The sequence below is a fragment of the Diuraphis noxia genome, unplaced genomic scaffold, assembly GCF_037042655.1.
Source record: "Diuraphis noxia isolate RWA-SAM2 unplaced genomic scaffold, SU_Dnox_SAM2 contig0003, whole genome shotgun sequence".
Classification (NCBI taxonomy): Eukaryota; Metazoa; Arthropoda; class Insecta; order Hemiptera; family Aphididae; genus Diuraphis; species Diuraphis noxia.
In genome coordinates this window covers 62,359,208-62,431,296 of record NW_028301713.1, presented here as the reverse complement: position 1 = coordinate 62,431,296, position 72,089 = coordinate 62,359,208, and the positions used below count along the sequence as shown (strand labels likewise).

Below are 72,089 nucleotides of genomic sequence, written 5' to 3'. Positions count from 1 at the left end.
AAATTACAATAAAATATAGTATAAGCGCATGCAAATTGAATTTAGAATTTTTATTAATCGTATAGAAACAATAATAAGTAATTTCTACAGATTTCGTTCTATAAAACGTAATTATTCGTTGAAAATATAATCAGCAGAAAAAAATCTAACGTTTCTGAATGTACTCATTTTATTTTGAATTAAATACAATCTTCTCCTATAATTTCGTCAACCAGTGGCATAACAATAGGGTGGCATTTGGCATTGCGAACATAATTTTGTTTTTTGCATTCAATTATATTCCATTGTCATACACCCGACGAATTTCAAAAAAATTAACAATACCGAATAATATATTTATATAAAAAGGGTATAAATATACAGGTGCATGATAGAATATAAGTTGTCCAAATTTAAAATACTCAACGATAGTTTAGTGTTCACGTAGTCACATAGGTATAAGAAAGATGGTTATTTGTTCCTCAAGACCTCCCCAAATATCTAAGAGATACAAATTATTCAACATACTTATTAACCATTTATTGTTATCCACTTAGTTTATAACAAGTGTACACGACACTAAATTTCCCTAATATTACGACTTAGGAAAGGGAAGGATATTATTTTTACTTGAGTAACCTTTTTTTAGATTATGAGTGTAAGCTATTACAATATATTGATTTTACAATGTTGTGTTTATGTGTTTTTGATGTTTAGATTTTTTCAGTAGAAAAAATGCTTTAATCTTCATCCTCGAGATGGTAGTTTCTGATAGTAAATTGAATATTTGGAACTAGACAATCTAGTTGGTACTTATGCAAATTTGACCGTACTTATTACCTATATTATTCAAAAATTGAAAGTTCCCAATCTTAAATTTTTTAATTTTCAAAATATTTTCAAGGCTATTTATATTTATATTCAAGACATTATAAATATCAAAAATTCATGGTCACAATGTTTTATTTTATAAGGGTTTAAATTTAAAGTTAAAATTTTATCACATCATTTCGCTATCGAACTTTCTAGCGGCAACAGATCACAAAAATCAACAAAAATCGAATGGCATCATATATCGCAGTATTCTTATAATTCAGGCTGGAATTTCAACTATACTTAAAAATATATTCTCAACAATGCTAGAAAAATCTAAAAAAGTAATAATTTGTAAAAAAAAGTTTAAAAATGCTTTTCTTACAGTTTAAAATATTATTTAATTGAAAACACGTGGAAAACAACTATACAATAGTTACAGCGATAGATTTTTCTCCAGAAGACATTTTAATATACAAATGACACTAAAATAGAAGTATTGTTTGATTATTCAATCGTACTACGTTCGACACTATATCTGACCACTATATTAAGTACTTCTACCAATATGATGGATCTTATCACAATAATAAGTTTGGAACAACGATTTTTTACACTCAATAGAATAATACATTGTAAAAATGTTCTAAAAAAATTCTGTAAAAACATCAAAAAATTCCTCAAAAGTTTTTCAAAAAAAATTTAAAATTTAAAAAATTAAAACATTTTAAAAGCATTTTCCACTTGCAGTAAAACTGAGATTTAAAACAAAAACAAAATGTTATTGAATTAAGATCGCAGCTCTAAATCCCTAATTATAATATTACAAATGTTTTATGCTCATTCATAAAGACGTATAATATATAGGTACGCCTGCAGCAACGACTGCGAACTTGCTGAGTTCAAATCGACTTCCACTAATCTGTGAAACATGCAGTATGTATATTGTATAATGTATAATAACGCCTATGAGCGAAATACCTGCGGTTATGCGCGTACCTTCATACAATATAATAAGGTTGTATATCAGTAAATGTGTACCACGATGATGAGGGTTGTTGTACTCGCGTGTATATATTCATACATAATATATGTACGATTTTTTTTTTTTTAATGTCTTACATTTGTGCATGAAAACATGCTTACACACACGCATTTATAATATTATGTACAAAGTAATCAATGCAGTGCTCAACACCGTATTTTACTTTATAAGCCGGTGGCTAGGACAGCATTATACCTTTTATTACACGTGATTAATCTATTAGGTTTATCACAATTAATATTATATTTTAACATAAAGCTTGAATAATCGTTTGTACTCAACACGACTAAACGCGATAAATAGTGGAGCCGACAGTAAAGACTAAAGAGACGTTTAACGCGGTCAATTTTGAAAAGTATATCCGCTGTATGGTATATCCATGGCTTATACGTATATATATATACGATTATAGACATATCATAAAAATTTACTGTATCGACTAGCACCGAGACTTTTAAGGTTTTTAAATTTTATTTAGGAAAAATGCATATGGTTTGGGAGACATTTTTATGGACACTTAATATATGTTCAACAATTGTTTAGGTGAGTTTATACGGATACTATATACCCAACATGTCTAAAGCATATTGCACTTTTGGAGACTTCGGACTCTCAATTAGTTTTAACTGCATTCACAGTTAAAAATGTTTCCTGAAAACAATTCATTCAAGTGTTGACTATTTAAAATATATCATTGGCTATTAAAATATCGTAAAAAAGTCAACGTACTAAAACAGATAATCTCCTTAACTTTAAGTTTTATCATAGATCAATTCACTCTATAATATTTAAGTTAATAACTAATAATAAGTGCTGACAACAACAACATTTTGCGAATTTTCCATTTTGCGAATATTCCATTTTGCGGATGAGTCAGATCCAGCGCTGTTGCGCTGGCATTCTCTTAAATATAAATTCGCCTAAGCGTTTAATTTCCCCCAAAATAATACATGCTTATTAATTATTGGTTATTAGTTTTTACGAAGGTAAATATTGGGTCATTCGCTCTAACGAATTCCCCGCGATCTCGGGAGTCATCAGAAAATATTACAATTTGCAATTTACTAGCGAATAAAATTTACATTTTATTATGTGATATTATATCATAATGTAATATTAACCGGAAACAGAGAAAAGCGGATCAGACGTAATAATATAATATTATAATGACATCAAGATTATTATGTGTTAATATTATATTATTAATAGTATAATATTATATTTATTATTAAACTAAATAATATCTTTGATTAAAAAAATTGATGCATAGGTGTGCATAATACATTATTATTTTTTATTTTTAGCTTACATAAATATATATATATTTACGTTCTATATATTATGTTAAATAGATTTTAAAATCTACCGATTGCTCCATATAAATCGTTTTGAGTGTTAAATTCATTTTCGATTTTCCACTTAGGGAAGTGTATTGTATATGAATATTAATAATAATATACTTATATAATTTATTATCATTACCTGTACAAATTAAACCTGTAATTTTTTTTCCGAGTGAGGAAAAATGTAATAAACATTTTTTTATCAATGTGTAAAAATATAGGGGGGAATTACGCTCTTCTACCCCTCAAATAATTTACCAATTGCATCGTGCACGTAATTTATCTATTGTACTATTATGTAATATCAGTCCTTGCATGTAGTCTTGTAGAATCGTATAATTATTGAATATAATATACCTATCAAGTCAGTTCTATACTATACTAATTAGTCATAATATTATCCATATTATTATGTGTATAACTTCAAACGTATCTATGTATAAATATTTTAATGACTGATTAATAGTAATTGATTAAAACGTTAATACACATAAAAAAATTGAGTTCAACTATTCGGTGTTGGGTCTCTTTCTGGCCACCGAATTACACCTATAACTTAAACCTACGCGCGCGTTAAATTATAATGTACGTATAATATAATATGATAAATACACCATACCATTGTCCAATAATTACAATAATTACTGTAAAAATGTCAATATTTCTATGATTTCGTGACATATTGTACATAGTAAACGTTCCACTTTTAAAAACGTCTAAAAACGTTTAGGAGGAGGTGTGTATATTTTAAAACAAAAACACTGAGGTCAAGCCAACGTTTAGCTTAAAATGCGTTTTAAAAATATATGTACGTGTAAACAAAATATTTTTTTTTGACATTGCGCCAAGTTTAATATAATATATCCGTTGAAACGTTTGCAACCCACAGGTGTATTATAAGTAGGTACGCATAATAAACACGTGATACCTGCATAATATTATTGTAATAACACGCAGAACGTTTATTTTTAAATGTTACACTAGAGTTATTTTATTATTTTATATAATGGGTCAAGGAAGCACTGCGCGGCATGAGTTATTATAAAATATAATATGCGATTTTATACTTGTACATTTTAATCAATAATTTTCACAGCGTTCCAGCGATCATGACGTAATGAATGCGTACACTTCAGATACTATTGTAACAATATCATAATTTATAACATATGGGTAACATCAAATAATATGCCTCTATAGTATGTACAATTATTACATTTCGTACGTAGGTATGTATTATAATGTATGCATATTATATAGCGATGATAGTCTCGTCGTGGTTCAAAATTATACCATTAGAATCGGCATTGTAATCACAAGTGGTATAGTCACGACCAACAGATCATTTTCTATAATTTGAGTTTGGTGGTTTTTTTTCGAACTTCGGATTAAAATATCATCGTCTACAGTGTCTACACATTACGCGTTCATATAGTAATTTTACCCCTTTGTGATTCGTTCATTCGCTAAACATCCAAATGTGTTCAGTTTTCTTTTGGAATAAATTGAAAAATACTTTCTGATGCACGGGGACGAGGTGTTACATATTATGCAGATATGTATTATGTCATTATGACGTACAATAATAATGTAATGTCATTACGACGTTACTATATAACATATTATAAACAATATTTAGGGGGTGAGCATATGAAGACGTCAGTACACGGTATGATGCTGCGATAATCGATACAGGTAGGTACATTAATTTATTATAATGCATGTTACATTAAATACTTGTTACACGAGTCATATAATTGTTACTGTACGAAATGTATGTTAGCAGATTATTGTGATTTATCCGGTCGATATGTTATTCTTATTAATGTAATAATCTTCCAGCGATGCATTTTAATAACGTAAAATTATTCGATCAATATAAATAATGCGCCCGTTCGGCGGACAAAAATAATACATTATATAAACATCGTTTTGCGTTTCGAAATTGTGAACCTCTTCGTTTAATATTATGTGTACGATTCTCGCGAGGTCATCTGCAAAACGTCAAAATATGCACTAGCTCGCAAGAAGCCACTTGTCGACACTGCGGGGGGACGGGGGGTCAAGGACCGGTTTCTATGTCAAATTCAATTCGAAACACACATCTTCAACGCATCTGAAGTTTTCGTGAATTTGACCCCTTTGTCCCCTTTGTGTGTTGCGTGGCACCCGGCAAATTCGTCATATTCTGAAAATCGGTACAATTTGCGTACGTGCTCACGGGTATGTGTTTAGGGGTAGGAACGCATTGTCCCTATATATACATTGCGTACAGTAGGCATTATGAAAGTATTGTATATTTAATGACCGTGACGAATTTTAACGCAAAAAATAATATTTCGTCTTATTACAATATATTCGAGAGGAGGAGTTTTCTCCCTTTAGGTATAGTATACGTATAGATCTTATATTATTATAAATGCGTATATAATATGGCATGTAAAAGAATAAAATTTAAAAATTAATAATTTTGTTAAATAATTTATATGAAAGGTAGTTTCTTTGACATATGTTAGTATGGTGGGGCATAATAATAGTAATATAATATACTGATATATTCATAGATATATGAATATGTAGTCATATTTAAATTACTGAAGACTATACTCCTTAAAATCTATACCTTTAATTATTGAACAAAATGATACCGTGTGGATAATGATTAGATTGTTGTATCCAAATATAAGACACGTATATATCCTTTGCAACGATGATTAATTAAACGGACAGTAGTTATATTATATTATATGAAAGATTAATATTTTCATACTCGTATCATTTTTACATTTATTATTATTAAATAACTTGTACTACAAAGATATTCTAATTTTTCTAAATGTAGCATTACAGCCATAATAAAGGTGATATATAGGCAATCAGGGTCCTCTTAAAGGGGGGTCAGAAGGATTTGTGATACTGGGGCCCGGCGTTCATGTGAATAATTACTTCAAAATTACTTTATAAAAATGTTCGGGGCCAGGATTTAGTTCTGTACCAGGGGCCAGGGCCAAGAATATGATCTGTGGGCTTTCCGGCAATGTATTAATACAATTAACGTATGCTATTAAAATATTATTATCTGTATATAATATACCTACATTGTACTTGTACATATTATTGTTATAATACACTTCCTCGAAACAGGAGATTAACTTTATTGTGGAGATGTTCAGACCACCTATCTTATCGTTTTACATAATATATTACAATTTTTATTAAATTTAAATCCTTGTCGTCTGTCGATCTCTTTCGCTCTTTTTTAGATTTTAAGACGATCCGGAGAACACTCAACTTTTCCATCATAAACCAATATATATCAGGTAAACTCTTAATACATGGATCTAACAACAGACCAACTATACTTATGTCAAAACGTATACCATTTCGATGTAAATAATAAAACAATAATATATATATATATATATTAATATTTTGATTTTAAGTGGTGAGGGGAGGGGTGGAAGAGTGTAAACACTAAGATTCGGTTACAGGGCTTAAATACGACACCATGTGTGGACAGTGTATAATATATTATAATACGTGAACTCACGCGTATTCGTTGTCAGTGAATACACATTACACATTACTCACACACACACACACACAAATATAATATATAATAATAAATATATATAATAATAATAATAATAATAATAATAATGGTTCAACGGCTAGTAGGGCGGGGGGCAGAGGCCAGTTATGGTCAGCTTGAAAGGCAAAGGGTTAACGAACTCCGAAAAATAAGTTGGAACCACTTATTAGTGTGTTATGTGTTTCTGTGTGTTTATATACATGTATAATATTATGTATACGATGTAAAGACTCGTTGCCGGCAAAATCTTGGAAGGAGTTCGACCGTCGTCAGTGGGGGAAGGGTGGGTGATAGGGGAAGAGGTGTCGGTAGCGGTGGTACCCATGAAAGAGGGAGAAGACTGTGAAAAGGAGGGGATTATGAGGTGGCGGAGAACGTAGAGGAGCGGTTCGGCAGAGGAGTTCCCAGATAGCGGGGGTAAGGGGTATACGGCATATACTCACATATTATCATATATATATATAAAGAGAATTTTATTACACATAACGAAATATATGTCCGTGAGGGTACCTGTCTTTCAGTTAGGGGGGGTAACTATCACTGATGGTGGGGGTCCCGGGTGGAGAGAAAGAGTGCGCGGTATACCTTTAGGTACCTATATGTGATACGACCGTCAGGCAGACTCGACGGTGCCCCACCACCGTCGGGCATGAGTATACAATAATAATAATAATAATAATAGCATACGCACGGCCGCCGCGGCTGACACAAAGGACACGCCTCTGATACTCTAAATAAATATACATACATATATATATATATATATATATATATATATATATTATAAACTATATGATCCCCATACACTTCGTCGCCCGTTAAAAATACCAACTCTATATGATTCAAAATTTGTGTTTAATTCGTAGTTTAATGCCCGGCTAGTCATGCTCAAAAATTCCGGGGAATTTGTAAATGTACAAAAACTCGAAAATGCGAAAACAATAATAAATAGTTATAATTAATAAATAATGCACCTTAGATTTGATACCAATAGCCACCTAACAATATTCAAAAATATTTAATATTTAGTACATTTTTTAATTTTTCGGTGAAAAGGTGGCGACACTAATTTATTTTTAGTAGAGTCCATTCTCTTACCTCCGCAACTTTATTGAACTAAATTTATGCCAAAAACTTGCTCCACCATATATTCTTTCGTTTAAGAAAAAAACCAAGAAGATCTGATATGTAGTTCCAGGGATTACATGTACAAAGATTTTCATTTCACATTTATATAGTTAAGAAGATATAATATATTTATGTTTGTGTAATGTGTATAATAATAATAATATAATTTATGACATATTATGTTCCATATGACATACGAGCTCGTATTACGTCATTGCGCTTTTGGTGCCTTTTCTGCGATGACAATGGCCAAAGTCACATTTTTAGGCCCACCTCCACTCTCCGTGCACGTGATACGATGTTGCACGTACACTATAGTATCATGGCACTAAATAATATTATATAAACATCGAATCAAAATAATTCGACGATATTTCTGGCGGCGAGCACCCACCTATAATTCCTAACATAGTTTTTTCAATTTTATGTCTACTATAATACATTGTTTACCAGTATAGCTATAGCTATAATGTACATGCTTTTATAATATATATCAGGTACCAACCTATTATAATCGTATTTGGGTGTTGGACTTAAAGAAGATAATATATCACATACATATATTATGTTACATTGTTATTTGTTGTACACCGAAAATAGCATTCGAAGATTATTCAGTGTTTCAGTCGGTCGCACTCCTTTATTTTAGGTAGCAATGTAGCACCGACCTATACCACTCAAACATTATCATTGTTGATGTTACTTCTTTCGATTATATATTAACATACATATAGGTAATAAGTTATTACTAATAACAATATATAATACAAATTAATATCAAACTACTATTATGAATATATTATTATGTAAATAATAAAGTCTATACACGCATTTCATGAAAATTCTATTATGGGTTTAGTATAATGCATATGATCTAGAATCAATTAATTTAATAACAAAAGATGTGGTATGGAAAATAATTTAAATAATATAACACTGCGGGTTAAAAGCTTGTACGCACGCATTGCATCCAAACGAGTATGATATTAAAATTAAATTATAGACAAAACCGATTTTAATCTCGTACGGAATAAAGTATTATATTTTGTTTCGTGTTTTCCTAACCTACACCTATTTTACATAAAAATAATTATTATTATTTTAGTATGAATGTATGATATATTAATATAGATACTAGTTACCTATAACACTACGTATATAATTATTAAAGGTGCATAATGTTGTATTAATGGTTACACTATACTAGGCAATAGTGCAATACAGTATATTGTAAATAGTTATATTTAAGTGTTATGCAAACCTAGAAAAAAAATATCTGAACATTATAAAAAATCAAATCGGAAGCCCCAATAAACGATACTACATTATAATATTAAACTCGTACTAATCACATAAATAAATAATTCGTTCGTTCAAAGGAGTAGAAAAAAAAATGTACTGCGTTTATGATGTTGGTATCTCGTGCGGTGACTGACCGACCTACAAGAGAATGTCTTCCGTCTTCCCGTCTTTCATATTGTACTTGTGACTTATGAGTCAGTGCACTTACAATCGCAAATTTTGATTGATTTGGCTAACGCACGAGGTACATAAATTACTTCGTAAATCATGATATCTGAATTGTCAGATGGAGATAACTTTAAAAGCGTATACTGGTACACCATATCATTATTCATTATATTAAACGAAAAACATACTCACGTGTGTGGTAACATATTATTGTCTAGGTAGTAAATAATAGATATATACCTATTTGAGGTAGGTATGTTATAAATCTTGAATACAACGTATTATTTATGCTAAAGGATTTTAATCTTACATATTTCAACAATGATCCATAAATTCATAAGTATTTCAAAGTATTTTGGAAAATTACGGAATATTAAATAAAAATAAATAAATATAATTTATAATAATAATTATTAAATAGTAATACATTACATTTTTTTTGTGTATAAAACTATTTTGAAATAAAAAATATTATAATTAGATATTTTGTAATAGTTTATATTATAATATAATATAATATATAATATAATACTATACAATATACATTTATATGTCCTAAATAAAATATAGACAATAGATTTTATTTAACAATTTCATAATACATTTTAGCATGTGAATAATATTTGTTCGTTGTCGGGACAAATATTATTGTTATTTATTTTAATACGTACTATAATATTACAGAAAACTATATAATTATAATAATTTTAATATTCGAACATTATAAACAGTTATGAAATTGTATTATTATTATTATTATTATTTGTATTTGTATTACCTATTTAGGTTTTATATTAAATATGGTAATCTCGTATATATATTATTACATATGAAGATTTACTATACAATAGGTTGAATGATAAAACCATTATTAACTCATGATTTTAAACAAACAATTACAGCTCGCGAGTCGAATGACACTATACAGTCTACAGTTCAATAAACGTAAGGAGTATATACATGCAATTATGGAAATATGCAAGTTCTGTAATATTTTTCATACATATAATTGAAATAGTTAAATTCATATCGGTATTTATATACTTACATATATACTTGTAATTTACGTTTCGGAGAATCGATTGTCATATTTTATTCAACTTATCAGAAATACTATGTAAGGGGATAGATATAGATAAATTAAAATATAATATCACGTGGCGGGTTAATTAACACATATGCTGAACATTGTTTAAATTAAATCTAATAAATTATAAGAAATAACTGAAGTCGAGAATGTTTTAATAAATTTGAATAGTTTTTAATTTTTTATATATTTTAATGTAATACTATTATTAATATTTACACTGCAGCCTTGCATCGTATTTTTTTGAGGGTGGGGGGTTGTCCGTGGTGTCTATAAACTATATAAGCACCTTTCAAGTCCCACACAAGAATTCAAAATTAACACTAAAATGTAAAGGAAATTTATTAAACAATTATAATATTTACAAATTATTGCAGTCAATTATTTTATGCCTGCAATTTAGTTTTACTTAATAATGAAATAAAAGTATAAAGCAATGTTTGTTTTATCAACATCGAAATTACATCACATTATACGACCACAATATCTACGTATTATTTTGAGCAGGATGCAGTTGAAAAGTAAAGAAGTTTTTAATAATTGTATAGTGTTTATTTTAATCAACAGCTATGCTCCTATATCTATTTTTTATTTATTTAGGATAAATTTTTTTTAGTTAAAATTGTAAACAATTAGGCTAGGTCTAATGATGATGTCTGCAGTGGCTTCATCAGCTCGTGTCAGTATGCGATAGTGGTAATCTAGAAAAGTCTCCCACATGCCACTTCCATTCGCGTTGAGTAAATAAAATATATAGGATAAAATTTCAATAACTATTAACTGCCGTTAGGTATGTATTTTAAACAACTAACGTTTCAAAATATTACATGACTCATATGAACTCCAAGGGTTTTTATCAACAAAAAACATTATTGTTATGAAAATGTTGATCTCCTTCCAAAAAACCCGTCAAAATATGACACAGTAGTATACACTATAAAGTATGTTAATTAATTGGAAAGTCAGTAACCTTAATTCATGATGTATTGCAAATAATTTTTTAATGTAATATAATATGACATTTTATTATATTATATCATCATAAAATAGCATAAGCTATTAGTCATAATATATTGCATTAAAGAATTACATAAACATACTTTTAGTTCGCACTACATCCTGAACTAGGGTTACTGACTTTCCTAATTAAAACACTGTATAACCGAATAAGTAAATCGAAATTAGTGCATTTTAGATAATGTTTATTTTTTTATTATCGTAAATCGTAATTGAATATTATAAATATCTTTATCGCTACTTTAAATGTTCGATTGGATCAGCACATTTTTTTGAATCGATTCAAATTTGAACATTTTTATATATAAATTATGTTAATATATACTTTATACATTTATTTTAATCTGATTTTTTCGGATACAATAGCACTCATACGTTTTATGATAATAAAGGGTGTAACAGAAAGACAAGACCAGAAAAAAAAATTATGCCAATACATCGTATGACAAAATTTTATAAATAAATAATTTAAGCAAATATACTCATGCCAGCAAATTCTCAAAAACCATATTTTTTAAAAAGTTATTGCGTTCCAAATTAATTTAACGAAAAAAATATTGAATTTAAAAAAAAAATCTAAAAAATAAGCTACTTGACTTAGATAAATCTTTTTACCATCAAAATTGTACTTATAATCAGATTAACAAATAGGCTATTTTGAATTTTTTTATTTAATTAATTTTTTTCTATTTTCAGTACTAAAAATAAAACATAAAAAAATTTATTATACATATTGTAGTGCTAGGTTCACTTAATGAACAAAAAAATAAAAAATATTAATATGAAAAAAGTTAGTCCAAAAGTAAGTTCCATCTGTTACACCGATATGATTAAAAAAAAATATGTATATACAAATAAATAAATAAAAACGAATGTAAGACGTTACGGTCGTAATTTCATTCGATATAATAATTCAAGTATATATAAGTGCGTACTTGTAAGATCACACACAATAATATATAATATAGTGGTGGCTTGTCAAAATGTAAGTCTATTATTTATTTACTTTTTCGGTGTAAAGTATGTCACACAATGGCCATTATCGTTTTATCGAACGGCCATAAAAACGAAGGGTCATTTCACTCAAAACGAAAACACACACGAAGAAATAAACTTCATATAAATTATTATCAATGGGTGGAGAAAAAAATCAGTACCCACAGCACATCAATTGCATGTTACATATAATATACGCATCCCGCCCTCGACATCCCGCCCTCCCGCAGCACCCGATCCGGCGGGACTTGATGTGGAGTTACGAGATATAAACATACCGACCGTATAGTCCAGGTAAAAGTAACGGATTTCGGGAACCGGCGTCACAGCAATGAGAGAACGAGAGGTGAAGAAAAAAAAAAAGGAAAAATAACGTGAAAAAGGATGCGCGACGCATGCAGTTTTTGAATCGACCACAAATTAGAGTGACTGGGGGATCATCATAAATCAACGGGCCGAGTATAGGTACACTGCATGTGTTTTTATAAATACTTATAGGTACCTATATTTATATGATACGGTGGTGGTGCAAATCAAATATTTATATATAAATAACATGGAATAAAATATATATGTATGTAATGTGCAATACCCAGGACAGTTTGGGAAGGACGTCACGTGTATTATGTGAGGAGAAAAAACGCCGCAAGTGTGCGCGACAATGGCTAGATTTATCGCCCACGTATGTCGTACACGCGTAACGTCCCACATTTTTACCCCGAAAACGATAAGTCTAAATCCTATTGTGCACTGTAGCGTTTGTGTGTACAATATATAATAATATATTATAAGTCGGTTTTCGATAGCATATAATATAATATCATACTACATCCTTTATGGAGAAATTTCACCCCGGATCACAATATAACACACTGCATAGCATCATATTGTACCGTATCGGCTTTTCTATATATGCATTTTTTTTTTTTACGGACCTCTGTGATGTATAATATAGTTGTACTTGGTATTATCCGGCGTACCGCGATTGTGATAAATGTGTTGTCTATATATATTATTATTATTACGGAGCGGCAGGTACTACATAATAATAATATAATAAAATACATAACAATCTGCAGGAATTTTATTCGAGAATAAGTAGAAAAAGGCGCTATTTGGGTATGCGTGCGACCCGTCCGTTCTAACCCGCAGAGATCAAAGGCGCTTCGCGCTATATCCACGTCCGGCGAATACCTCTACATAATGTACTCCGATATATTGTAAATACAATGAAACACCTCTGCGCCCTCGTATAGGTACGGACCCAAGTTTCACCGATATCCCGTTACGTGATCGGATCGTGTATTATATTATAATGGTAAAAATAAGAGGAATAAGAAGATTCGGGCGAGGATTAAAATAATGCCCATGTGACGCGTTTTGGACCCGGAACCGAGGATTATAGAATAAGAGATGTATAACGATGAGCGGCGTGCGTCAAAGCCTCTGCGAATAATGGCGGTTGACGCGTGTGCCCGAAACGGCAAAATTTACTTTATTGGGACCGTTTCCGTGTAGTGCAGCACGTAAGTTCTGTGTAGTGTGCGCGTCCACAAAAGACGCGCTTTCCCGACTTCTCGGAAACCGCGGTCCGAATACGGAAAATAAACCTGGAATAAAATAATAGGATTATAAACTCTGCAGGTTCAACTCGGGTGGCGGCGTCTGTTTTTGCCCGGACGGCTTATAACATTATTACACACAATGTACGTCATGACGTGATTTAGGTTATTTTGGTATTGCATATTATATTATTGTACTTACAGAGACGCCGACAGACGTCTCCTCTATATAGTCCTCTGCTGGGCCTATATACCATATTATCGTACAATCGTTTCAATAATCATGTAACAATATATAACGAGTACACTGCGTACACTGCAGTACACCGATGAAATATAATAACCTACATGTATAAGTATGACGTATGTCGTATATAATATTATTATTATAAACCGTGGTGGTATATTATAATAATAATATTATTATTACATCGGCACGCGCATTGTGCCGTTTAAAATCGAGCAACGAATTAATTTTCACAACAATGTTTTTCGCGCCGCGCGTCGACAATGCATCATATTATTATAATAATGCATATATATATATATATATTATGGTTGGATTTTGCGCACAATGGTGTCGGTAACCATTGTCATAATTAGGTCTGAGATTTCTATGCAAATTTTAATTTTTTTTTTCGCTCCTATACGTCTGCGGGTGAAAGATTCTATATTATAATATTATACGAGTATATACATGCGATGTTTGCTATACACGCGGTGTATACTTGGCACTCTCCGATTGCTAATTTGGCTTCTACATACATTTGCATAATTTATATTTATAACACAAACTCAAGTGGTGATGACATATATTTTTACTAAAAGATTTTTTCACCTATAGCGCATTCATTTTTCTCGGTATTAGTGTAGTATTACCCGTGGAAAATATATCTACAATAATGTGATCCCTTTAAGTGTCTACACTCACTCGTTCGAAAAAAAAATGTATTGTAGACGGCCAATGAAAAACAACATATATGAAAAAAACTAAAAAAGTTATAATTTTCACAGTTTTTTGTTGTTGTCATTTTTAAACTTTTTAATTATATGATAGATAGCTGCTTATACAAATTCTGAATTTGATTCAATCATATATCATTATATAGTTTTATAAAAATTGCATAAATATGATGTTTTTCAACAATAACTCCGTATTATGTAAAAATTATAAAAATAATGACTTAAAAATAATGAGTGCAACCATTGCAATTGATCAATACTCACTATAATACATCATACAATAGGTCACAATACAAAAAAAAATTTCAACCATAAGACATATTAGTCATATGTCATATCACTCATATAAAATGTAGGTAACCATTTGTGTTATTGACCTTTTCAAAATAACTATCAATTATCAAGTACTTGATTATTGAAACACTAACGGTGCATTTATATTATGCTAACTATTGTAAACAGTTATTTTATATATTTACTAGAATATAATAATATAATATGTACATTGCACGTATATAACGTAAAGAAAGTATATACGCTGTTAACATAAAAAAATAAATAAATTTCATTAAATATCTGATTAAACTCTGAAACATTGTTTACGTGTTCTATGTAAAATATAATTACTTTTATATAAGTAATATTAATATTTTTTTATTTTTTTATTATCATTTGATATAAAAAATATAATTTTATATAATAAATGGTACCGCCATTAAGCGATTTCCCCTTACTGCCGATGAAATATCATCAAATTTACTCATTGTATTACGTGTAAGTACAGATTTAAAATACATCAAATAATATTGTTGTAAATTTGTGATAAAAAAATATTAAACTATTTGTATGCAAAACGCAACAATTATAAAAGAATTATACAATATTATACACATTTGAATTAAAATAATAATAATTCAGCAACAGTATAAATAATTATTCTAGGAAATATAATTTTTTTTTTATTGTATTAAGAAATGATCAATGAATTTATTGTTCAAAGTAAAAATTACGAAAACCTAGTAAGTTTCTGAGAAATTAAACTTGATAATTTGTATAAATAGGAGTTTAGCAATATTTTCAATACCAATATAAGAAATCTGTATACATTATATCGGTAATTATAATATTATAGAACATTATTTAAATCAATATTTAATTTATTCATTTGCACTTTTTAAACAGGTTCATCTCACTAATTTGTCAAGTAGGTACTCATTTTATATTCATTGTAGACATATTATCAAGATAATTATTTATCTATATTGTAAACATAGGTACATTTTTATAAAATTTGGTATTTGAAAATCTCATTTATATTATTATGTATTCATAATATAAACATTCGATAATCGGCAGACGTGGAATGACTGTGTTTTCTGTTTATGTTATATGTACCTATATAATGTGGTCGGTGTACTTAATTTAACAAAAAATAAAAATAAAGAAACAAATTTATTAGTAGTGAACTTACTTTTGTTTGAATATTTAATACAAAATATTTGTACAGAGGTAGACGAAAATACACAAAATAAGGTGGTTTATGATCGATGAAGTTACAATAGTTGTTAAAATCTAGTTAAAAGCAAGTACTAAGTCGTTACCATACGCTATATGCCTAAATAAACCATCAATGAGTCGATTAGTTTGTAGGACAATAATTGCATTGCCAATTACATATTATTCAATTAGTTATGTTACATAGGTCATTAGCAAAACATTAGTAAAGAAAATTGGGTGTATAGTCAATTTTCACAAAAATTGACCCTAAATATTCAGTACGCGCAATTTGCACCAACATTTTTAAACTGCGTTTGTAATTTGAACTAAAATAAAGATATGTAATTTGCATTATCTCAGCTAGTAAGAAATAGGAAATGATTACATTAGTTCATCAAAATTCTAATTGATATTTGATTAATATTTCGATAGTATATTATACGGTCATAAGTTTCGATGATATATAGGTAAAACCGTATAGATGTTAAATACAGGGTGAAATACGGGTTAACACGTTTGTACTTAATAATAGGATTTTAAGTAATAATATAATTTATTCATGAGCTGCTACTAATTACAAATGGTTTTAAAACTTTAAATCATTCAACACGGCGTAATTCGTATTACTCAAATTCGTGAACATCATTCGTCTGGACACAAAACGAATAACCACAAGTCCATAACCCCATTTTAGACTGAATTCAATTTTTTGACTGAAACAAATTATATTTTTGTCAAAATTATTTTCGCCTCACCATATTTTGTATTATCAAGATTTTTATAAAAAAAAAATATTAATGAGGAAGTCCGTAAAGTGTGTCGTATAATTTAATGAGTATATATAAATAATAAATTATTTTTTCAACTAATTCGATATAATATTATATTGCGTATAATGGGGTTGATTTTTGTGTGCACCTAAGCAAGCAACACCATAACGAAATATGATCGCATTCGCGTGTTTGTTTATTATATACCCACATAATATATTAAAGTACTATAATAACGAGATGTCAATACCATAGTTGAGATTTGGACTTTAGAGTAACTATACTAGAATATGAGTCTATATATGTATATTTTAATATTTTATTGAATAATAATTGGTCAGTAAGTATATAAAATTCAAAAATATATTTTTTTTATTATATTTATTTGATATTAATGTATTATATGTATATATATACATAACATAATAATACATATTATGTACAAATATTTAATAATCGTCATGGATAAAAATAAAAATTAGTCATTATGTATTTGCGTGTGTCCTAAGTTATGCAATTTTTCGGGTGCATAATATAATGTAGTAGAATTGATTTGTTTAGAAATTTGGGGCGATCGCCTTTCGACACGTCGTCGGCACGACTGTCAATATTGTACCACATTATAATATTATAACATAATAATGAGGCCCAGGTGTGGCGTAAAGTTAATCATCACTTTGTGATATTTCCCTGCTCAAATAAATTTACATGTAACGTGTAAGAAGTCAAGAGAAAAAAAAACTAACACGAACTGCAGCGAACAACGCGTGGGAGAGAAATAATAATTATAATAATAAAAAAAAACATTACACAAGTAACCCAATTTTCGCGGCGCAGCGTCATCGTCCGCCAGGGAGTTACCGGACACAGATCCGGCTGTTGCACAACCACCGTCAGATTCCGCGAGGGTGTCTGACCACAAGTGAAAGCAGGCGCGTTCATTTGAGGGGGAGCAGTGGGCGTGCATTTGTTTTTTCAAAAAAATGGCTTGTCAAAAATAAAAAGTAGTATAGGTACGTGCACATAAAATCTGAGATTCAGTTAATATTCACTGTTATGCGATAATTTTAATGTATTTTTTGAATACATTTTCATTATGGTCCAACAATTAACAAACTAGTGTCTACTATGAAAAATTAATAGAAGTAATATATCTATATAAGCCATAGGACCATAGGCCATGGGATATTAATTATTATATTATACAAAATAAATCGAAAATCATTAGAAATTATATTTAAAAGATTATTATTTTTACATGACGCAAAGATCATAGGACATTTTACCATAAACAATTAAGAAACTGTAAAAGGCTTAGTGATCATAATAATATAATATAGTCTCCGCACTTAGGGATGCGCCTAAATCAAGGTAGTGCACCATACTATGACCGAATACTAGTTACCACTAACCGGCCACAGTGTGTGTGTTTACGAAAATATTTTGTACATGACGACAAAAATAACCTATATCCTTCGTGCACTTTAGTACTCAAGTATATTGTATATAAATAATATTATTATATTACACCTAGATTTTAATAGGTAGGATAAGTCGATCGGGGAGCCTGAATCGGAGGCGACAGTGCAAATCCCGCGCTGCGAGTGTAGAGCTGCCGCCTCGCCGCGGCTGCCACCGCCGCCGCCGACGACGGCGGAAGGGGTCAGTTGCAGTGTTCCGCGTTGACGTAGGTTAACGACTTTGCTGACGAACAGCTGACTCGATTATGTTCCCCCCGACAGCCGCCCGCCATCCTAGACACGAGTGCCCGACCAGAGTCCATTGGTAAGCCGCACAGCCGGCGTACAGTGCGTGTGTGTTCCCGCGGTACCTATATAATAATAATAATAATAGTAGTAGAATATATAGTAATAGTATACAAAGTGTATATTACATTATATACAGGGTGTATCGCACGCTGTACGATGATAATAATATATACCATGTATTAAAAACCTCTGATTACCTAGTGATCGTATATCGTCGTAAAGTCATCGAACAAGTATACTTCCTTGTACAATCCACAAAGGTCATTAAAATAGTGCCTACACGGCTATACACATATTTTCATATCATAGAGAATTGGAAACTACTGATTTGTATTCAAGCCGAAAAATTCGTTTTTTATTTAATTTTTGGAATCGAAGTTTCTAGGGGGATGCAAAAGTATATAAAAACAAATTGCATATACCCACATTAAAATTTTTTTTTACTAGGAAATAATTAGAAGTGGTGCGCTTAAATATATTTAAAAATACTCCATCAATCTACGTTCTCCTACCTCCCACCAGATCAAACACTGATAATAACATAAGACTGAGTTATATTATCATGCGAGCAGTCGACGAAAATATTGTTCCTGTTCGGGTTCGTATCATCGAGAAACATGCGATTGCCGTTCGGGATTATGTTGTATGTGTGTGGGCACGTATACATCATTATAATATATCATGTGTATACGCGAATCGAAATGACTACAAAAAATAATTGCCAATATACTATAAAACGACGAACAACGACGATACGTCGATATCCGCCGCTGCACCTCGTTTGCAAGTCGTGAAGTCGAAATATACGATTAAAAACTACACTATAATAATCATCATCTATATAATGTGTACAATTTTATCACGTTGCTGTCTTCTAAAATCGCTGTGACTATAATACTTCTTTTCAAAGCATAATACTATAGGTGGATCGTGAAAACGCGAAAATTTTGTAAAATTATTAATATTATTTAAAGTAAATACTGCACGTTTTATTCAACGGAGAGATTTAAATAACATTCAATGAGTCGTACAGGAACTTAATAAAGACGACGATATTTGATAGCGAAACTATTATTTTTTTTTCAAATTACTACATTAGATTTTTAAATTTGCATACAATGGAATATGGACGCGAATTCACTGTCGCATGATAATTCGTATTTAACACGCCTAAAGCACGATTCGGGGGACGAACAAAACTACGGAACCGATTTTAAACAATATCATGTTAAGTAGACGGAGAATAAAGGTTAACATGTGATGCAGTGATTAACTTTATATTATATTATATAAAATTGAATTTGTTTTCGGAATATTAAAACATGTCCATTTTTGTTGGATTACATAATATTATTATAGTACGGCAAGCTGCTCTTGTCATATTTGCACGTGGAACATCCTGTATACGCTGGCGGGCGGGCGGTCGGGCGGTCCGTCGGTAGGTCTGACGATTGGGGGGGAGGAAATCTGGTCATTGCGCATGCGCGCCGGTAAAAAGCCCTGTGGGAGCGCCGCCGCCGCGCGCGCGCAAGTGTGTGTTCGTGTATATGTTAGAGTACGTGTGTGTGTGTGTGTGTATCAGTCGACAGATACACCTTCTTTTAAAATCGCGGCAGACGCACCGACGAAAAGCACACACACGGCGGCGGCTCGAGTCATCGGTCGTGTTCGGTTTTTCATCTCTCTCTCATCTCTTCAGTTCTTCTCCTTTTTTAGTTCCTTGACCGGCCGCGATCAGTGTCATCCCTGCAGCAGTTATTATTACTATTAATATCGATACACATTTATATATATATATAATATACACCTAAACATTATCATTATTATACTATCATCTTCCGTCGTCGGTGCAGTCCGCGCTCTCGTGTGTGTGTGTGTATATATTTTTTCCCGGGCTTTTAAACCGGGCCATTATAAATACGGGGTGCACGCGCTCAACAGCATTCAGTATCCGACCGGCTTTTCGACCGACGACACTTCAGCGGCTCTTTGCTTTTTTATATTATCGATATTTATACCAGCCAGCTCGCGTATAGTCCGATATATCCGAAAGATATCGTCGCCGTCGAAGTGCTTGACGTTTTTGTTAAATTTTTTTTTTTTTGAAAAATTTCTCCGCTACCGTAGCAACGATGGGTTTGGATCCGACTGGACTGTATTGAGTGTACACTTTACAATTCTACAGCTCAACTGATTCGTCGCATATCGCACCGACCCCCAACGACTGCGCAAAGCATACATAAACGAACCAAGAATTTTTCCAAAAATTCAATCTCTACTTCCGTATATCAAACCGAACTGACAACAAAAATAATCATTATGTGCGGAGGAGGACCGAAACTCGACCCAACTGGCCTCTACTAACTTGAGTAGATGCATCAAACAACCAACACACTCAAACGAAAATTAACATTATGTTTAAATCAGGTAAGCTTTATTTATCGTTATTATCATACCTATGACGGTGTATACAATTAATTTTAATTATCGTTATTATGCACGAGCAACGAGCTCGTTGATCCTAAACACGGTTTTCGTAATTTTTTTTTGTTGCAAAGTGATTTAAATAAAATAAGTTTATAAACCCTAAATTATCTACACATGTGTGTTAACGTAAAATTATTATTTTTCTTATTTGGCAACTTCTGACATTTTGACTTTAACCAAAGTTTTTAAACTTAAATAAATAAAAAATTTACTTAAATAATAGGCGACAGTATACAAAAAAATAAATACGTTTCACGTCGAGGATACCCCGAAGGTCACGGGCCTGACCACAGGCTCCTGGAGTAGGTTAATATTCTCGCACCGGAAAGCAGCAGCCGTAGGGTTCTTTAACCTGGAAAATTGCAATTGAATGATAAAAAAAAAAATCTCACGTTCCGTAATTTACTTTGAACCGTGGGGACCTGAAAGGTGTGTTTTAGATGTATTCTCGCAGGAAGTCTGTGGGCCGACTAATAATCGGCCGGCGTAGGCGAGTTCACCGAAAAAAAAATCCTCCATAATAATAATATATTTATCTTTTCGTGATGAATTGCAAAATGAATTGAAAACGAAGAAGTAAAATACATATTAGAAATTTGAATAATTGCTGATGATTATAAAAAAAATCTGCTTTTCTACGTTTAATCGTAATAATATTTATAAATACGAAATATTAATAATCAGTTCAATAAAGCTTGAACTTGATTGTTCAACTTAATTTTTAACTATTCCACTGACTTGCCTATTTATAAGTAGTTTTGAAAGAAAATAACTAATGAATATATTTTTTCTTTTGATTACAGGTTTACGAAAAAACACGAATTCCAAGACCATGGCCCTAAAAGTCAGCACCTTCTACCACGGCACAATTAGGCATCTGTATTGGCCTCAAACAACAGTTCGCTGGATTCAATATTTTGTATGAAGACAATAAATTTTGTTCAATTTCCTCATATAAGACTCGAGGAGGACGATGAATAATGATATTCACAACAGAATATTATTATTATTATTATTATTATTTTTTGACTATTGAAATCTCAAAATAGTTTTATTGTTAAATTTGTCTGTTTTTAAGATTTTCGTTTCCTCCTCGCTTTTTTTTTTATTATTATCATCTGGGTTCACATGTAGTTTCATTGGGAATATGGACATCTGTATTAGTTAGCTGATCATAGTCCCCGTGGAATAGGGTTTGTGTATTTATTTATTTATTTTTATTATTATTATCATGAATACGTTCCAAGCTTGAAAAATATTTTCAAATCTTTCTTAAATCACATTGGATTTTAATTAAAGTAATGTTGCTTATTGTTAACTATTTAAAAATTAACAATAAATTAATTTCAGTCTTATGTTATTTTTGAACGATAATTATTATTATTATTATGATTATACTATTATTATTTTACTTTTTTTTTTTTAATGGAATTGAACTTATATTGTATTCATCAAAATGATTAACAACAAACATTAGAACACTTAAAAAAAAACACGTGTATTAATACGTAGGCTTAAAAGACTGACTTAACTCTGGACATCTATAAAATAAAGTGTTTGTTCTCCAATCATTCTAATAATGTATACTCTTAGAAACAATGTTTTTTCTATTTTTATAATATTAATCTTCTCCGTATTTATTTATTTTTGTACATAAAAACATGAAATAAAAGTGTTTTAAAAATTATTTTGTGTATAACAATTATTATTAATCAGTCATCACATTATTATTACGACACGTCGCACCTACACCTTGATCGATGTAATACCAATACATTCGCAAGTGAATGTTGTGTTGCGTTTCGAGAACGCCTATAGTTAATACTATACTTCAGAAACACCTGCAAGAAAAAATATAACAAAAACCAAAATTAACGGTTTTTATTTTGTCTATAGTCATATCATATTAGGCTAAGAAATAGTGTTTGCGGACAATTGAGTTTAATTGTTGGCGGTAGGACAGCAAGCAAATAGCTCGATATCAGTAAGTATTAGAGTGTTTTCTATCGCCATTTATATACAGACATAAATAATTAATTTATAATAATTACTTTATAGCGGCAGGTTTTCATATTTTGCATAGGTATACTTTTACAAAATAGTCTCAGTTCTTAAACTACACAATATTTTTTGTAGCCAAGTACTGCTAATACGTATTATGATTAATTAATATTTAATCTGTTCGCAACATTTACGTCGATTTTACAGAGTTAAATGCATAAAATATTATATGTACCTATATATTAAAATAGTTTTATTATTCTACACATCGCAGGCGAAAGCCAATTTCTACTGGATAATATTGTATAATAAACACATATATGTGTATATTTTCATTTGCGGGTTTTCTGTGTAGCGTTTAGACATTTATTGTACCATAATACATAACATTGTAAATTTTTAAACTTTACACAATATAATAGATATTACAATGTTAGTTATCATCTATTGGGTATGTGCCGCTTATAATAGGAAATCTAAGTGGTAAATAAATAAATTATTATGCCCACTACTTTGTTTATTATGCTTATATCAGCCGACAGGTATTATATTATATCCTATCTGATAATAACACGTGACACGTCATGTATTATAAATCTGAATTGCAGAGAAATGAAGAATAATTTCTTATGTACCTACTTATATAAATTATTTAGTATAAGTATATCATTATGTCAATATTTGTCATATTTTGTATAAAAACGTCATCCCCACAGTAGTGCAGCACTTCTCACAATCTAACTGCAGGCAGTCATAAATATGGAAAACCAAAAATAAGGCTGTGAATGATGGAGAAGTATTTAGAACGATCTGGCAACAACAAAAAAAAAACGCGTGCAATTTAATATATGTATATTTAAGGATGTAGGTAAGTATACATATTTAAATATATTGTCGTTGATGAATAAAAATAATATAAACGACTATAATAATTACACAGTTCTAACACACATATAGAAAACAGTGCCCGGAGAAAGAGAAAGGGGAAGAAAGGTTAATTCTTCGTGATAAATTAATAAAAAAAATACCTCTAGTTGGTTTCTATATGGAAGTGGGATATAGATCGTCTGCGTTCGACATAGATAATTTCCAAATAAATCATTTACGGCCAGGATGAAATAATTTGGTAGGACCAATATAGTTGTATATAAAATCCCTGCAATTTGAAAAAAATAATTTTAATGATACAGGTTCAATGTAGATTTATTTAACAGAATCTGATGTATATAGTGTATTTGTAGGTAGCCAGGTTGGTACATAATATTTTACTGTAGAAGGTATTTGTTTTCGTGAATATTAAAACGTAATTACGTTGGAGTACCTATACGATTAACTTAACATTTAAGATAATTGAACATGACTTCAAAAGTAAAAAGGTTTTATTTTTTACCGTGGTTTGAAAGTTTGATTATTTCATGTATTCTATTTATGAATAATTATGTATTTATATCAAATAATATTGTGATTTGTGAGTGATTGTAAACTCTCCCGAGTCTGTATAATAACTTCGTTTGAACATTCTAATAATTATTGTATCATTATATATAGAGTACCTAATATGCATATATGGTAATATATTATGAGCATACAGACTAAAGAAAGTGAAGTATATAAATTATAATAAATAAAAAAAAATGTTATGAATATTAAAACTATGTTTAACAATATGACATACTATGATATAAAAACCCATGTAAGACTTTGTAGGAAAATTACCCAAGTTGTTGAAGCCTTTATTTATATTAAAAATAAAATAATAATACTTTTAGGTAAACATAATATTAACGTTAACCCAAAAAAGTTAATCATCTGAATTCTGGAGAGTTAATTGTAGTAAAAATCGGAAGAGTTTGCCACCACCCAATTTAGCTATCAATATATTTATTTGTTAATAGATATGCTCAGACGGTCAGACCAATCTCAGATCAAGCCCTAATAAAACCAAGATCAAGTTGAATTTAATAAATAGTACTCGGGATGCAAGGTCTCTGGATATACAGGGGGGGGGGGGCTGTGAAGGACAGTTACCCTTAAAATGTGTTTATTTTAATTTTATTAGCAGCCGGCTGAATGGTTAAAAAAAATGTAATATGTCCTTGTATATGAAGACGTACTTTATACCCGTCGTTGAATTCAAATTTAAAACATCCGATACAGTTATCCACTCACCACCTACTGTACCTACAGCAGATCGAAACTCTGCACTTCGACCACTTGACCTTGTTTTGATTATTGATTAAAATTTTTGAAATATCCATTGACTATGAAAATCTTTTTCAGCCATTCGGGTACTCATTTTTATCATCTGGGTAAAAAAATAATATGAAAAACATAGATTTAATAGATAAATGATTTGACGAGTATCTATTATTATTATAAATTGTAAACTAGCTTTTTTGAGAAGAATGAAGATTGAATGTGTAGTACTAGTTATCCTCCAAACATATTTGTATTTTTAATTGAATTATATTAATTTATTTATATTCAGCGAAATTCATATTTATCATAATATTTAATAATTCAATTATTTGTTATTATACCAACAGTTGTGTGGTCTAGTATTCTAGTATACCCCCTACCATAATAGGCTTGTGTAATAATTTAAAACACGATTACAAAATTAAAATAAATTAAAATTGAAGTTGAATATTATACATAATAATTTATTATTATAAAAGTATAGGAGAATCCAGTGTAAATGTACCTGTAAATAGGCACTAGCTGTTATTTTATATCGTCTATATTATGTGAAAAATAATTATACTTGGTGCGAGTATGGTTACTTGTACCTTCCTTCTTATTGCACACCCTTTTAATGACTTAATTACGTCCACGACGTCCGCCTGTAACGAATAAAAAGAAAACTATTTTTCTTTTTTTACAATTTAATTACTATAATTCACTGGAACACTTTCGTACTAGCTTCTCTGGCCTCTGGTTTTACGCTAATGTACACCGAAACATATTAATTATCATTAACTTATTAGTTATAATATGATAGTTAAAGTGCTATCAGTTGACTTAATAATATATAGTTGGGTGGGCTACTAGAGTGGGTGTATCGTATTTGAGCTGTGATTTTGGATTTTAAAACAACGATAAATCATTATACATTTAAAAAAACCATAAATCATCACATTTGAAATACTATGTTAAGTGAAGCTTGTAATAATATATTTATATACTTTTTTACAGCGAAAAACCTACATCATTTTTGTTAAACACCTCATATTGTTTAAGAAAATAACAAATGCTTATTGCAATTTTAGTTTAAAAAAAAAATTAATGTACCATTCAAAGTATAATTCAGTGACGTAACCAGTTTTACGAAACGGAGAGGGGGTAGGGGGTAAGTATTAATTAAACTAAGTTTTTACAGTTTTTGTGTATAGCAAAATACATTTATCAGTGGTGGAAAGGAAATAGGGGTGGGGATAAAACACCCAAAACGCCCAAAACGCCCAAAACGCCCCTGGCTACGCCACTGCAAAGTACCAACTATTATATTTCTTTTCGGTTAACTTAAAAAATATGTCGAATAACTGTTGGAATTGTATGTATACTTCGATATTCATTTGTTTAATTATTTTATCAGGTATAGGTACAGTCTTAAAGATGTAACGAAATTTATGTAATTTTGAGTATTATTGGTCGTTGGTCACCTACAATTTTAATAACAATGTACTCGCGTCAGTATATTATAACATCAGTATACATTCAATCAGTAAACTTATAAATATCTTTACTCGTAAATTATTTTATGAGCATTTAAAATTGTTTTAACGTTCTACAAACACCTGCGTACTAAATCAGGCTTTGCTCAGAATCGTTTTTCGAATGCCATGATTTATCACAGTGCTTTAAAATGTTTGATATTGGCTTGGGCTGAGGGGAGTGAAGCGAGACGAGTGTCCAACAACCCAGTATATATTATTATATTATATACATATAAATATATAAAGTATATCCTGTCGGTATACACTTTTAAACTACATCATACTATACCATAATACTATAATAGTAGGTACCTATATGTATAAGTACGCTATGCGTACAATATGTAATATTATAATAATATACTGATCATGAAATCCTTTCTGCAAGGTCATATCTAGCATTCATCACCCATCATATTTAATTTTGTACATATAGGTATACCTATTATACATTTATACCTACTACACGATACAGGGTGATCTTTTTAAGTTAAACATTAATTTTCTTGAAAAATGTTTTCTATTTTTTTGTCGTTACCTATCATTATTTAAGGATCCATTTTTAAATTCTTATTACAAAGAAGAATATTTTTTCAAAGAATTTCAATATCTATTATGATAATTTAAATTTGAATGAATGGTTATTTAATTATAACTTTTAACTTTTAAGTACCCAACACGGCAACACCTAAGTATATTTAAAGTTTGGATAAGTATAGCAAAGTGCAACAACATTTTGTGAGGAAAGTAATCTTGCACCGTTTGCTGATGCCTCTCTTCAGAACTTTAAATACTTATGAGTTATAATTTATAACTCAGTATACATAATTAATCGCTCAAAATATGATTTGTATTTTGTACCTATATGTTGAAATTCACTGAAAAATATTCTAATTCGGAGTAAATTATTAAAAATGCTTGCAGTGATTTGAAGAAGTTAAAAACTAAAATTATAATAACTAAAACAAAATATTTTTACATTGGCTTCAGATTATCAAATAAAAAAATATTTTCAAAAACGTTAAAACTCTTCAAGAAATTAAGTGTTTACTTTTAAAAGAATCATCCTATACATACATATATGACATACCAACTAAAGATCAAAAGATATACTATTATATATTTATATACCTACATAATGTGTAGATAGGTACCTATAAAACCATGGACATAAATACACAATGGTATAACTACATATATTATTATCATTTTAATATTAATGGCAGTGTTAATAATAAATTATACATGATTTAACATTTCGATGAATTCGTCTTATTTTCTTTATTTATTTAATTAAAAAAATTAATATTTATTTCGTTAATATTTTACCACCATTACAAGTAAATAATATTATTATAAGTTAAAATTGTATATTTGTATTAAATCACAGAAATTATAATAATACTTTTAATCACGTTTATATATTGATATATTGTATTATATATTTATGCATACATTTATTTTATAATGAGATATAATTGAATGATTCTACATATTAAAAATTAAAAATATTTTATCGGCAGTTATTGCTTAGTTTATTTTTTTATCAGCGTAAAAAACATTTAATTATAATTCAATTAAAACAGTTAATACAAAATAAAAATGCATATAGTAATGGTAATTGGTAGTACCCATAATATTGTCAATCTAATGTGGCGAATTGCAGTGACGATGATGTAGGTACGTGTCGAATAATTATGACACGTCTCTGATCGTTAATTTAAATGTATTATTTATTATTATAAAAAAAATATTTTGCGATATATAATTATGTTTTATATACATAATATACTAGATATAATATACGATATATTTGTTTTAATTTTACGTGTCTTCATTTATAGCCTTAATGGATTGGTTATGGTTTAATAATTAGTTAAAATATGTTATGTGTGTGAGTCATGATGAATTCATGAGGGAGTTACAAAATAGTGATTCTTAAAAGTTTATATTTTTGATAAAGCCTTTTAAATCTTAATGTACATTATACCTAAGTTTAGATGACTTGGTCTGGAAAACTCTTTAAATAATAAAAAAATAATAAAATAATAATTTAAATCTTAACTATATTATACTGAATTTGGACTATACCTTATGTGTCTATAATATACATTATATTATGTATTAGTATTATGCATTACGTAAACCAAATATATCGATTTTAATCTTAAATATCAAAATAAAATAACGTTAAGAATTAATAAAAAATAACTTTCAGAACCTGTAAAAACGTATAAAAACATAAAAATAGCACTTTACTGTATTTATTAACAAAAATGTAGAGCTATTTCAATTATGATGAATCGTTGTAAAACCAACATTTATTGGTACCAAAATCAAAATCCATTCTCAAATGTATTGGAAATTAACTATATTTGGAGTTAGAGCAACTAATGTTTTTTATAATATGCGTATGTACGTTAGCTCGTATCGTATATTAAATGTAAAATAATTGTAAAAAATTACAAATTTTTGTAAATAGGTGTGTCTATATTAAATGGTATAATGGAATTAAATGTTATATTTATATTAAAAAAAATATCACCTGATAAAATTATAAAACAGGTAGGTACTGCAAAAAAATAAAAATAACCAAAACGGCCAAAACCCTCGTTAAAATATTATAATAGGTTAGGTATCAATAGTAAATAGTAATTATTATATTAATATATATAATTGTGTTTGGAAAAATAAACACACCTGAAATCCTATCTAATACTGCTAGCTAAAAGCTGCTGGCCAAAAACAGCGACGGACAATGAACATACTCGTTAGCTAATATTAATAAACGACGTCGTATCCGTTGTCTGCAGCAGGGCCATTCTCGAATTATTGGTCTCCGTGCCGGAAGGTATACGTGAATATTTAGCTCATTAGCAATTCTGATTTCAACAAGACTGCATCATAATGTACGCATTACACATGACGGATTTTTCATAGGTCCGTCAACGATAGTTATTATAATTTATAACAACGACGACGAAGAAGAAATTGGCGTTTTGCTATACCTAGTCAAAGAGACATATTCGTGTCGATTATGAACGCCGAATACAGCAACGAAATCACATCGACGAGGCCCTGGAACGATGAGTTAATGATGTCTTATTCTTATGACGTTCTGCAGTATGTATTCGAAGTTCCGACAGATATCTTTGCGGTGGCTATATAGTTCGCAATGTTGTGCGCGCTTTGACGGTTGACTGCGGAATCGGCGGTAACTGTGGACAAGTGACCCGGCCGATATTGGATTATTGCGAGGAAAAAAGACGAGAGTCGGCGGACCTTAACTCTTGGTAATTTCCGTTTTGCCATTGTCCTTTCATCCGCATCTTCTACCATTGATCGCCGCCGCCGTGTCGTCGTTAACGTCGTCTGTCGCTCCACTTCCGTACCTTTGACCTGTTTGTTTTTTTGTTCGACTTGCACCACTGCAACGCCAAGCGTCCAGGTGGAATAGGCATAAATACTTAGATTTCGGAGACAACGCGTTGCCACTTGATGACGTAACACTGCCTAACAATAAGAAACCTATGTAGAATTCAATATACAAACGACAAGCTTGTATACAAATTGTTATGTTTCCAGATTTTATATCATAGCTCTAATTTGCTCTATCCAGTATGTCTTATCTAAGACGAGAAAGGACAAGGTTAAACTTGGACGCGTCTGTATAGGCAATACCAACATGACTAAGCAAGATACTCATGCTGAGCTGTGCAAAATATTATCTAGATTATTATTATATTTTAGTATTATTATTATACAAACATAATAAAAATAAAAATAAATAATAATTAGTAAAACTAAAATTCTTCTACTCTTTTTAAATATACATTCTACAACTAATTTAAGATACATAGATTTATAGTAATAGATGACTGTATTTAAATAAGCGTTTAGATTATTTCGGTTAAGATTTTAAAAGTTAGACAACTGGGTCATTAATATTCTTTTATTTGTTCATAAATCATTATCATATACGCTAGCTTTGATTGCAGCAGTCGTATACAAAAAGAAATCAAGTGTAGCACAAAAACAAAAACAGATAAGTTTATATCTACGAATAGCTAGGCTTTATGTAACTTGCGCCGCGGAAGCAATGCGAAAGCAGATCCCGCGGCGTCGTCGGTTAAAACGGAAAAAAAAGGCTTTATGTAATTTAAATTATAGTTAACAATGTTAACATATAATAAAATGATATAGAAATAATAAATATATAGATATCCAAAAACAAGGTAATAAAATAATGATATTTTACAAATTTGCAATAATCATTAAATATTTTAATTTTTAAGCAGGTGCAACTATTTTTTCGATTAATTGAGGCGTGTATTAATATTTACGATTATAGAATATGATATAACAAAATTATATGTTATTCAAGGAAATATTTGACCTGAGGGAGGCAACATGAATTATTCTTCTATATACAGAATACAACATTTATAGATGATTACCAAAAGCTTAAGCTCCTGTGCATTGTGCAACGATGCACTATGAATAAATAAATTAAAATATTAGTACCTAATTTAATTAAACATTTACGTATTAATGACATAATTGAAAATTGTATCGATAAAATAAACATTTCGTGAAAATGTTGTTCGGGTATTATATACGGTTATTCGCTTTTGAGTTACAGCAAAAAACCAAAATACATTTTTAACTAATACTATTTTCAATTTTGAACTATATTTTTGATTTAATGTTTCCGTATTCCTTTTTTTTTTTTTGAAAAGTACCGTATATACGTAAATGTTTACTTTTAAACCTTCAAAGAACCAACCAGATGCAATTTGAATCCAGAAACGACCCCGACGGGTCCAACGCTGATCGTCGAAGCATTTTTATATTGCTCCATAAGCAGTGGTGTAGCTAACGGGCCACAGGGGCCATGCAGTGCCGCGTTAAGCTATGTTGCCGCCCCGGGGCAAATTAAAATATGCTACCCTTAATTTTTTATTTTATGTTGATCCTTAAAAATTTTCCGCCCTATCAAACACCATAAAATTTGCCGCCCCTGGACAGTTGCCCCTCCTTTCCCTCTGTTAAATGCGGCTCTGGGGCCATGCCCCCCTCCATGGGCCGTACAATATAATATATAAAAAATAATCGTAAATTTATTAATTTTGGCTATGCACCGAATTTTAAAATTTAAAAAAATTTAATGTTTATTGTTTATCAAAACACCGTAGATCGATAAGCGTGTCATTATCATCAATATTTTCTAAATATTAAGAAAATTATAAACACTGTTATTCTGAATGTTATTTATTATCTATTTTTTTTGCCCCTCCCCCCCTTGTAGAAATCCTGGCTACGTCACTGTCCATAAGATTAAGGCAAAAAATTATTATTGAAAAATCAATGTGTTAATCGCTCCGCTCAGAATCTAAAAGGTACTAATTTATTACTAGGTATAGTGTTGTTTCGACTTTTAAAAAAAATTGACGTTGGTACCTACTACAAAATTTTTCTACATTTGTAAATGTGTGGGTTCATTTAAATTTAAAAATAATATTAATATTTGAAGCATAGACCTTAAAGTATTAGTTTATGGATACAACAGTATGCAATTTTGGCGGTATCTAGCACAATGGTCGTAAACTAACGTATAGCCTTGATTGGGTTTGTGGTTATCTGACAATTTATATACCTACTGTGTTGCAAACTTATAAAATTACTTTATGACTTAAATGCATACATCAGATCTAATTCCGTGAACTAAGCACAGTCGTGGATCTAAGGTTGAGGACAGAATAAAATTAAAAAAATTTATCCATGACCACAGCGCTGCAGCAAGCTGCTGAGTGCAGACTGCAGAAAGCTTACTGCTTACAACGATTTAAGAATTTAAGATATCTTAAATCGTGGTGCTTACTGATGTAGAGACAAGAATACTAAGAATAGACATATCTTAGTCCGTGTGTAAAGATAATAAATAGTTGTTATCTGTGTCCAAGACTGATAACTGTTATCTAGTGCTGTTCTGACAATGTTATTGTATTAATTCTAAAACGCCGCGAAATTCGTTGTCGTTATCATGACGCCGTTTGTGCATAGTTGCATTATGACAATAATATATTAATATGACGTGTGTAACAGTCTTCGATTTAAGACTGAACTGACGAATTTATATATAAATTAAACATTAGCTGGGAAAATCCTAATTATGAGCTTTCTGGCTGCCGTATTGGCCTCCGCAGGTACGTCGCCGTCAGTTTTTTCTTTGGTTTCGATTTTATGCACGCACAGCCAATTTTAAACACTTGTTCGTTTCTTTTAATAATTATCGTGTTTTTTGTTGTTGTTGATTTTGTTGAATACTGAAGGCGAGGTAGAAATGACAGATTTGGACAAAAATGTATCAGAACTCAAACACAAAATCACAAACCTCGAATATGACATTAAGGAAGCGATGGAACAGCGTTACATGAAATTCGCAGTGGTGTCCAGGGATGCTGCATCGTTACTAGATACCGCTCAGTCGTATTCGAGCCAAATAAATAACCTAATATCACGAATCGATAGTCAGGTCAACTATAAACATACATATTATTTTACTTACTGTTAAGCGTGTCTACTTTTTTCTAGTTTTGGTCATGGGCTTAAAATCATGTCGGTACTTGATAGTTGAGACTTAATGTTTTAGTGGTCATAAGCTTTTTCTCTCTGTTTATAATGAATATATTTTGTAGTTTTTCCTATTCAATGTGTGAATAATAATAATATGTTTTTCAATCAATTTCTAGACTAAAAGAGAAGTCGTAGACGCCATGTCTGATCTGAAAATGTTTAAATCTACTTTGGAAGAAAACAAAAACAGTTTGACTGTTATAGAACAAGTCCTGGAAGCAAGCATGAATCTAACAAGTGATAGTCAAACTAAACTATCATTAATTGATAGAATTAAAAATTTGGAAACTGCTCAAAACATTTTATTAAACAATGAACATCTAACAAAGTTAGATGTGTATAAACCATTAATGCGAGAACACCAAAGATTAACAGATGTTCTTCATTCAAACTGTGTAGCTGCCTGGAGAAAAAAAATAGAATGGTTGGAGAATGATTCAAACAACCAAGACTCTTTGAGAGTTGTTTTGAAAATATCTGGCAGTCAAGATGATATTTGTGATACAGTGTTCGCATTACAGCATTTTGACAGTCTGAACATTGAAATAAAACAATTCTCAGATAAATTAATGAATTTAATCATAAAACCAATTATTATTCAACATTTAAAAGTTGATATAGTAAAATCTGTGAACGTCTCTACTATGACTCTAAAAGTTTCCAATAATGAAGATGAATTTTTGTCAGAAATAATAAAAAAACTCAAGAATGTATTTGAATTTTTGAATTCGACTCTTCCTACTGACATAAATGAAATCCAAATTATGTCTTACTTAGGATCTTATGCAAGTCACCAATTTTGTAAAGATTTTAAAGACATAGTAATATTTAATGCCATACCAGTTAAATATCATTATCTTAATAATTTTAAAGAAGAATTGATTGAAGTTCTTGAATTTAACAAATATTTATGTGAATTAGGTATATCATTAAAAATTTTATTTAATATTATTAAAGATACCCTCGCATACATGAGGTATATACAATAACATAATATGATCATTTTTTAGGATTTTTTGAAAAATCAAATGATGAATTGGTAAAATATATTGAAAATATTGATAATTTATTTTACACCAAGATTAGTCAATTATACTATGATAGAGCAAGAACTATTATAAAGAAAGATCTTCATGATTTAGTCGAAGTGAACAATGTTAGTTTTATATGTATTATGAGGTTTATTAATGAATTATTATATCATTTATATCTAGTAATTTTTTTTCTTATAGGAAAACAGATGGAGCACTGATGAAGACTTTCATGATGATAATGAGTTTTGTCAAAAAATTTTTGCTTATCCACAAAGTAAAGTGAGGTAAATTAAGAGTTAATTATTTGATTTTAATCTCATATACTAGCTTGTACCTAATGCTACTATATTGATCTCATATTCTGTATTTATATCTATTGAAAATAGTCATTTCTGTATGTTTACAATTTATGGTTAAATATTTAAAGCTTTATTTTTTCTTTTAAATTAAATAGAATCATTTGAGTATTTAAACAGTAAATTTAACATGTTAAATTATTACCTATTTTGCATCATGGTAGGTATTAAATAACACTAATTTATGTTGTACAACCATTGTCCATAGTTCTTGAAAATGTGCTTAAACCCCCCTACCAAACATAAAGTTTGTTTCCACAGCAAGCAGCACCACTCATTTAAATATAATATATTCTTTAAATCAAATAATTATCTTGTTACATAATCGAAGAAGTATTTGAAACATTGTATTATTGAAGTAAAAAAAATTAAACACATCTTTATATTAAAAATAAGTTATTAATATAATTTGTATCATTATATTATTTACTTATAGTTTGAAAAATATGATGATGTAAACATTTAAATGTGTGTATTGATCTTTGATAGATTTCTAAAGGAGGAATTGTACTTAAGTCTTCAAGTAATATTTCTGACGGAATAAATAAAATAAAGCTTTGAAAATGTAACGAAAAATTGTTAAAAATTACTATAGTAGGTACTAATGTATCATACTTACTATTAATACTTTTAGATTGTTATTATTCTTATACTTAAATAACTAGAGTTTGCTGATATATATTTAGGTTCTAATTCTAATGGTATTAACATTTATTTATATATATATATATATTATATATATTAGAAATATACAATAATATTATTATTATGTATATTAAAAATTTATAAACATACATTTGTAATAATGTTTACAATACGCATATGCGGGGAAAGGGGAGAAAAAAATATATATACATACAAATCATGAGGCTTAAGAAGAGTAGCTACCCAGTGGTAACACTCAAACAAAATGAATATAACTATTATATAGTTATAACATCAGATGTTATAACTATTATACCAGATGTGATCATCCGTTGATGACACCCCAAGGTTTGGAAGAGGTCATAGATTATTTCTATTTGTTAGTTTATCAGTAGGTTCCTACACCGTTTATGCTTGAATCGTTTGGAAGGATATTCAGGGATGAACAAGAAAGAAATATTGTTCATGAGTGGGTTTCTGTGGTTTAGTAGGCGATTATGAAATCGTTTGTAGTTTTTTTTAGTTACATTTGCAACAAGCTTTTTAAATTGTTTATTAATCAATTATATGCACATACCAAGCTTAAAAATAATTTTTTTTTAGTTCTTAACTACATTTTTCTTATGTATACAACAATATTGTTAACAGTTAATATAGGCACAAGAAAATTTTAAACTATTTGTTTTTATTTTTATTTTTCTCATTGTTTATAAATTTTTTTTTTTTTATTTAGTGATATGCAACGATTTGTATCAAACTCAGACTTCAATACCTATTGGTACTTAACTATCCCTTAAGGATTAAAGATACATATCAAATTTTTTTCTTGAAAATCATAAAAGTAATCATTGTAATTGATTAGTGTGTACATAAGTATTATTTCTCTTACTAATAAAACAATAATATACAAATAAATCTTACGTCCAGCAATGACATAAAGAATTCAACTGTGGGGTACCTTGAAAATCTCAAACCTAATCGAATTTTAAGCGTTCCAATTAATATCTCTCTGTGTCCTCTCTAATGCTCCTTGGTACGTCAGCAACCGCACACTACATAAAGGCCTCAACATACCATCAATATCCTCACTTGCCTTTCATCATTATAACAAATTTCATAAAAACGCTTTTAACCATTCAAACCCACTCATATCTAAACTCTCTTCTTGTACAATATCTGATAAAGTGATAACCCCCTTTGTTGTCTCAAACGTAAATGGCTATGTGATTTATTAAATTATCCATAGTTCTTACTTTATACAGTGAAAACTATAACAAATCTGAAAGGACCATGTCATTTCTTTTGTTATTGAGAATTTTCGTAATAAAGAGTAATTAATAGGCTTTAAATCAAACCAACCATTATATGTTAACTTAATGTTATTTACGTAATATATAGTTTTTCGTTGTAACGAGTTTCGTTATACAGAGTTTTCACTATATTTATAAAGATACCTCCCCCCCTAAGTTTAAATTGGAAATAGTGTCACTGGACATTTCCTTCACTCAAGTTTTTATGTCTTGTAACTATCATCACATTTACTTATTATATACATTTTTATGTAGATCGTAATTCTTAAATTTCTTTTATAAAAAAAAAATATTTTTGATTTTTTTAAATGCTTTTAAAAAACTGTATATACCTTATTTCTAAGTATAATAGTAACTTATGTATTAGCGTTTAATTAAACATTAATAAACGATGGCAGCAGGGGAGTAGTAATGTTCACACAGATCCTCCCCTGCTGTCGGTTCAAACAGAAAAAAAAAAAAAGTATAATAGTAACTTAATCTTTAAGCAAAGGCAACCATTTAAATAAATGAAAAAAGAATCTTAAGGAATTTATTGATATAACTTGTATAGAAAACAGTATAGTAATTTTAAGTTCTTAGAAGACAGACAGACAAAAAAATATTTATTTTTATACATATTGATGGATTACGATATTAATTTAATACAAATAATTATTTTTTTCAGTAAATCATTATTAGAATTTCTAGATCTTATTGATACAGTAGCCTCAGAAATGTCTACCATACCAGAAAATAGTACTTGGAGATATCATGATATTTTAAACAACATAACAATTATGTATTGTGATGTAATACCACTTCAGCATTGCAAAGTGCTAGAATTTCATCCTCAGCAATCTGGTATATAAATTATTTTACCATTCTTTTCATCTATAATTTAACTTTATAATTTATGTTTATACCTTTACAAATAGCTGTTCTTTACAATAACATTATGTATTTTACTCGAAAATTGGCTGAGTTAAGTCCAACCTACAAGAATTTGCTTATTGTCCATTTGCTTGAAAAGCTAAAGAATTTAGCTAGTGAAATACTCCATTCTCAATGCAAACAGCAAATTACACAAATTGAAAAAATTGTTAATCAATCTGGTAAGAATTGATATTAAAAATAAAATTTTATAAAATTATTTTAAGTTAATTTGAATCTAACACATTTCTTATACATTTTCATAATTTAATAAAATGTTTAAAACTTGTTGGTTTATTAAGCTTATATATGCATTCATTTGTTTTTAGATATTATTTTGATGGCTGTAAACTCAAATTTAGGTTATTCTGTTGAAAAAAGTATGTCACAGTGTTATGATCTTTTATCAATCCTGAGTGATTTGTGGAGAGATATTTTGCCATCAACTGTTTATTGTAAATTTATGGGTAAATACAAAAAATTAAATTGGTTTCAGACAAATCGCTTAATTTGTTTATTTTATTTTTAGGTTATTCGTGCAATGGATTATTTGAGTGTGTTGTTAATAAACTATTCACCTTAGAAGACATATCAGCTACTTCAGCCGAACAGTACTCATCCATTTTCAACAAAATTATCAAAGATATTCCATCCTTTTTTCCGGTATTTTAAATATAATGTGAATATATACTATAATACTATAATTATATGTATTTTGTATGATTGATTTTAGGAGCCCAAAGAAGTTCATAGATATGTTCCTAAATGGTGGCAGTTAAATGAATTAGTATATATATTGAGTTCAAGTATGAAAGACATTGAAAATCGTTGGGCGGATGGGAAAGGTCCATTGGCTAATGAATTAAAAGTTGATCAAATAAAATGCTTGCTGAAAGCTCTATTTCAAAACACTGATAGAAGAGCAGCATTGCTCAAACATATCTTAGCTACTGCACAATCATAGTGAACTTTTAATAGATTTATAATTACGTTATTACCAATTTTACTTGAATATTATACAATTATGAAAATAATTTTTATAAAATGTTATATTGATAATTATAACATTTAAAACTTAAAATAATTGTTGTAGAAAATACTCTGTTTAAAAATATACAAGTTATATTATTATTTATAATTATAGGGTCAATTAATTAATTAATAAAAATAATTCATTTTATAATAAAAGTAGAAACTAATTTAAATTTATGATATGATATGTATTAACAAATTCAACTTTAACTTATTTATTTTAATATCATCGTAAACATTAAAATCCGAAGTGTTAACACTTGTTAACTTCTCCCGGGGAAATAACGTCAAAAATCTAGCCGCTGGACCGAGAATCGAACTTAGGTCTCTCGCTTGCCGTTTGATTGCTCTACCACTAAGCTACCCGACCCGCATAGACCCATGATGCTATATCCCCAAGTTAACGGATGTTTACACACTTAATGTGTTAAAAATGCTTAACTTTTAGGATATGAATTAGGTTCTTGTACATAATGAGTGTTCATTGTGAAAAACTGAACTTGAACAAAAGTAGTTTTATTCAAAATGTCATTAATATTTTTGGAATTAACCAAAGAAATATGCAGATTTTATTTATCGATACCGAATTATATATTTGAATATATTTTTTCTATTTTTTGAATAATACCTGTACTTTTTAAAATATTATATACCATAAAATTATAAATTTTATAAATAAAAGCATTTTTATAGGTATTTATATGTTGAAAAAAATTAAACCTTTATTTAGCTTAAATTTGAAAATTTTGTTATTTTGCCCTTTCCTGAAAAGTTGCCTATGGGTGTCCATGGATCTATCACCCCTTCCTCTAAATACCCCACTGTATTGAAGATAATATGGCCCTAAAATTTTTAAAACTTCTGCATTACCATGTTTTATAAACACTTATTTTCGATTCATACTTTAATTTTAGATTTGTTTATGTCATTGCATCAGCCTCGGAACAATAACTTTACTGCTAGATGTAGTTTATCAGCTATCCTGGATTACTTTACAAACTCAGAGTCCTACTACCTAATCATTTAATCTTTTTTAAGCAATAGATCTTTTAGGATATCATGTGACAACGCGTTGACACATATTCGGAATACCATTTGGATACGATTAATGTTGGAGTTCCCCAAGGAAGCATCCTTGATCCCACTCTACAGCATAGATACACCTCAGACATCCCACTCAACGGAGACATGACCTTTTGCAATTTCATAGATGATACTGGTATTATTGCCACTGATTTTATTATAATATTGCATAACTTTAAATTTAACATACATAGATATGTACCTACACAGATATCATACATCTAAAATTTACCTAAAAACAGATATATTTAGTTTAAATATTCAGGTTATACAGTGGTGTATCCAAGATTTTAGTACTATGAGTCTGCCTCACTTACGAGAGGCCACTGTGTAGAAACACTCGAAACTTTAACAAACTATTTAAAATATATTATTGAGTTATTACCTGGTTATTTAATATTACCTATTTATTATTTATATCACAGTTTGATACCAAAATTCAATATAACTATTTAAATGATATAAGTTATAAATAATTGTTAAATAAATTTTAAATTTTACAAACTTCAGTTTTTCAAATAGGAACCTTATTTATTTTTATTAATAAGCAGATTTCTTTTTTTTGAGAACTTCATGTATCTAAATAATAATTAAAACTATTAGTTATTGAGTTATGTAACATTGTGACTTAAGGATAATATGTCTTTAGTAATGGGTTAAGTAGTTAAGGAGCTTAGACGATTTGAAAAAGTTAGCAATTACTATTGATTAATCAATACCTATAAATTATTTGTAAAAATGATCCAAGTATAATAAATACTATATCTAACATTACATATAGTTTTTATTTTTTTAAAACCATTTATAAGGATTATTATCCCGGTATAAATATTGTATTATTTGTATTAATTCAGAAACTACTCATTAGAGTTTTGATTGAGATACATCAAAATTTACAAAAAAAAAAAAAAAATAATATCCACTTGACAATTTTCATGAAAAAATGGGGTTCTCAATTGAAAAATAGAATGTGGTATCATCACAGGATACTTAACCTAACCTTAAGTAATGTAAAAAATATCAGAACTTTGAAAATATGGTCTTTAAGTCTACTAAAAATTTTGAATTTGAATAAATGTACTTGTATACATTATATCATTACAATACAGTGTGTTCACCAATTTAGGGAACACTGAATTTCTCGGCCGGATTTGTTTGGAATAAATCGATTTTTTTTTTACAAACTGGTTGTATATGAATACACATTTTTCGATACATTTCAAAATTTTTTGAGAATTTTGTCTGCGCATTTGGTCACTTTTTTTTTTAAATACCAACATCTATTTTTAACACTTTCGGATAGGCCTATTTTTTTAAAGTAATTTTCATGTATCAACTATGGCTCTAAGTTCAATATTGACTGAATAAGAGCCATGTCAGTTTTATTAAATAATACATTTTTAAAATTATTTTTAAACATTTATAATTAATTCTTATTGGTTACTTTTTGAATATTTGTACGAATTTTTTTTTTAGAAATGTTATAAACTTATAAATAAGACTAACATAATATGGATACAAAATTTTTTATTAAAAATCGACTGGGTACAACTGGTACAAGTGAACAATAGTTATTTTATAATTACACAATTAATTAAATAAATTGTTCATAGTTTCCTCTCTATTTTCAGCACGACGGATCTCCTGCTCATAATGCTCATCTCATATTATTAGAGAAATTGAGCATATGAGGGAAAATGGTTTGCCACTTATGACCCCATTGAATCGCCAGCAAGATCTCCAGATATTATTCCACTCTATTTTTTTCATTTTAAAACAATAGTCTACGCAGATCCACCTGCAGTAAATCTAGCAGATTTAAAAAATAAAATTGTGGTTGCGTGTAATAACCTTACCGAAAACCAAATCATGTCATCAACCAATAGAGGATGTCTACAGCGTTTTAAATAATTATGCTTCGTCGCTTCGACAATCACAGAGCAAACTTTGAACAATTTATTTAATTTATTGAAGACCAAATTCTCAAAAAATGTTGAAATGTATCGAAAAATATGTATTCATATACTACCAGTTTGTAAAAAAAAAAATTGATTTATTCCAAACAAATCCGGTAGAGGAATTCTGTGTTCCCTAAATCGGTGAACACACTGTATATAATTATATTTTTATAGAAACATTCTTAGTCTGTGCACATTTTATAAATTATTATATTAGTTATTTAATATTAGTTTAATAACGATTATAATTGTACATATTTTTTTTTAATAATAAAGATGTTATGTATAATGTCATTTTGAGGGGCCACATTTTACTGAGGAAATAACTATGGGTCAGCTAACCTCCCAAACTCCCTCCTAGACGGCTAGACCAGACTCGAAATAAATTTGTTAATTTTATATTAAAAAAGCGAAAATTAATATATTTTAAATAAAAATTGTAAGCAATCAGTAATACGCCACGTATTATATTATGTTTTATTTAAATTCCCATAAAATAACTAAAATATCTATTTTTATTCATAAAATCTATTCAATTTTATCCGAATCTGAACTTAGTTTCCATTAAAAAAATTGTTTATAATTGTTTTTAGATTTTTAGGATTACGGCATTAATTACTTATGAGAAATCTTGTTTTAAATTTTCAATCTTTAACTATATTTAATAAAAATATATTTATAAATTATGAAAAGAATAAATATATTCGAACTTGATTTGTATGACTTTATTTTGGATGATGAATGATGATTGGGGAGGCCAAACCCTCTGATTTTCAACAGTGATTGTTATAATATTTTGTTGATGATTGAATATATTTTAAATTTAAAATGCATACAAAATGGTAGATGCATGGACAAAAATAAATAATAATAATAATAATGAATAATGATATATTTAGAATTAAGATTATCAATTTTTAAATTTTTCTGTTCCTTCAAGCTACAGTATAATTCACCACGCGTAGATATGAATTCCGATGTGTTATATACTTACCTATATACGGTCACACTGTCAATGGCGTTGAAACTGATAATCATATGTTTTAGATGTTGATAACAAGTTTCTCAATTTTCGTATGTACTTTCAGTCCTTGGAGCGTACACTGGTACACTATTAATTTTACATCGAATACAAAAAGGTTGTAGGGATTTTTCAAAATGGCATCCCGTTTATTAACCATCCAAACACCTTTGAAGGCCTTCACATTGAAATCGGGAGTTGCTCAGGTAAGTGCTTAATACGGCGCACAGATTTGGAATATCCTTATCTCCGTACTCACATCGTTTTGCACAGGTACCCAATTGCTGGAAGTCTACAGTGGCATCGTGTGTCTCTCCTCGAGTGAATGTCCCAGAGACTAAGGTCACCACACTCGAAAATGGTATGCGAGTGGCCACGGAAGACAACGGTTCGCAAACAGCGACTGTCGGGTTGTGGATCGATGCCGGCTCTAGGTGGGAAACTGCAAGTAATAATGGTGTTGCTCATTTCGTTGAACATATGCTATTTAAGGCAAGTACATTCATATGATGTATATATGGCCGTTTCTAACATGCAATATAACTTCTGTAGGGCACACCAACGAGATCACAGACTGCACTCGAATTGGAAATTGAAAACATTGGTGCCCATTTGAACGCATACACTTCTCGGGAACAAACTGTTTTTTATGCCAAATCCTTAAAAAGCGATGTACCTAAAGCTGTTGAAATTTTGTCCGACATTCTTCAAAACTCTAACTTTGGTAAGTTAAAATATTTAGTTGAAAGTATAGACTGGCCCATCATATTTATAGTGCTGTATCAGAGTAGCTTGGTAACTAAAAAGTGATACCTCTCTTTTCACTAGAAATGTGTAGAAGGCCGTTCTATAAAAAATTATCATTAAGGACAATTTTCTTAAATTTAACTTTCTTAATACATCAACATATTTAATTAATGTCTTTAATATTTCATTATGACGTACATTTTTACATAATTTTTTATTTAAATAAGCTGTTTTATTATAGTTTAAAAATTATTTTTAATTTTGAAATAGTAATTTTTTCATATTTTTAGTTTGAATATCAAACAGAATCAACATTTTGTTCAAAAATTGACTGAATCAAAATAAATATTTATGATATATATAAATTCTAATAAAATTAATTTATATTAAAAGTTGTTTTAATTTAAAAAGAATAATAAAATGTTTTGAAATGTTACTAGCAATAAAATTATTATAATCTGAATAATTTTTGAAGTGTTTAATTATGTAACTAACAGGAGAAAATGAGATTGACAGAGAACGTGGAGTGATTCTTAGGGAAATGCAAGAAGTTGAAACTAATTTACAAGAAGTTGTATTTGATTACTTGCATGCTACTGCATACCAAGGAACACCTTTAGGTCAAACAATTCTAGGACCAACTGAAAACATAAAGTAAAATAAAAATTGTTTTAGTTAAAAATAAATTGTGATAATTTTGTGTTTATTTGTTTCAGTTCCTTGAAACGTAAAGAACTTAAAGAATATGTAGACTTGTTCTATAGACCATCTCGTCTTGTATTAGCTGGTGCTGGTGGGGTAAACCACCAAGAATTGGTTGATCTTGCTAAAACATTATTTAAAAACCCAAAAAATTTGAACATGGAAGCTGATGTTCCTCATTACTCTAAGTGTAGATTCACTGGTACGAATACTCTCAATTTCAGAGTTATTTAAAACTTATGAATATATTTTTACATGATTAACTTAGTTTTATATTATTTGAATCCAGGATCTGAAATCAAAGCTCGAGATGATTCCCTACCCTTGGCACATGTTGCAATTGCAGTTGAAAGCTGTGGTTGGGCTGATGCTGATAACATACCTTTAATGGTAGCAAATACCATAATTGGATCTTGGGATCGTTCTCAAGGAGGTGGTAACAACAATGCCAATCGTTTGGCCCGTTTTGCCGATTCGTTAGATCTATGCCACTCTTTCCAGTCATTCAACACTTGTTACAAAGATACTGGTTTGTGGGGAGCGTACTTTGTATGTGATAAAATGAAGATAAGTGTAAGTTACCATACTGCAAAAAACATCACATAAAAACAAGATGTACAACTTAAATATATTTAGTTGTAGGTTATTTGATGTAAAAGACAATTTTGATTTATTTGTTTTTTTAGGAATTCACTTTCCATTTACAAGAAGAATGGATGAGATTATGTGCTTCTGTGACTGATGCTGAGGTTGAACGTGCCAAGAACGTTTTGAAAACAAACATGTTATTACAGTTGGACACATCTACACAAGTATGTGAAGATATTGGCCGTCAATTATTATGCTATAACAGACGTATACCCCCTCATGAGTTGGAAGCTCGTATCGATGTGAGTAATATTTTAAATATCATTGTTAAAAACACATTACTCAAACACTTGTTGTTTTCTTATTTAGGATGTTAGTGCCAAGAACATTCACGACATCGCTATGAAATATCTGTTTGATAGATGTCCAGCTGTTGCAGCTGTTGGTCCAGTGGAACAATTAGTTGATTACAATAGGTTGAGAGCTGCTATGCGTTGGGTAGTTTTGTAAATTTGTCAGATTAAATTCTTTTGTTTTCATTCATACCACTTATTATGCCGTTTCTGCAGTAACATTCTACTCAATTCAAGCAATCTGTCAAACAAGTTTTCGATTTATTGATGTACAAAATCATCAAACATTTTTATATTTATATAATTCTGTACAATTTTGTTTAGAGACGGTGTTAATTGTATTTTTGTTGATTAGGACAATATTAAATACAAATATATATAATTTTTTTTCCTCTCATTTTTTTTTTAGTTTTATAGTTGTCTTAATCACTTAATAGTAAACAGTGTTTGGTGAAAAGTTGATCTCTATACATGCCTATATGATATATTGATAAATGATAACTAAAAGGTCTTATTAAACTTGCTGTAACTCCTTTTATGTGCATAATAGTGAAAACCCAAAATAGGTACTCACTGAATGATATATTTCATGACTAAATAATGTATTTTACAATTTTATTTATTAATACAACAGGTAATTTTTTTATCAGTGAACACTTGTTATTTATAATAATATTAACAGTTTTGAAAAAAAATTCTTTAGTTCTTATTCGTTAATAAAAATTTGTAGGTAGTTAATAATTTTTATGCTCAATATTTTTAATATTTTTCTAAGTATTTTGGGACATGAAAATTGAATTTAGGACAATTTATTTTTATTAATGTATTAATAGAGTATTTAACGTCAAGATCATTGGAATAGAGGTAAGTGGCATTACTCTGTAAAATGTTGACCCTCTACTCCACTTACATAATTTAAAATATCACTTATCTTAATTTTAACTTTTATTTACCAAAATATTTAGTTAAATATTCTGATTTCAAAGATTGAATTAATTGTATATTGTTATTCAAAAAAGTAGAATGACAAATTTTTGAAAATATAATTTTTAATAAAAATGTTGTACTTCGACCTTTACTTAAATCTTAACTGTCAATCTACTCATTATTCCCTTTTAGGGCCAACACGTCCTAAATATATTAACTATGTTTAATGTATTTAGTTTTCATTATTGATTATGATATCAAATTAACCAAAAATTCCTTTCATATTATATGACCCACATTTTTATATTATAGGTGATGCCAATAGTCTCCAAAAGAGCAATGTCGTATCTGTGTACATTAATAGAGGACTTTTCTTCTTTTCTATTATGGCACCACCACTTGAGTGCTGAACCGTTTGCACATTATTTGGAGGTCCCCATAAATTGTTTGTTGTAAAAAATAAAACAATGATATACAACATTGATTATCTCATGTTGACAGTTTCTACTATCTTAAGCAAAGCTTATGTATATTCATAGACTCAAGACTCATCTTGAGTGGCCTAACCACCCATACTAATACTGCAATATATAATATTAAATTATCATACCTTCAGTTCAGATAACTAACATACAAAGTATATTGTACATATATTATGTACTAGTCTCCTGAATGTGGTACAGATGCATTAATATTTTAAACTACATAACCAATATCATGTACTAGAGTAGGAGAGGGCAAAATATTTTGTATATACTTACAATACAATATGTACCAAATTTTTCCCTATTGCTTTCATATTTTTACCCGGTCCACTTATCGCCCCTCCTCTGTAAAACCACCAGTATAAAATGAAAAACACTAAAATTAAGTAGAACTGTCAATAAATGTTATTTTCTAGAAACTAATATATATCTTAACTACTAAGCTTAAAAGTTTATTAGATTACTATTATTAATCTAAAGAATTATTAAAAATGTTCATCTAAACATTAAGGTTTGCTAATTGGATAGTTTTTGAATATCTAATAGTATCCTAATTCCTAAATCATAATATATAATATGTTTATCACATAATATAACAGTTTTATTTTTGCCCCACAAAACATACAAAAATAAATTACAGAAAAGATTGTACATTATAATATAAATAAATGTCACATGATACTGCATATCACATAATCTTTAAATATACAAATAATTGAAATTTTAGAATTAAATTAAACCGTTTTAACCTAATGGATGCGCTAAAAAAAATGTGTACATGTTAAATGTTTAATAATCACAATATGAATATTAATAGCAACAATAAAATAAATCCTAGTTCGATCAATATTTTATCAAATGTATAATATAAAATATTAAAGTAAAGAATTTCATTTATTTACTTTTTCAATAATCAAAAACATTATTTTAGACATTAAAATAAAATTAGTAACCAAGTGAAAACATTTTTGATAATCACAGAAAAATAATATATTTGTGTTAAGTTTTACTTTTTTTTAAATTTTTTTGATTTATTAGATTTATGTCTACCAATATTCTTCTTCCTCACACCCATTGCGCCTTCTTCATCATCGTCAAGATCTCTCTTACCTTTCTTATCTCCCATATCTTTCATATTCTGAAATTTTAAACATAGTTTTTATTAACATTAGTATACAATTTTTGAAATTAACAATATTGTTAATATTAACCATTTTTGCCAGTCTTTGAGCTTCGGCCACACGTTCTTGTAAACACATTACTTCATCGTCCTCGACTTGATATAGTGGCAACTTTTTGCCAATTAGTTGTTCTATCCTTTGATACAATTCAATATCATACTGAAAATAATAAAATATTTTTCTCATTAAACACAAAAGGTTAATTTTTATACACAAGAACAAAACTTAATTTATCCAATTTTGGAAAGCGTTCCAGAATGAGGCGGTAGTTATTTGACTAAGAATGACACTATGCACAGTCATTACTTAAAGTAAAAGAACAATAAAATTAGAATTTTTGTAGCCAATTTTTAAAAAAGTTGTAACACACGTATAGTACATAAAAACATGGGACCCAGGGGGAGGAGCTGTTGGACCTGGATTATAGGAACTTTTTCAATGAATTAGTCATATTTGAAATGTTGATAGGAATACATATTTTGTTAGGCCTATAAAAACATTTAAAACAGGAGCCCAAAATTTAATGAGGAAGCCATCACAGAAAAGTAGATCAACATTCTTGCCCTATTATCCCAAATTGTGATTATCACTGTCTCAATGAATATAAATTAATAAAAATAAGACTTAAATTAATAGAAATTATGTAACATTATTAGTTTGAATTCTTCTGAATAGGTTTTGGCTATTCTTATAAGCTTCGATAACTAGCTTTGTTAATTTGCATAATACATGCAGTATTATTTAGCATGAACAATAACAATACCTGAGTTACAAGTGTAATAGCTTTTCCTGATCTTCCAGCTCTTGCAGTTCGTCCAACTCTGTGAATGTAATCCTTACTATGCGTAGGCATGTCAAAATTGATTACAACATCAACATGTGGGATATCCAAACCTCTGAATTATTGCAATATAAAAATAATAAATGTGAGTAAAAATTCTACTACAAACATATAAAGCAGATCCTTACCTACTGGAAACATCAGTTGATATGAGTATTGATCTAGATTTTGATTTAAATTTATTTAATGAGGCTAATCGCTTATTTTGTGACATCTGACCATGCAATGGTATGGCGTCTAAACCCAAATTTCTGAGTAAAAGAGCTACACGAACAGTTCCATTACAAGTGGCCATAAATACCATAAAAGAATTGCCAGCCATTTCATTTAATATGTGTACTAAATATACGTCCTGAAAATAAAGATAAAAATAATCACAAAAATTAGAACAAACACAGTATAATTAATAATTTTAAATGTTTACTTTGTATTTTACAGGAATGAAAAGGTAATATTGTTGTAGCTGTTCAACTGTTTGGAATTTAGTGGATACTTCTACCCTCACAGGATCAACTAAAGACGCCCGATGTAGCTTTTGTACTTTTTTAGTCATTGTAGCTGAAAATAAAAAAGTTCTCCTTTCACGAGGAATGACTTTTAAAATTTTGTCTACTTCTTCTTCGAAATCCATGTTTAAAATGCGATCAGCTTCATCCATAACCTTTCAATGTCAATTATAAGTTAAACTCTTAAACTGTTACAATCAGACTGTCATTAATGATTACTTACAAGCATTTTTAAATTTCGTAAGCTAAATCCTTTGGTGTTTTCGAGATGATCTACAAGGCGACCAGGTGTTGCTATAATAATATGTGGTTTTTTGGCCAACATTAATGATTGAGCCATCATATCCATGCCACCAACAATAACAGCGCATTTAACACCAATACTCGATCCTAATTAAAAATAAAAATAAACAATGGTTAAAAATTTTAGTTAAATATTAACACAACTATTTATTTAATTTGAAAATATTTACCAAGTGCTTCTATTTGTTCAGATATTTGGAAAGCAAGTTCTCTTGTTGGTGTTAAAATAAGAGCAAAATATCGCTGAGGATTTTCTAATAGTGCTTGTAAAATAGGAATGGCAAAGGCACCTGTTTTTCCAGAACCAGTCTCTGCCAGTCCGATAATATCTTTGCCCTGTAAAGCTACTGGAATAGCTTCTTTTTGTATTTTTGTAGGCGTTTTCCATTTTAATGTTTCACAAGTTTCACACAATACGTCAGTCACACCCTATAATATCAATAGAAAAATAAAGTTTTATTTTATAATATTGATTTGGTATCTCTTATATACCGAAAGACATAATATTTGTATTTACCAAATCTTTGAAAGTCACTAAGACGTCGTCGTCGTCATCGTTAAGTTTTTTTATTTCTTCGGAACTCATACTTACAGGGGCGGACCCAGGGGGGGGTTTGGGAGGTCAGCTGACCCACAATTTTTTCCTCGGTAAATGTGGCCTCTCAAAATGACAAACTACATAAATATGTACAACTACAATAATCAAAATAGAAATAATATTAAATAGTAATATGGGTGATATAAGTCATTTATACGAGTACACAGGTTTGAGAACATTTCTATGAAAATATAATTATAAATCATAATTATTAAGAATTATTAAGAATATTATGACGTATAGAAAGATATGAATACTGGGTATTGAAGTATAAATAGCGCATACGAAATCGTACGGCCAGCGCGTATCAACAAATATTATAATATAAATATTAATTTTTTTTATAGACCTTGTATGATAATTAGATAAGGATATGAGGTACTTAAAATTCTACTGTTTGATTTTTTTTTAATATTAAATACGTAATTCATATTAAATAATAATAAAATTATAAAAGAAAGATTTATCAATTATTAAAAAGAAAAATGATCTTATAGGTACCTAGGTAATAAGATAAACTACGAATTTTAAAATGCAATATAATATAATATTTATAAATGCATTATTTAAATTTATATTTACTATTTCAAAAAAATGAATTGAAATACAAAAGTTTTGTGTGTCATTATAAAATTGTTAGTTTCACTTTTCTCTAATTATTATATAATTATATTTAATAAAGTAAGTCTTGATTATACCTAACCAGCTATACCTATTTTATAGATATTATAACAGAACATGACATTCTACCTCCAGCTTCTTTCGTAAAAGAAGAATTATTAATATAGAAAATTATTGTAATATTATATTTATTCTTTATAGGTATGTTATAATAAAAACATAATTTTGTATATGAATTATTTTTGTATTGGATTTTAACTTTTGAAAGCAGTTATGCAGTTATTGGACATTAAGATAAAATAAATATACTGCAACTATATGTATACAAATATAATAATAAATATGTATAATCTCTTCTCAAAATCTAAAATAGGTACTCAAAATTATTTAAATATTCCAGGTAAGTTTGTTAAATTAATTTTAATTTGAATGTAACAAATAAAAAAAACATTAAATTTGAATTAATTAATAATATCAAAGTTTGTAAGTAAGTTTTAAATTGTATTAAAAAAATAGTTATGACTTGTGTTTTATCTCTTCTACACACTGGCCTCTTGTAAGTGAGGCAGACCCACAGTACTAAGACCCTGGGTTCGCCACTGCATACTTATAACTATTTTGTACAGACAATTTATGAAGATGATACTGATACACAGGCAAACATTGTTATCCAAACCTCAGCCAACAGTTAAACTTAGAGCTCGTACAACTATCGTCTATCACCGTACTGAGTGCAAAAAATTCGCAAGTGCAGTAAAACGGAACATAAAATTAGTATTAGTAATTTAGTACACAATGGAATAGCTGGTGAAACATAATAAATTAAAAAGTGCACTATACTACTATAATACTTACGTAAGTAAATGTAGTAAATAAATAATTTAAATAACAAAAAACATTTAAAAACAATTTTACAAATTAAGTAGTAAGTACATAACCTCAATAATCACATATTCACATGACTGAAATTTGAAGTGGTTACCTTTTAAAAACCAAACCATATAATATAACGTGGTTACGCTCATCGACCTATAAATTCGTTATCATAATTTTCAAGAATTTGATTATTGATAAAACGAACTTTTTAGTTTTTTTTGGTGAAACTCTTAATATTAAAACAGTAAGTCAGTAAAGTATCTTTAGGATCTAATAAGCCGAACTGCTAAACAGCTAAACTAGATTCATAACATGCGAAAACATAGTCCTATCGACTGAAACTCAACTTAGCTCATTATTTTTTCCCCATAATATGCAAACTCCCAACAAGGTTCCTAATTGCCACATCAAGTATAATTATTAAAAGTATAATGCGAATTTTATTTCGCAAGTTATCAGTGTTCACTTTTTCTTATGTTCAAATATATATATTAATATATTACCTACTAGATAAAGGTTTTTTTCCACAAGAGTTTATTATTTATTTCTTAAATCTTAATTCTTTCTAAGTTTTAGTTTGAAAATAGTTGTTCTGTTCGAAAAACAGTGGCGAAATTATGGGCAGAACAGGGATATTTTCCCCAAGATGCTTTTTATTCTTTTGCATGATGTATATTTATTTTGGATTTTAAAGTAATATAATATTTTCAAAAATATATTCGTTTGAACATTCAGCACGATTTCAGATATAAATAATCAAATTATGGGAGTCATTAGGATATTATCAATAACTATTTGAATTTGAAAGTGAGGTATTTAATATTATTTCTCTTCCCAGTCCTGCTTTTGAAACTAAAGTTGACTTTCCCAAGTCTATTATAGGATTCCCAATTCTGGTAAACTATCGTACGCTCAAGCTATTTCTTTTAACCAAAATCATCCCCATTTTGCTTCATTCGTCGAAACATTATTTTCTTCTTTTTTTCCGAGTTCACTGCTATAATAAAGCCCCTCTTGGCCTCCTGTCCTTGTTAATGACTTTATTAAATAAAGGTCAATCATAACTATCTATACCGTTGTACGTCTTCCCATTAATATTGTTATTATTTTATTTTAATTATAAGTTAACAGATAACATCATTAGTTTCATAATTTTATATGTTTATATCTTATTTTAACTGTACCTACCTATAAACTACACTACTTAGTACTTCATAAACTAGTTTACTATGCCTGTCATTACATTCAATTTTTACACATCCATAATGGTGACCTATTCTTCATCTCTACTATACAGCAGAGCGAAACCCACTTGGCCCGCTATTTTTGGTTGAATTCTGTAGGTATGATTTCTATTCAAAGGTTAGCCAAATAAAATTAGTTTTTAAAATATTTATCAATCGTTTAAACTCAACTTTAAATGGATATCATTCAATCAATGAATTATCAATGATTTAAATTTTTAATTAGAACTAATGTCATTTCTAACAAATTATAAAAATTTGGGTCTTATTTTCATGGTTTTATTTATTTTGATTTTCCGTCACTGTGTATTATATTGACTGTATATGATATAATATGATGTATGGATTAAAACTAAGATAATATTATGTGCGATATGCTTTTAAATTACTATGTAGTCATAGATAATATAGAATTATATTTAATATTAATTAATATTGTCAAATATTATCAATGTATTTATTTAATATTTAGCATGATGCATCATCAACATAATATAATATACATTACATTATATAGATATTACATATTATTAGTATAATATAGGCGTTGGTTGTGACCTCGTGAGCGTGACTGAGCGAATCAAAATGACAGAATCGGTTGAGACTTCGCAAACGATTTTGAATATTATTTGTCGTAGCCACGAATTAGTGGCTGAAATTTAGTTTAAGATAAAAGTAGAGTTATAAATATGAATTTTTGAATTATTTAGTTCTGAGCCGACTGAGCGGGCTGAGTCGCTGAGTGGGGTAATAAGTTACATAGCCTATTATATAGACTGATGCCGAATCTTAAACTCTTCGGGCCTCGGTACAAAAAAAAAAAAAAATAAAAAAAATAGGAGCCCCTAATTTAAAAATATTTAAAAAAAACATAATATTCACAATATTGAGGCCCCCCAAATATTTCAAAGAGCCGGGACCCAGGTACAATGCACCTTAGATATAAATACAAACAATCTTATGAATTTTGAACTACAAAATAATTTGCAAATATTCATGGTTTTGACGAATTTTTGTCAATATTTGAACTTCAAATGCTAATAAAAAAAAATTTTGCCTGTGTATTCTTATAATTTTTTAATTACTATAAGAATAACTTATGAGGAACTTTGTATTAAATTTTCAAGTATTTTGATTGTGCCAAAAAAATTTTATCGACACTTTAAAAAAAATTTTTCAGAAAAATTGAAAATTTCAGTTGTCTATAAATATCTCAAAAAAAAAATCAAAATATTTTGAAAATTTAATCACGTAAAGAAAATTCCAATCTAAATAACTGGTAAAATTTTCAAGTAGCTACGACTTATACTTTTTGAATAATAACAAATGTTTAAAACCGTTTGTGGTAAAATCGTTATCGTTACGCTATTTCGTAAAAATTTAAAATTCAAACGCACTTAAAATTTTTCCTATACCTAATGATGCTTCGAGTTTTCTCTATAGCTACTTGAAGGAAAACTAATAGAAAACTTAGTGTTATATTTTTAATCCTTAGTTATAAACGCAAAAAATTTTATGATTTTTCAACTTCAAAATCACTTGCAAATTTTCGCGTTTTCGACAGATATCGTAAAAATTTGAACTATAAACGCTTAAAAAAAAATTGTGACTAACGAATTTTATTTATTTTTTTATCTACAAAAAGAATACCCCATTAGGAACCTTGTATTAAATTTTCAAGTTTTTTTGGTCGTCCAACATTTTTTTACCGGCACTTCAAAAAAAAATTCTCATAAAAATCGAAAATATCAGTGGTCTATACATAACTCTTAAAAAATCAACAATTTTTGAAAATGAAAATGAAAATAAAAATGAAAATTTCAAGTATTTACAGTGATTAGTTTTTGAATTACAACCATATATAAAAAAATAGATTTGGTCGAAAACCGGTTTTGCGTAAAATTCCCGTTTTCTGTCATTTTTTTTTTTGTGTTTCTCGATTTTTTTGAAAACTATTGGAAAATGTTTACTTTTGACCTATATAATGCACCAAGGATATTCACTTTTACATCGGAAACCAACCCCAAAGTTTGAAATTGAAGCATTATTTCGACTAGTTATGCTGTACACAGACACAAAAAAAACAAAACAAAAAACACACATTATTGTAAAATCTATACATTCATCACTCCGTTCAGAATCTAAAATAAATTCATCTAGATGAAAAAAAAATTTACAAGTTTCTGTCAGATGACCGAAATAGTATAATGAATTAATGAATTACTCGTACTCGACTAATCCGAATGATACAATTCAATTAATTCAAATTTGAAATGATTCGAATCGTTTGAACGGCTGATAAATGACAATTCCCAAATCCCAATATGCCCATCTTTATAACTTATCATTAATTCTATATTTATCATGCAATTTAGATACATAATATTCTGTGATTTAGTTCTTATCACGTGATTACACTTATCAACTATATTTAATATCAGGAGAAGAACTGACCGATTTCCGCTACGTTATGAGAACACTGATATTTGGCGTCCTTGAACTGGACATAACATGTTGGCTAACCTGTCACATTGTCCGTCGGACATGAGTGATTTGTATTTTGTTGTAAAATTTGATTATTTTTGTGTATCATAAAATCATTTGTATTTGTCCAAATTTTTATTATTATTGTCGTGCTCCGGGTCCGAACGCATAAAGCTCTGGCGAGTGTTCTACTATTCTAATGTAAAAATGTCCGTCATGTGCCTACTAGAGGGTTCCGAAAGCACGCCGCGTTATTAGCAGGCGCACCGAAGTTGTCCGATCTAAGCTCGCCGCCGCCGCCGCCACCGTGTCCGCCGCCAAATCGCCGAAGGCCTAACACCGAAGTCTGCTACTGGAGTGAAGGGTGTCCTGGGCAGGTGTTTCAAGCTGGATCATATTGTCCTGTGAGAAGATGGCCTACCACAGTGCCATTCACGGAAAGACATAGTCGGCTGAGGAATGTCCTCTGCTATCTCTCACGGGACACCAAACACAGGACGATATCGTCCCATCCTGGACTTCGTATCCATTTAAAGCCGACTCAAAGTATGTAGATAGTATCTAATTTCACTTGAGTCACCTGTGGCTTTCAGCCATTTAAACTCTAATTCTGTATTGCCTTTATAATTTATCCATTTATATATTCTTCCTTGTTTGTCCACTTTCTGGTTGTTCAATACTTCAATCTCTGTCTGGTGAGAGTGTTATGTGATATTTTCTTGTTGTGAAAGTGTTGGTCTAGTAAGTTAATCTTATATTGAAGGGTTTATAACGATGTTATTCAGAGTGCATTCAAAATCAGTTGCTCGATTTATTATAACATAATCTATGACATACGTGTTCTCTCAACTTTGAATATTGTTTTTGTACACCCACTGGTAGTACATGTATAATATACTCTTTTTTATTTTTAAGTCTGCCAATAACTTCAATTTATCAATTAATTAAACATGAGTACTTAGCCGGCAGCAGTAGGTGAAGTATTATAATAATTAATACTAATGTAATATTTCATTTTGTTTCTTAAAGAAATGAATGAATAAGGAATTGTGATTGAGATTTTCAATCTTTTAGTCTAAAACAGTTAATTAGAGTAGAAGTGAATTGAATTAATTCTGTGGACTTTTTTACTGCACAAATAGGTTAGATAACTTGCAATATTATATTTAAATAGTTATTGGTTATTTTTCATTTTTTATTTTATTACCTACCTGTGTTCATCTTAGTTTTATAAAATTAATATTATTATTTTTATTAATAATTGTAAAATTTGTTTAATATTATTTATAGAATTTATTAACAAATCATAAATATGGCAGATTCTGGAAACAGTGATAGTGATACAGATATACATGTGTATAAGTCTCAGAAATCAAATGTTTGTATCGTAAAAGTGAAATTCATAATTTTATGTTTTCAACTATATTATTTGTTTTTTTTTTTTAGATTATTGAAAGTGATGAAGAAAGTTCATCCAGTAGTTCTAGTGGCGAATCAGATAAATGTCCAATATGTCTCACTCGACTAGGACAACAAGATTTAGCTTCTCCAAATTCTTGTTTACATACTTTTTGTTTAAACTGTCTAACTGAATGGGCAAAAGTAAAATATATTAATTGGAATAAGAAAGTAATATTTATTAATTATTTATTATTCTCGATTTTCTATTTTAACAGAATGCGAAGACTTGTCCCATAGATCGTTTGGATTTCAAATTCATAATTGTACGGAGTGTTGATGGACAGTTATTGCAGAAAATTGATATAAGCCTTAAAAATGAAGTGGAAAAACTTCCCACAAATTTTGATGACTTAACTTACTGTGAGGTAAGTTTTAGTTTTTTATGTTATTGGCAATTACTAAATGCATTTATACAGTAATTATTAATATTGGAAATACATAAATATTTTAAGATTTGCCATCTAAGCCACCGAGAAGATGAGATGCTTTTGTGCGATATTTGCGACTGTGGATATCATATGGACTGCCTTAATCCACCTATTTATACAGTACCGTTAGAAGAATGGTATTGTCCTCAATGTGAAGGAAGAGAAGAGGTTAGCTTTATATTCAATTAACACTTAGCTAACAGATATTATTAAGATTTTCTATAATTTTGTGTAACATACAATTAAGTTATCACTTATTATCTATTAAATCAAAATATTTATAAATGTATATTTGTGTTTGATCCAATAGCAAAGTGATAATGACATAGATCGCGAAGAAGTAATTGATTTATTAAATGATCTAAATGATGATGAACAATTACCTAGACCAAGGCAGACAAGAATACGATTACAACAACGTTTGGTTCCACGAACAAGAGCTAGTGAAAGAGTACGAATGAATACTCAACGACTTCGACAAAATGTAATGGTTTATAATATCAAGCATAATAACAATAAACAGAATATTAAAATAATTATAACATGTGTATAGGCTACTGAAAGGGGAGTTGTACAAACAGCTTCTAGTGGAAAAAGAACAAAGAAATATTCAAAAAGAAAAGTCAGGGTTAAAAATTGGAATAAAAAAGTAACTAAAATATTTATTTTGCAAAAAGTATTAAATGAGTTTATTAACATTATTTATGTTTGTTGTTTTTTATTTTAAGGGTAATAAATCTGTTAGAAAAAAGAAGACACTAATAGCTGAAAAATTGAGCATGTGTTCATCAAGATCAAGTAAAAACTCTTTTGGTGATAATAACTCATTGGGTACTTCGTCAAGTTTTATAGATCATACATCTTTAAGTATATTCGGAAACCCTCATGAATTTGATTATGTATCTGTAGAGTACGTAATTGATACTTGCATTTTCCTGAATCAATATAATATTTAAAAATTTTTTACATTTTAGGTCCGAAGAAGAACGAGACATAGGTGGTGATGGGCCTTTAAATATGTCAACAATGTCTCGAATACGTATTTCAACCACTGATTTGATCTCTCGGAAAGAAATAAGTGAAATTTTACGTCGGCCAGTACGTAGAAATATTAACATATCACATAATACTGATTCAATCAATATTTTGGACAATATATTGAATGTACAAGAAAAACAGTTTAAAAAGAAAACTATTGAAAATGAAATGCAGAATATTGATAAACACATCACTCAAGCTCCAATGTATTCAGATCATAGAACTGACAGGAACTCTGATAATGTTGGTAATTATTCATCAAATCGCAATAATAATAGAAATTATTCAAGAAACAATGATCAACAATACAGTAATGCTGGAAGTTCAAGTTCATATGAAGAATCTCAATTGACTAATGAACCAAATTTTAGTGAAAATCAACCAGTCAATCCTTTTCCTTTTAGAAACTCTGGCCCTATCAAGTTTCGTATGAACGTTGCAAAAATGGGTGAAAGAAAACATCCTCGGACTCCTCCTAAGGCAGTCACTACTGAATACAATGTAGAAGAAAAAAGTGGCCCTAGTACTCAGGCAGAAGAATCTTTTAAAGCACTCGAACCACCACCTGATCCACCAGCTTTATTGTTAGGTATTAATTTGGATGATGACGAAGCTGATAATCTTATAATTGATGATAAAGATTATTATGATCCTGAAAATCCAAGTGATAATGATGAAGAAACAGAGATAACTAGACAAACTGGAACTGATTATATGCAATCGCCGACATATGGTGGTTACATGGAACAAGTAGAGAACAGATCTATACCACATATACCTATTTCCAATAGTAATAATATATTACGTCCAGAGGATGATGGAATGTCTTCAGAAGAAGATGAAAAGGAAATTAATGATGATTGTCCAAATATATCATTATATTCATCTACTAGTCTTAAAATATCTAATTCACCCAAAGAATATGGACCTTTTTTGGAACATGAAAATGGCAAAAATGATAAATTAAGTGGAGATGCGGAATTACAGTTTATTCCTATGCCACCTGTTAGTCCAGAAATAGACTTATCTGAACATGAAACTAGTCCAAAATCTGATGAAGATGAATGTTTTGAAAGCATTGTAGTTGATGATGATACAAAATTATCATCTCCAAAAACAGATAATAAATGTGAAAATATTGACAACACTGATGAAGATGAAAATAAATCAAATTCTGGTGACGATGTAATTGATGTTATTAATGAGATTCACTCAGACATGGAACGCGAGAGCAAAACATCTAAAGTATTAGAAATGAATCAAGAATCTGATATAATAGACCTTGAACACGATGATACCATTGGACCTATAAATGATGACACAGCCATAGATCAAGAAAACATAAATTTGACTGGAGATGCTGCATCTGATGTATCATGTACAACATTAAATAGTTTAGACACTGATAACCAACAGGTAGAAGCAAGAAACTTAAACTTTGATCCAATATCAGATTCAGAAGAAGAAAAGAAAAAAACTAAGAGTCAATCAAATAATTCTAATAGTAGTCGAATAAAAGATAAACTGTCGAATGGTAAAAATGAGATGGCAACATTTGCACCCAAAGGAAACAAAGACAAAGAAAAAGATAAAGATAGCAAAAATAAGGTAAAAGAAAAAGAGTCTGAGAAAGAATCTGTGCCATGGAAAAAATTATCGAAAAATTCCAAGGATAGAATCTATCGTTATGGAAAAGGAAAAGAAAAATTAGCTGAAGATAACAATCGTAAAGAGAAAAAACAGAAAAGAAAAGAAATAGAATTATATGATGTTCGAAAAGTACTTGAAGATAGACCTAGACGAAAAAAAGATAAATTTGGAAGAGATTTATCTAAATCTAGTCGTAGTGATTCAGACTCTATAGACCGAAGTCGACGTAGGAAACGTAAAAGAAGTCGTTCTAAGCAGCGAAAACGGTCTATTTCATCTAGTAAGCCTAGAAGTCGCAAACATTCTAGAAGTCGTTATCGTAGTGAATCTAAAAATAGACATCGTTCAAAAAGTAGACATCGTTCTAAAAGTAGACATCGTTCTAAAAGTAGACATCGTTCTAAAAGCAGACATCGTTCTAAAAGTAGACATCGCTCTAGAAGTAGACATCGATCAAGAAGCTTAAAACATTTAGGGAAGTATGAAAAGAATCAAGCAATAACAAAAGAACGTTATCGTTCTCCTGCTCTATATGAACAGCGTGAAGTGTCTCCATTATCAAAACGCCAAGCAAAAAAATCAAAAGAAATTTCAAGTATTTACTCTAAAATAGAAAAAGACTATGAGAGGAAACTATTGAAAAATGATAAAGTTTCTAAAAAAAAACTCAAGAAAAAATCCAAAGATTATCAGTTTTCATCCCCATCCCCAAGATCATTGTCACCTGGTATGCCGGTATGGCAATCACCAAGAGACCACATGAGTCCATGGTCACATACTGATGTTTCTCGTACACCGTCACCTACTTACACACGCCATGCTGCAGATATTGATATGAATTATACAACTAGAGATCAAGAATTTTCGGAGTATAATGACAACATTGCATTAAATAATTTAACAGTTATAGTGAAAAATGATACTTCAAAGAAATCTAAGCTCTCTAAACGGCATACCACTCGTCAAATAGCTGTTCCACCTGTCAAAGAAGTATTTGCTTCTGGAGACAATATATTAGTAAGTGTTAATTTCAACAAAGATGCAATATCCAAACCAAATTCCCAAGAGCCATTAAAACGTAAACGTCAAGAAACCTTACCAGCATTGATCTCCAAGAAATCAAAAAACACCAATGCTGTGGCAGTGCCAGACACTACTTCAACAAATCAAAAAACTTCCACAAAAAGAACTCCAAATCCAAAACCAAAATGGGTAAATCGTAAGAGAATTTCCAGGACAATTGAAGTGATAAATGCTAAGCCAGTTGCAATTATAGATTTAAACACTTCTCCATTTAGAGAAATAGAGATGTCTCCAAAGTCTGTAATTGTTTTAACTGACAGCGATGAAGACAAACAAGTTACAAAATCTGAGGCCAAAAAGGACAATAGTCCTGAAAAGTCTAAAGAAATTGTTATTGTTGAACAACAAAAACCTGTAGAAAAAAATGAAAACAGTACCCAAACAATATCAACTATCATGAGCGGTGGCCCAAAAACTCCTCCAGAACCAGTAATCACCATTTCTAAACCAGATAACATATCTACTAACAGTTGTGAATTCAATAGCCAAGATGAAGATCATACTGAACCTCTTGATGTACGAGGCCGAGGACCTAATACACCTCCAGAACCTCCTCGGTCTATAGATACTGTTGTAAGTGAGACAGCATATGATCCTTTTGAACCAACTAAATCAAATTCACCTAGCCCACCACCTAGAATTGATATGTTTGAAGATGATGATGATGATGATAATCATAATGATATATCTGCACAACCTTTGGAGGAGAATAAAACTACTGATAGCCAATCTTCTATTTCACCTCAAATAGTAGCTAAAACTATAACGCCTCCGTTTTTAGAGTCGCAAAGTTCAACTCAAACTGATAAATCTCCAGAAAAACTAACGGCCACCGCTTCAAATACATTAATCTTTACTAGTCCAGTAGCAGCCAAAACTCCTAGTCCTGTACAACCAACACCTACTGTCACTAACGCGGATGAAATAATTGATTTGGATGACAATGAAGATAGTCAAACATCAGCATTTGATAATGGTGCTGATTCACCTTATTCCCCTGGTGAAGGTTTTGTGGATGAAATGAAAGGTTCGTCACCTGACAGTCCTATTCCTCAAACCAAAAATGTTGTATCTACATCACAGAACCAAAATAAAAATGAAGCAAGAAGTAAATTGGACACTTTGCTCAGTATACTACCACAATCTAAACCTACAAATGTTTTTGATAACATAATGAAAATCAAGAATTTACAACCTCTTAAATTTTCTTCCAAATCAAAATGTAAGTGTATAATAATAACACTACTTGTATTACCGGTATCAATAATTATAGCTTATATTTCTTGACATTGTTATTCACTTTTAGATTCTAAACATAATACCTCCAATGAGGAAAGTGTTGATGATTTACCTGGATCAGCTGTTGAATTAGAATCAAAAAATAAGGTGATATTTTTAGATCATTTATATTGTAGAATATTGCTTCTATCATTTTAACTAGCGATTTCCAAAAATTGTAAAGTTTTGAAAAACAATCGCTAATTTGTATTATATATGTATAGTTCTTGGAAAAGCTTAATCGACAAGAACGAGTTATTGAGGAAGTGAAACTTGTGTTGAAGCCTCACTACAACAAAAAACATATAACGAAAGAACAGTACAAAGATATTATGAGGAAAGCTGTTCCTAAAGTAAGTCAAATTTTGTTGAAAAATAATTTCTCATTATTAACGTTTTGTTGTGTTTGTAGATCTGTCACAATAAGAGTGGTGAGATTAATCCACAGAAAATACATAGTCTAATTGAATTGTATGTGATCAAATATAGACATTCGCACAGAAAACAAGTACAACGGATCCCAAACAAGTGAATTGTTTTTTAAATTTATTTCATAATTGTGTATAACATACAGCATAGCTTATTTCTAATCACAAATAAATTTAAGCTGAAGGCTCAAAATCATTGTTACAAATTGATGGCAAAAAAAAATTTTATTTATACTTTGTGTTCTTACCATTGTGTATTAGTATTAATGTATTCTTATTATTCATCATTTTTGATAGGTATAAAAAAACCAGTGTTATTTTTGACCCGGTTTGTCTCATTGACTTTCAATTTATTATTTGTAAAATAACAACATATTAACTGTATATTTATTTATTGTGTTATGATTTTTGTACTACATATTTATGATAAGAATATAATATGTTTTATTATATTACTTTTATTATTGTACTGTATTGTAAATATCTTTAATCTAATTTGTATATTGAATTACAATACCTATTTATTTATTTAACTGAATACTTTATAGTGTAATCGTTTTATATTCAAAACTTTTTAGTCATACATATAGTGAAAAATATAAAATTAGTTGGGTAAAATTTTGAAATTTTAGATTTATTTATTTTAGCCCGATTATAAATAATATATTTATATTTATTATTTACCAAACACACTTGTAGTTTTTTGATTTCTTTACTACATTCAAATTATTCCCCATTTATGGGTTGTTTTCAATAAGACTTGGACACAAGTGTCAATAGTAATGTTTTATTTATTCTCATCAAGAACCTACACGCTACAAGTGATGGTCAAAAAAGAAATCATTAATTATTTACATTTTCAAGCATTACGGTTAATACAGCTTACCATTTAATTTTTTCGGTAATTTTTATTGGATAGTGTTAGCATATGATTGGATTGTGGTGGTTAGCATAATACTAACCACCTAAAAAATTTATTTTTTATTTTTTATTAACTGTGATTAGCGTTGTTGTCTAACACTGCTGATAAGTTCATACATCAGCAATATGTATTATTATTGAATAATTTTTTTTTTTTAATAAATTTAAAAATTGAAATCCAAAAATATGTTATGTATTTTAATGTACCATTTAAATTAATCAATCTTTGTGAGTCTATTATGTCACATAAGTAGTTCCTCATAACACCTTTTTTGTTGATTCAGTTCTGCATTTTAATTTTTGAAATCAGTCATGGTTAATATTTAATAAATTTGTTAAAATTACTCCAAATGTATTATATGTTAGAACTTATAAATAAAATAAGTAGGTATTAGGGATGGGCATGAAATCCCAATATCCAGATTTGAATCAAATTCTTATCCAGATTTATGGATTTGCTTTTTATGTAACTTAAGACTTACAATTATTTTAATGTATGGTAAAATAAATTATTTTATTAAAATGAAAATGAAAATTTAACAATTAATAATTTAAGTTTTTCTATATCACTAGTACTTAAAATGCATTCAAAATTTGGTATATTTATGTCCGAAATGTATGTTAAAGACTTAAAATATTATAAGTATATAAAAATGAGTCATTGAACAGCAAAAAACGAGTTGAATAATTTGGGTAATTTGTGAAATCCGGATATGCCCATCACTAGTAGTTATAATAAATTTTATATTTAAAAAGGAAGTAAGTAGGTGAGCAGTGTTAGTAAATACTAAATTGTCCACTAGAAACATCAGATATATTAACACATCTTATATTATTGCAATTGATTTTATATTTTATTTTTTTGACATTAATTTAACTTTGCTTATTAAATACATTTTATGCCATAACTTATGAACAATGAAATGTAAATATATACTTTTTAAAATAAATGGCAGTCAGTTTATAAATATACCTAATACTTATACATAGGTAACTTATTATTAAATGTAATGAATACGAAAAGAAACATATTATTTAGTTTGGGATAAAATTAATACAATTCAAAGGCACGTCACAAAAATAACATCCCAAAATAAATTTCACTAAATACATATGATTTAATAAATTATCAAAATTAATAATAAGAAAAAACTAAACAATTCAAATAATAATAATAAAAAAGTTCAACTACCTATCAATGTAACCAAAAACCAACACTTAATAACACAAAAATTAAAAAAAAAAAAGTCTCGTCTTACATAGACTTTACTTTTAATTGTTTCATTCTTGGAGCCTTTTTCCTCTGTTGGCGTTTCATCTCTTTTTCCTCCCATTTTCGTTGCTTCTCTGGATCCTCCTAAATCATAAAATAGTAATGATGCAATATTACTAACATAAAAGAACAAAATACAAAAATTTTACTTTTAAAATTCGTTCTTTTTCCAGCTTTTTCTTTTCTTCTTTCCTTGCTGCAGCTGCTTCAGCTCGAGCTGCATGAGTAGTTTTTAAAAATGCTTCTTCAACACGCAGTCTATTTTTTTCCGCTTTAATTTTGGCCTCTTTACTAATTCTTAATCGTTTAATACGTTCCATACATTGGAATACAAATGACATTAGCGGGTATATAGTACTAATAGCTTCCTGAGGATCAGCATATTTATCAGTAGGAATAGTAAAAGTGAAAATCAATACTTTTTTCACTGCTGGTAACTTAGTAGGGACTGCAGTATCACTAGAACAAAGAAATACAAATATGAGTTAGTATTAATTTTATTAATATAGATATTGAACAGTACTAAATGCAACTGATGGTTGCATTTTTAATACATCATTTTTATTTTATTTTTTTAAATATTTATTTAAAAAAATATATATATATTACATGGAGCCATAATTTTTGGTTAATAATTGTTTTCATTTTCAATTGATTTTAATTAATTGTTTAAAGAAAAAAATAATATTTAAAAATGGGTGGAAAGTGGTTTCCACACAGCTTTAAATATTATGGCAATATATTATAATGTAGGCGAATATAATGAATATGTTAAATGTGAATTCAATGATATAAAAATATTGTAAAATGATTCAGAACAAAGATGGTCTGTCTGCCTATATAACTAAATATATTTCATAATATTATTGCACAATTAGACATTAGGAATATAGTGGGTTGTACAGTAAAAATGTATTTAAAAATATCATTGTGAATCAATAAACATAGTAATATAATTTAAAAGTTTCAAGAACCCGTTAAATTTTTAAATTACAACAAAATTACTAATTTCAACAGATAACATAATTTTAACATGAAATATCTATAAAAAAAATACTGCATTAAATACTTATGAAAACTTTGTTTTATATTTTAAATGAAATTATGAATACAAATATAGTAAATATGTCATGTATCTACATTTATTTTGTATTCATGAATTACATAAAAATAAGAAAGATAAATCGGGTACATATTCAATAACATAAAAATTTGAACTTCAATTGCTAATAATAATTCAATTTAACTTTCTGGTTAACATTTTTTAAAATGTAAAACAGATAAATGTAAGCAGAATTTTGAATTAAATTTTAAATTTTAGAAAAAAAATAAAAATTGTTATGAATTTTCAAATCAAAAATGAGCAAATTTGTTAAAATTCTAACTTTAAAGTTAAGACCTTTATAAAAATAATATAATCAATTTAAGTGAAAAAAGTAATTTATCACACATTCACATAATTATCCATAGCTTTATACTCATTGTATAATAGTTACAAACAGGGACGTATTTATACTAGGGCTAACCAGGGCGACAAATTTTGAACGGTGGAAAATTTTGAAGGGCGCCAAAATGTTGTTATATTTAGTGATTTAAAAAAAAATAATTTGATTTTATTTCTATTTTTTTATATACCATATAATATATAATACACATTACACATAGATCGCTTTTATTTTTATATGACATTATTTTTGTACTTAATATGTATACAAAATAAATGTAAAATAAAATTATAGCTGTATAAAAACAATTTATAATAAAGCTATAGGTACTACAGAGGCAAAAATAGATATAGAGGCAGAAATATTTTTGATTCGTGACTCTTGTTTATCTATTTTTAACAAAACATTGATATTTTTTCTTCGAGTTCAGTTTAGCGACAATCATCGACCGCCTATCATTGATTATTAGAAAATTATACATGTTTCGTTTAAAATAAAATTATTATTATTAGTGTTGTTTACAAAATGTGTCATCGTTCATAGACCATTTTTTGTTGTGTCTTGTACTGTTGTGTAGTTTTGTACTAACGTTCATCAATTACGAGTTACTTAACGTGTGTATAATTCATTACACCAATATGTTAAAGAAATAAGAAATATGTTTGATATATTATATGAAAAATTAGCTATAGAGAAGTCGGGCTTAACTTATTTGACTAATATACGAAGTAAAAAAGGAAATTACAATATGACGAAAGTCCTGGAGAAAAAGTACATTTTGATAGTCGCGAATCATTAAAAGTGAACACTTACTTCGTAATTTTTGGATAAACTTGATGCCGAATTGGAAAAAAGGAAAAAATCTTATGAAAATATAAGGGAAAAATTCTCATTTTTACTGAAGTTTACAACTCTTTCATCCTCTGAATCGGATTTGAGTGCAAATGAACTTTGTAAAATATATAATAATGATTTAGGTGAAAGTTTTTCTAATGAATGTCAACATTTGACATTTCCGTAACTATCTTTTAAGTATAGAACAAATTCCACGTACAGTATTGGAAATGAGTATGTTATTAAAGGAAAAGAATATAAGTGATCTATTTCCTTACATAGACATAGTTTCAAGAATTTTTTTATGCCTTCCAGCCTCAAACTGTTCTGCTGAAAGGTATATATATTTAATGAATTTGCTTGTGAAAAATCCCGCCATAAAAATTTTTAAGTACCTACATACTTCATTTTGCAGTACACATTTTGTAAATTTATCAATCAAATATTTTGGATATTTTTATTTTGAGTAATTGTTTTTTTTTTCTAATAAAGGATATTGTTGATGTTAAATGTATTATGTAACTGTATTTTTTGTTATAAATTGTACCTATACCTATATTTTAATAATTAATGCTGCAATATAATGATATTGCAGATGGAGGGCGGCAAAAATTATTAGCTCTGGGCTGAAAAAACTTGAAATACATCTCTAGTTACAAAGAGTAAGAGGCTGATTTCATAAATGTTTATATTTACTAAGCAACTAAATAGTTGTGCCAATTACGCCAGTTTTTCAATCTTGTTTTATAATTATGAACCACCTCTGCACACCATATTTGATTTCATAAAAAAAAAAACTTACTCTGTTAATTTAAGTCCTGAATATCTATCAGAAAAATGTAAACAGTCTATAACATCTGAGTATTTGTTAATATAGTTGACAGTCTTTGCATCCAATATGGATGAAGATACTTCGGCTAATTCACTGTGTACAGAAAAACTATCAGTCAAACCATAATTAGCTCCAGGCTTACGTTCTGGACAAAATACACTCTAAACACACAAAAAAAAAAATTAGAAATAAACAAAGTTTAAAACATTTAATAACTTCTAACAAGGTCAGCCATTTCTTTTGAATACCGAGCAGCTGTTTTTTTGGATGCAACACAAAACACAAATGTATCCATATCTTCTTTATTCATATCTACTTTAATATGTACTTCGTCTTTAGCAGGCCGCAAGAATTGATTTAACATGGAAGCTAAATCTTGTCTCTAAAATGTGTATAGATTAATATTTTGATGTCATTCACTAAAATGTAGTGATGTACATATTTATTTTATTACCTTAATAAATTTTAATTCAACCAACATTCCTTCACAGCAAGTGCGACCGCTGCACCATAATGTATATGAACTTTCAGTTTCTTTGATCAATCCACTGTTTTCTATTTCAATTTTACCATCGTCGCCTGCATTAATAATTAAAATTAATTATCATTGTGAAATATTTCTTATACTTTTATTATACAAACCAACTAAAGAAAAGTTATCTTCTAATAAAGATTTGTGTGTTTTAAACCATATATCTGCCAACTGTGCGTTTTTTGACCGGCCAAAGAAAAAATTTGCAAAATATGCAATAATACCAATAATCAATAGAGTTTCCACTATATAATTTGACCACTTAGTATGAAAAGGTACTGGTACAGAAGCAATGGTTATTTTAGGATCCTTGTCATCAACATGTAATCTTTCAGTATCAAAACCTTCGAATTCCTCTTCATCGTTAAAATGTTCAAATTCGTCATCATCCTATCAAAAAAAAAAAAAAAAAAAAAAAACACAATGAAAACAATTGTAATTATTTCAATCAATTGATGATTAGAATATACTTCTACAGTGACTTCAGTCTCAGTTTTTTCCAAAATGGGAGAGGAGTCGTCCTTCAGTTTTAGGTCAGGTTCAGTTCTAGGCAACTCCTCAAACTCTTCAAACTCATCCACTTCTTCAATTTCAAACTTACAGTGAGCTAAACATATCAAAATCGATAATGATATGACTAGAAAATACTTCATTGTGTACAAGTTATTGAAAAATTTCTGTTTATAAAAAAATTTGATCCGACTATAAACTTAAGGTATAAAAAAATGACTAAACGCTAAACCAAACGGATTCGGATTTCGGGCGATTCGGCGTTTATCTTATCTCGAAACTATTGACAGATTTTCATGGAAGGACAAATTGCGGCTTTATTCTATGCTTCCATGGTAAAAGATACGCCCTAAAAATAAAACATTATTATTGAATATTGATTTAAATTATTTAAATTATTAAATACAAAAAAATTGGTTTTTAGTTTTTTTCACAATTAATAATTATTATTATTAGGTACCTATATTTTATTATAAACATCTAAGTATAGCCGTATAGACCGTATAGCTTAAAATGAGATGGCTAAACTATAATTATTTTACTGTTATTTTAATAGTTATTGGCTATTGTTAATAGACTGTGGGCTATGGCGTACCTATATTACACTCAGTGTCGGCGTGTCGGGGCGGCCATGGCAGTTAGTCTGCGAATGCGACCGGGGCCCTTCCGTTTTTTGTTTTATTTTAGGGTCTTGTCCATTTTTATTTGCGTGGCGGCGTGTTCTTGTTTTTTACGGAGAGTAAGGATTCTACAAAGTATTTATCAAAATAATTACCATACGTAGTTATTAGGTACAAATGTACAATTCAATTTGTGTTTACAGGGCCCAAGGATGTATGCCAGGCTGACACTGATTATACACTACGAGTTATGATTTAATAATATTATAAAATCATTACCTTGGATAAATAATAAATGGGGGCCAAAAATAGTGTTCTAAATTATCTAAATACTATTTTCTTCCTGGAAATATAAATTAGTTTTCACAACTCCAATTATAAACTATAATTGACGAGGTATAGCCGATGTGTGGTGAAGTGGCCGAGTGGTGACATCGGGACGGTTACTATTTATAGTTATTGTTATTACTCATTATATTATTATTATTATTTTTTTTTTTTATAGTTATTAATAATGCTCATGGGCGATGGGCCAATTCGATATTTATTATTTTCGTTATTCGTTCATCAATCGGAAGTTAGGTACCATTGTTTAGTGAAATCATGATTCGTATATCTAAGAAAGTTGACATAGTGATAGTGGCTATAATATTAATTAATATTTTAATACTGGAGAATACCTATATAGTCAGTGGCGGCTCGAAGGGAGTATATTTGAATCACGTGATTCACAAAAATATTAATGGGTGGTTGGGTGGGTAGGTCTTATGGTTGGAAAAGGTAGATTGGACCATTTTTGCAGGTTGGTATTTAAATATTAAATTATAAATAATAAATATAATATGTGTACTCAGCAGATAATGTACAATAATAAGTAATAACTAATAACTATATTTTAGGGTGGGTGGTGTAAAAATATTAAACGTGATTCGAGGGAAAAAAAGTTCAAGCCGCCACTGTATATAGTTACCAGTTAATCGTCGGCCGCCGCGGTTTTAACTATTAAATGTATTTAACAAACTATTATAAATAGAAAGAGGTGTTGCTACAAAAATAAAGTTGGATGATGTAATAAATACATTCGAAATTCTAAAGCCAGAAAACTGAGAAAAGTCAACTTTTTAAAATAAAATTATCAAAAAAATTTAACTTAATTGCATTTATTAATTCAATTATGTATTTCAATTATAATAATATATTTTGTTTTGTTTACATATTTTCAAAAATATGATAATATTTGTATATTTTCAATGTTTTATGTTTACAAGGTACTTATATCTTATTTTTGTTTTGAATTGTATTTACATTATTAAGAGTCAACACTTAAGTTGCATAATATGTTAATATATCATGCTAAAAAATTAATAGCAAAATTATGTACCACTTAATTAACTGATTGTTTTTTATTTGATAAAACTGGAAAATATATTAATTAATTAGGTTTTTTTTTTGTGATATTGTTTATCTTCTAAAAATAAAGAAGAATTAGTTAATTAATCAAGGTGACTATCATTAATCATTAGAAAGAATTCAAGTCCTTTTATAAAGATCAAAATTTGTATTTTTTAATAAACTTTATAATTGAACTGTAGGCAATGATGATAGATGAATAAAAATAATATACTGTACTTCAATATTTTTTTTTTATTGGTCTTGAAATTTACAAAGAATTTCCGTTTCGACAACTATGGGCCATTAGCGTTGGATTAATTTATATAATTAAAGAAAGAAAAAAAAAATTTGTTAATTTCAATGTAAAATAAATATGTAAATTTTTGGACATTTTGTGTCTTATAATTAGGTATGTACATGTCAAAATTGTTGTTGTTAACTTATAATAACTTTAATATTTGAGATTGTTTGAAGAAATGTATCGTTTTTGTTTCGTTTTCAGGATTTGGACCTAGACTTTCTCCAATGTCGTGGCTTATGTTTAATTCTTGTACTTCAATATATATATTTTATATTGCGATTTGCGACTTCTAAAATCTAAATTGTATTAGATTATATACGCTATATATTTACCACCAAAAGTTGATATTCTCTACTATTGTTTTTTCTCAATATTTTGTAGAGCG

The 72,089-nt window shown here is 29.0% G+C and overlaps 5 protein-coding genes and 1 long non-coding RNA gene across 9 annotated transcripts; 4 read left to right on the top strand and 2 right to left on the bottom strand.

The window, feature by feature from the left end:
* Window positions 1-20,569: 20,569 nt before the first annotated feature.
* Window positions 20,570-23,205, top strand: LOC149057642 (uncharacterized). The gene is made up of 2 exons (XR_016191109.1): window positions 20,570-21,458; window positions 22,322-23,205. It is a non-coding gene; the product is annotated as an uncharacterized LOC149057642 (long non-coding RNA).
* A 10,055-nt stretch (window positions 23,206-33,260) lies between these two features.
* On the top strand, window positions 33,261-41,017 carry Zw10 (Zeste-white 10 kinetochore protein). The gene is made up of 10 exons (XM_015511070.2): window positions 33,261-33,441; window positions 33,568-33,770; window positions 33,988-34,792; window positions 34,882-35,027; window positions 35,104-35,189; window positions 37,884-38,059; window positions 38,134-38,310; window positions 38,458-38,595; window positions 38,658-38,791; window positions 38,862-41,017. The coding sequence occupies exons 1-10, from the start codon at window positions 33,408-33,410 to the stop codon at window positions 39,090-39,092; spliced, it is 2,130 nt and encodes a 709-aa protein (XP_015366556.2). The 5' UTR covers window positions 33,261-33,407; the 3' UTR covers window positions 39,093-41,017.
* Window positions 41,018-43,269: 2,252 nt separating this feature from the next.
* On the top strand, window positions 43,270-46,009 carry UQCR-C1 (Ubiquinol-cytochrome c reductase core protein 1). Its single transcript, XM_015511065.2, has 8 exons — window positions 43,270-43,428; window positions 43,496-43,714; window positions 43,775-43,946; window positions 44,467-44,623; window positions 44,686-44,873; window positions 44,961-45,244; window positions 45,358-45,561; window positions 45,629-46,009. Exons 1-8 carry the CDS (start codon window positions 43,360-43,362, stop codon window positions 45,767-45,769), a joined length of 1,434 nt encoding a protein of 477 aa, XP_015366551.1. The 5' UTR covers window positions 43,270-43,359; the 3' UTR covers window positions 45,770-46,009.
* A 1,890-nt stretch (window positions 46,010-47,899) lies between these two features.
* Window positions 47,900-52,084, bottom strand: pths (probable ATP-dependent RNA helicase DDX47). Of its 4 annotated transcripts, none has more exons than XM_015511063.2 (9): window positions 51,930-52,084; window positions 50,373-50,548; window positions 50,026-50,284; window positions 49,776-49,942; window positions 49,471-49,707; window positions 49,175-49,398; window positions 48,969-49,101; window positions 48,236-48,364; window positions 47,900-48,162 (listed from the first exon to the last, which is right to left on the bottom strand). In XM_015511063.2, the coding sequence occupies exons 2-9, from the start codon at window positions 50,439-50,441 to the stop codon at window positions 48,031-48,033; spliced, it is 1,350 nt and encodes a 449-aa protein (XP_015366549.1). In that variant the 5' UTR covers window positions 50,442-50,548; window positions 51,930-52,084; the 3' UTR covers window positions 47,900-48,030. The 4 variants fall into 4 exon arrangements, with proteins under 4 accessions (XP_015366549.1, XP_089078781.1, XP_089078780.1 ...); XM_089222655.1 differs by having other exon boundaries at window positions 50,373-50,530; window positions 51,930-52,028; XM_089222654.1 differs by lacking the exon at window positions 51,930-52,084 and adding an exon at window positions 51,751-51,918.
* Window positions 52,085-55,766: 3,682 nt separating this feature from the next.
* Window positions 55,767-63,582, top strand: LOC107163615 (uncharacterized). Its single transcript, XM_015511104.2, has 12 exons — window positions 55,767-56,224; window positions 56,969-57,056; window positions 57,125-57,280; window positions 57,355-57,504; window positions 57,592-57,735; window positions 57,878-58,051; window positions 58,121-58,216; window positions 58,296-58,477; window positions 58,542-62,560; window positions 62,645-62,724; window positions 62,841-62,969; window positions 63,029-63,582. The coding sequence occupies exons 2-12, from the start codon at window positions 56,991-56,993 to the stop codon at window positions 63,146-63,148; spliced, it is 5,316 nt and encodes a 1,771-aa protein (XP_015366590.2). The 5' UTR covers window positions 55,767-56,224; window positions 56,969-56,990; the 3' UTR covers window positions 63,149-63,582.
* A 1,210-nt stretch (window positions 63,583-64,792) lies between these two features.
* On the bottom strand, window positions 64,793-69,652 carry LOC107163594 (PAT complex subunit CCDC47). Its single transcript, XM_015511066.2, has 7 exons — window positions 69,352-69,652; window positions 68,992-69,271; window positions 68,804-68,928; window positions 68,573-68,731; window positions 68,320-68,510; window positions 65,388-65,697; window positions 64,793-65,322 (listed from the first exon to the last, which is right to left on the bottom strand). The coding sequence occupies exons 1-7, from the start codon at window positions 69,532-69,534 to the stop codon at window positions 65,221-65,223; spliced, it is 1,350 nt and encodes a 449-aa protein (XP_015366552.2). The 5' UTR covers window positions 69,535-69,652; the 3' UTR covers window positions 64,793-65,220.
* Window positions 69,653-72,089: the final 2,437 nt, after the last annotated feature.

Coding starts and splice junctions, on each gene's coding strand:
- Zw10 (XM_015511070.2), top strand. CDS start 33,408: ATGAGCTTTCTGGCTGCCGTATTGGCCTCCGCAG. Junction 34,793..34,881: donor CAAATATTTATGTGAATTAG/GTATATCATTAA, acceptor ATCATTTTTTAG/GATTTTTTGAAAAATCAAAT. Junction 35,190..37,883: donor TATCCACAAAGTAAAGTGAG/GTAAATTAAGAG, acceptor TATTTTTTTCAG/TAAATCATTATTAGAATTTC.
- UQCR-C1 (XM_015511065.2), top strand. CDS start 43,360: ATGGCATCCCGTTTATTAACCATCCAAACACCTTTGAAGGCCTTCACA. Junction 44,874..44,960: donor CTCTAAGTGTAGATTCACTG/GTACGAATACTC, acceptor ATTTGAATCCAG/GATCTGAAATCAAAGCTCGA. Junction 45,562..45,628: donor AGTTGGAAGCTCGTATCGAT/GTGAGTAATATT, acceptor TTTCTTATTTAG/GATGTTAGTGCCAAGAACAT.
- pths (XM_015511063.2), bottom strand. CDS start 50,441: ATGAGTTCCGAAGAAATAAAAAAACTTAACGATGACGACGACGACGTC. Junction 49,102..49,174: donor TCAACTGATGTTTCCAGTAG/GTAAGGATCTGC, acceptor GCAATAATTCAG/AGGTTTGGATATCCCACATG. Junction 48,365..48,968: donor CTATTACACTTGTAACTCAG/GTATTGTTATTG, acceptor TATTATTTTCAG/TATGATATTGAATTGTATCA.
- LOC107163615 (XM_015511104.2), top strand. CDS start 56,991: ATGGCAGATTCTGGAAACAGTGATAGTGATACAGATATACATGTGTAT. Junction 57,736..57,877: donor AATGTGAAGGAAGAGAAGAG/GTTAGCTTTATA, acceptor TTGATCCAATAG/CAAAGTGATAATGACATAGA. Junction 58,478..58,541: donor TTTGATTATGTATCTGTAGA/GTACGTAATTGA, acceptor TTTACATTTTAG/GTCCGAAGAAGAACGAGACA.
- LOC107163594 (XM_015511066.2), bottom strand. CDS start 69,534: ATGAAGTATTTTCTAGTCATATCATTATCGATTTTGATATGTTTAGCT. Junction 69,272..69,351: donor AGACTGAAGTCACTGTAGAA/GTATATTCTAAT, acceptor TTTTTTTGATAG/GATGATGACGAATTTGAACA. Junction 65,698..68,319: donor TCAGGACTTAAATTAACAGA/GTAAGTTTTTTT, acceptor TCTTTGTTCTAG/TGATACTGCAGTCCCTACTA.